The following is a 71,771-nucleotide window of genomic DNA, read 5'->3' as shown; positions in this document are numbered from 1 at the left end:
AGCTAGCAATACATCTTCCCATTCTCCCTTGCATACTTGAAAACATTTTTGATTCCCCACCGTTATGATAATCCACCTATAAATAAATAAATTTAAATTTTCTTATGAAAATTTAAGAAGGCGAAATACAGGATGTTTTGTAGTAATTCAAAAAAAGGTCAGGCTTTGCCTGAAATACAAATGAAACCTAAATTTTGAAAAAGGAAAAAGGGAATAATAAACTGCAAAGCAAAAAAAAAAAAAAAACAACCACCCAATTGTGAACCAACTGTACTCTACTGTTCTCAAAATTTGACAACTGTTATCCAACGCCTCTTCCGTGAACAAAGCGCCTCCTTCTCTAGGCATACTGGAATACAATTGAAAAGAAGCAGAAAATAAGACAAAGAGTTTAATTCATTATTTAATAGACCTGTTTCAAGAGCTTTCTCAGTGTTCTTAACTCCATTTCTAAATTCCTAGACTGTAACTCAAGTTTCTGTTTCTCCTCCATCTCTTTACAACATTGATCTTCTTTCCTTCGGAGGTCTTCTCTCCTTTTCTCACACAGCACTTCTACTCTGAGCCTCTTTTCTTCTTCTTGTTTCAAAGAAGATCTGGGATTTAACGGAGTATTTGAGAAACAAAAGCACTGATATAAAAGTAGATATTCCACATGATGAACTTGCAGAGACAACTCACACCATAAAAAATGTTAAACGTTTTCAGAGTTCATATTTTTACTGTACTTTTCAACTTTTTAAAGAATTCTAACTTCATTCCATTGTGCATGGTATCAGTTGTACAAGATACAGAAAAAAACCTTTGAGTGATTTATCAGTTATTTTTAAATTTGTATAGGGAAACACACACCAGTGTGCACACTTCTATAATAAAATTAAAAAAATCCATCTTCATATTACAGCCATTTTGCTGAAAAAGGAGTTTGTTGTCTCATCAGATCAAAGCATCGTAAACTTTTACTATGGTTAGTATACATTTTCTTAGTATACTGAGCATTGCCTACACATTACGGATTCAGTGACCAGAAGCAATACTGGTGAATCAGCACGCCACTTACCTATGGCAGACCCAACAATTTTTCAGCAAGCCTTCTGTAAGTCTAAAACAACTGCTGACCACAGGCAGAACAAGCAGCTTCTGTTTACTCCAGAAGGATGTCAGTGTTCAAAACCAGATTCAGAAATGCATGGGGTTTAAGCTGAATACGATTAAAAACAGTTTTAAACCCCAGTCGGATCTACCTCTGGGAGAAACTACAGCAATTTCATTTTGAAGCTGACTTACAAGGAAAGCCTTATGGAAGGTCAGCTTCTTTACCAACTGAAACAATCAGCAATAAGCACTGGCATGGTAAAAAACGGTCCATGGTGTGCCCACGGTACCCAAACAAGCAAGCAGCTTTCTGTTTGATCATTATTTTGACTATTTTTTCCCATATACTCGCAACAGTGAACAAAAAAAAAAATTTAAAAAATCAAGTGTCAGCGTAAGGGAAGAACTGCCAATTGAAAGCCTGCTTTAGAAATTCTGCAAAACAAGAATCAACCACCACTAAAATTACTTGAAAGACTGACAGAAACATTTGTATTTGAATGGCGTATATTGCAAGGAAAAAGCTTTACATGTAATTTCTAGGGTAATTTCGCAAAAAGTGTAACTTTTAAAGTATAAATTTAACGCTGCTTGGAGAATTCACTTAGAATGAAAATACTACTTCTTTATACTTGACAGATGCTTGAGGATTTTGAACACCTGCTGAAGTCAAACCCAGGCCAAGCTGGGACCGGCCTCGTCTTCCTCGTACTCCCCTCCCCCGCGCTGGGAGGCCCAACTCCCCCAGGCCCAGCTCCCGCAGCCTCCCCTCACAGGGCTGGTGCTCCTGCCCCCGCGCCAGCCCGGCATCTCCCTGCCGACCTCACACGGGCTGGGCAAGATCTCCTGGGCTGGGCGGCCAAAAACCGGACCCCGGGCTCGAGACACAGCTCAGCAAGCCCTGAGGAGGGGTGGGCACTCACTGCCCCCAGTGCCCTGGCACTGCTGCCCCCCAGACAGCCCAGGCCGCTGCGGGCCGCCCCAGCTGCCAGCTCACGGTGGCTCCTGCTGAGCTCGCTCTCTGCCTGGGCCGCCTGGCCCTGCTGGGCCAGCTCCCCAGCCACGCCATCCCACCGGGGATCACCACGAGGAGATCTCCCCTCCCAGGCCAGGGCTCTGCAGTTGTCCTTGCTCAACTGCCTACGGTGCCTGCTGGCCACCCCTGTCGGACGTGATGTCAACAGCGATGAGAAACCTCACACCTCCGGGTCTAGCTCAGGAGTGTGGGGAAAGGGGCAATCCCAAACTTGACCTTTCCAACAAACAAACAGGTAAGCAAACAAATGCTCTAAGCTCTGGTTTGACTTGCACTGGGTGGAGTTACCAGAAATCCTAGTATTATAGGCCAACTGAAGCTGCGAGGACAAAACGAAAAAAAAACCCACACCCAACCATCTCTCAGATCTCTCTTATAAATCTGATTTCCCCGTACACACTCTCTTGCTCTTTTCTTGCTAGAAAACAAAGTTAGAACAACATCCAGAAGACTGTACATGGAGCTGGTATCCGGACGTTTTTCCCCTCTCACATTATGTACTTCATAGCATAACTGGCCCACGGGATTCAAAAAACCCAAACCCAAAAGACTGGAAACTTCTCATCCTGTTGCCTGCACCATCGGTGTCTTTCGGAACAAAACCACTGACAAGATAATACATTATCAGACCACAATTTACATACTTAAGGCTTTGGATACCCCTTTTCCATTCCGCTTCTTGGTGAGCCAACACGGATTTCAAATCTTGAGTCTTCTCCGCTCTGAACTGTGACTCCTCCCTTTCATCTTCCAATTTCCTCACTTCTCTTGAGAGCGCTTTATACTGATTTTTCTGACGTTCTATTCTCTGTTCATATTCAAGAAGCATGTTTTGCATTTTCAACAAAGTAGCAGAACCTGTTTTGAGACAGAAAAGACACAAAGCTGCACAAATACTGCCCAATGTATAAGCTGTTCAGTGCTTTGCTGTATTAGGTGCAGGTGGCAGGTTAGTGGGAAGGTCCCTGTGAGAAGCAGCCAGGGGTCGCCCCGTGCTGGCCATGGACGGTTTCGATGGACCCACCGCAGGGCACAGCTGAGCCTCTCAGCCGTGCTGGCAGCTCCTCAGGAAAAACAAACGTAGGAAAGGGCGAAACCACCACACGGGCAGAGAAGGGGAAAAGCATGTGAAAACCAGCCCCGCAAACGAACACCCAGGTCAGCGAAGGAGGAGGGAGAGGTGCTGCTCCAGGTGCCAGAGCAGAGATTCCCCTGCAGCCCCGGAGAGAACCATGCTGGAGCAGATACCCACAGCGCAGTGCTGCGGAGGACCCCGTGCCAGAGCAGGCGGATCCTTCCCGAAGGACCTGCGACCCATGGAGGGCCCAGGCTGGAGGAGATTTTCCCCAAAGGGCTGCAGCCTGGGGGAGGACTCACACTGGAGCAGGGAAAAGGGACGAGGAAGGAGCAGCACAGAAACTGCTACGTCCCGACTGCCGACCGCAGCCTCCCCGCGCTGCCTGGGGAGGTGGCAGGGAAGGAGCGCAGCAGAGCTTGAGCAGGGGGGGTGCCGACGTGTCCTTCTCAGGTTTGGGGTCTTTGTTTCTCACTATCCAAATGTATTTTAATCGGTGGAGTCTGTTTTGCCAGTGACAGTCACTGGGAAGTGACAGCCCTGCCTTCACACTGACCCACCAGCTTTTTCGCCCCGTTTTGTCAAGGAGGGGCAGTGGCAGCACTGGGGGGGGAGTTTGGCCTTCGGCCAAGGTTAACACTTGCCTAATGAAATTTTAGCATAGTTTAAGAGCCCTAGTAAGTGATGCTTATGTTTATATAATGCCTTGTGCACATATGCAAGCATCTTATGACAGTTGAAATTTGTTATATATATGTACTTATTATTTTTAAGCAAAGCCATTATTTTGCTGTACTCTTTGTCATTAGCTGTTGAGGGGGGTGCTGGTTGTGGCTGGGATAGTGTTAATTTTCTTCGCAGTCGCTGGTACGGGGCCATGTTTTACAGTTGTGCCGCAAACAGGGTTGGTAGCACGGGGATGTGTTCGTTATGGCCCAGCAGCGCCCACACAGAGCCAAGGCCTTTTCTGCTCCTCACCCCACCCCACCAGCGAGCAGGCTGGGGGTACGCAAGGAGCCGGGCCGGGACACGGCTGGGACAGCTGACCCCAGCTGACCCAAGGGATGTGCCATGCCACGCGGCATCATGCTCAGCATATAAAGCTGGGGGAGGACGAAGGAAGGGAGGGACATCCAGAGTGATGGCACTTTGTCTTCCCCAAGTATTTGTTATGCGTGACGGAGCCCTGCTGTCCTGGAGATGGCTGAACACCCGCCTGCCCATGGGACGTGCTGGATGAATTCCTTGCTTTGCTTTGCTTGCGTGCGTGGCTTTTGCTATTAAACTGTTTTCGTGCCGACCCATGAGTTTTCTCACTTTTCCCTTTCCGATGCTCTCCCCCACCCCACTGGGGTGGAACAAGTGAGTGGCTGTGTGGTGCTTAGGTGTTTAGGTGTGGCTGGGCTTAAACCACATCAAGGGGATATAAAGAAGAAAAAGCTCTTGCTGACTTTTGATGACCGCATTAGAAGGAGCTGAACTGTACTTTGCAAGAAACTGCTTCTCCAGCTCTGACTAGACAGAGAACCAATGATAACGTAAGGCACATCGGCTGGTAATGCAGGCAACATCTCAGGTTAGGTGACAGTTTCACAGCTTTTGAGGGGGATCTCTAGTCACAAAGAGATACTATATCAAAATATGAAATTAAAATACTTAGGAGTGCCTACAAAGAAATCATGTTTTAAGGGGAACTTGTAACAGCTGAAGACAGAGACTTGAAAACATACCCATATGAACCACGCTAAGCTCTTCCAACAGCAGCATAGTCTCCTTGTAGGCTGAAGCTTCTAACCGGACATCCTCTGAAGTTGGGTCAGATGAGTGAGTTAAACCAGGGCCATCAGTTACTTCCATTGGTATGCTGACCTACAAAAAATACAGTACTTTCTGTAATTCCACTGTCTAGTATTACAGACCATTACAAATGCAGGAATGATTCATTCTCTCCTTCACAGCCCACAGATTTGTCTCAAATACAATAAAGCTGCGTACCAGCAGCAATTTGTACATCTGGTTGATCACTACATAAACACTGCTCCCATCGAAGTGATTAAAAGCTGATAGAGACTGTTTACCAAGAAACTAGTTTTACAGTACCTCGTTCCTTTCACTCCTGGTTGTTGCTGCAGGTCTAGAAAACAGAAATATATTTCAGTACTGAAATGCTTACTTTGCATTATGAATAATACCTACCGTAGCTTTGAAAACTTAATTGCAGAACTGAATTAAACTAAAATCTGGCATAGTAACTTTGCTAGATATAGTTCAAGACTGAAACAATTATTGTGTGCTATTAATGTCTACTGGAAGGCTAATTTTTCCGCAAGATATTAAGCAAACAGTTGAAATAACTGTTCCCTAAACTTCACGCAAAGTGACAGAAATCTTACAGCTACAGACACGGAGCTATACGGTTACGTGCATTCCCTGTTTAATACCAGGGGTTCAGCTCCCTTCAGTACTGAGAATCCTTCTCCTACAGGTCAAAGAACTGTAATTTTGGATTCTCTGGTGTCCTGGGTCTGGCTGGGATGCAGTTTATTTTCTTCACAGCAGCCCACACAGGGCTGTGCGTTAGATTTCTGACCAAAACAGTGTTGCTAACACACCAGATTTTTAGCTAGGGCTGAACAGTGTCAACAACTTCTCTTTCGCACTTTGCCACAACCCACACAAGTAAGTTCAGGGTGGGCAAGAAGTCAGGAGGGAACAGCTGCAAGAGAAAAGGTGGAGCGGGGAGCAGGGCAAAAAAATCCTGAGGTACCTGCAGTGAAAAAAACTGAGATACCTCACCCTTTTTAAACACATGAAATACTTCTATGCCTGTGCACACACTCATGTAATTAATCAGAATTTGTGCACGTGACCTCATTGTTGACTTGGCCAGCATGTTCAAAAGCACTCTAAACAAAAGTGAAGTGTTTGTCAACACAAAGCGCATCAGGTAGTCACAGGAAAGAACAAGAAAGAACAAGAAAGAACATCAGGTGGTCACACGAAAGAACAAGAATCTTCATAGGCGTCAGGTTTACAAAAAACCTAAACACACAACAAAAACCCAAACTAGCCTCTAGCTCTCAGGCCAATTTTTATCATTAAGTAAGTTTTATTTTCAACATTCCTTATAGGCATACCTTCCTTCATCCTCAGATGTTTCACTGGAAGTGCTCTCATCCGGTACTTGACCATGATTGCCACTGGAAGAGCTCATCTGCTGATGAGCCTTCTGCTTTGAAGGCTGTCTTTTACTTTTCTTTGCACCTTTGGCATTCAGGGCAATTTTACTGCATTACACAGAAAGAAAGAAAAAAAATCACCAAGTGAATAGGTTTATAAAAAATATTTCTGTGAAACAGACATACTTAAGATGATGTCCAGAAACAACCGAGACAAAAAATATCTACAGACTTGACTGTAAAGATCGTGGAATATGCCCAAGTATTTAAAACCCTTCCCCTAGGAGTGAGGGGGACACGTGGAATCTGAGCTAGATCCAGGTTAAGCTGGACTATATCCAATAGCCACGGTACAGAAAGCACCTAGAGCAGAGATTCCTTTGAAGGACAGACAGAAAAAGCTCCTGCTTAGGTCTGCATAAAAATACGTGTGCCTTCTTTAGACTTTTGAGATTGGTTTGGTAATATCATCTTTTCCCCTCTCCTGACAAAGGGCATATTAACTTAATGAAAAGGAAAACACCAACTGCACGGAGATCACTAAAATCACCTAGAAAAGGGAGGAGTAGCAAACCCCAAGTTCCTACTTTTCTTTTCTAGGTGGCCTTTTCCTACAAAAACAACTGCTTTCTCCAGTCTTCAGTTCTGGTTTTGAAGATGCATTTTACCTCAGTGTTGACATGGAAATCACAGGAATTTAGGTGGGGGTTTTCTTTTGGTTTCCCCTTTTCTTTTTTTAGAGCAGGCAATAAATTTGAACCTCCATCGTGCGCTTCATTTTGTCAAAAAAGAATTTTTCTTCATTTTTTGAGAAGCAGTGGACTACTCACTATGGCTTTCACCACTGAGGAAACTACTTCAACTACCACAGTATCAGAAAACCTAAGACACTTACATAGCACTACAAATAAGAGCTAGAGATTATTTCCTTAGCTTACCCTTTCATTGGCACTTTAATCAAGTTTGAGCTCTCCCCAGATGAAAAACTCCTTTTGTCTTTTTCTTCTATTGTGTTTTCACTCTCCATTTTCAAACAGTCATTCTTCCTTACAGTAATCTTTTGTTTCATTTGCCGATTAGTGATGTTAATTAATTTATCCACACACTCCTGTTTTGCCATGGTCTGCACTTTTGAACATCTTTGTTTGCTTTTTTCCTTCTTAACCTATAAAAACAAAGTTAAGCTTCACGTATTTCTAGAAGACAGAAACACCACATCCAAGATTAATTCAGGGTTTACCCCTGAAATAATATAAAATGATCTTTTTTGTAATTCATACAGAAGCATTTTCACAAAATTACACTACAAAGTGTATTATGCCATTGAAAGTACTTTGAATTCACTCATGATGCAAGACATAACAAAAATACAGCCCTTAGAAAGAAAACAATAGTGTCTCTTAAAACAGGAACAAGAAAAAAGTGAAAACATTACTGATGGACAAAGCGTTAGGAGGACTGCACAATGTTCGTTGTAACACCACCAGAAAAAAATCAAGTGGATCTGCGAACAAGGAGAGGAAAGAAAAAAAGATCCCAAACCCACAAACACAACTGGTTTCACAGGAAAGAGGAATTTTAGTGAAAGGCAATGAAGACACACCACGCAGATAGCACAGCACATGAATTAGTAGTCAGGACCCTGTTTAGAAGCTATTTTCATTCTTTGATTCAGAATCAGAACTGATATAATTGTATGGATTTCTTTTAAAGGCAATGAAGTGATAACTACTTGCACTGGAACCAAGTGCCACCTATTGTTAAACTGGAACAATAATGCATTCCGTTTTCCAAAAATGGGGGAAAAGACAACTCTCCACTGCCCTCTTTCTTCACCAGTCACCTATTTCCATTAGAACAAAACCCAATTTGTAGGAACCATCTCCCCTTCGTGACGAATAGCTAAAGTGAGCAGCACCGTTGATCCGGAGCGAGATTAAAGAGTAGCAGGTGAACCACCTCTTCTGGCAGCTGTACCTTCTCTTTCTCCAAAGCCAGGAATACTATTTGCAGCATTCCTACCTTACCCTTAAATCTTCCCGTATCTTGGTTTAGTTCTTCATCAAGATTCCTTTTCAGCATGACACATGATTGCTGAGCACTTGCAAAAAGACTTTCCATTTCTGTTTCTCCTATTTTGTTGTCGATAAAGCAGTCCCTGGGAACATCATCACTAAATCCAGAGTCTTTTCCAAGTTCCCTCTCTGTTACAAGAAGTGCATTTTCACCACGTGTAGGAACTGTCTTATTTTAGGAATAATATTAGAAATGTCATCCAAAAGACTTGTTTTAAAGCTGTATCTCGGGGAGTATTCAGGACCTCCCACTGCATTTCTACTACTTCCATTTTCATTCTCTTCCGTTTCCATAGGAGGCGCTTTTTTTCTCTCTCTCCTTTTGCTAGAGGCATCTTTGTATCACTGATATTGGTTGTGCAATCTTCTTCATCTGTACTCCAGGTATCTTCCATGTTTGCATTTCAGTTATCTTGATCAGAAAGGACACCAAGACTCGGATTACAGTTTCCATTTTGGGTACTTTTCCACCTAGCATAAGTTTAGTATCTCCAAATTCACCTTTACTTTCTAAGTTGTTACTTGATTCTGTTGCATGAGACAAAACAACATGAGAACTCTTCAGCTCAGCACTGAAGCCATCTTCTGACATTTCTTCCACAAGGGAAGGAGTTTTCCCAGTTTCATGAATTTCACCAGGCAGCTGCTTTAGCTCTGCTGTAACATTTTTACAATTTGTTTTCAATTTCCTTTTCTCATTTTCAACTCACATTCTTGCATATCTTTCTTCCGAAGGTTTTGGACTTAACTGCTTGTCAGCACTGTGCAATTCCTCATTTTCTGCTGTGAAATTTCTGATGTAAAATTTCTGCCTTATCAGTGTGATTTTCATGTGCTGGTTTTTTCTATCAAGTTGGTAGTTTCTAAAATATATTTATCCTTAAGTAAACAGGTACAGACAGAAAGATTATCAAGAAAAAATATTACAGTTAATCTATGCAATTTCTGTTGCAAACTCATCCTATAATAGAAATAAGGCATTTTGAAAGCCATTTTCACTACAAAAATCAAGGGACACTAAATGAAAGGTTCACTGCACACCATCTTCTTAACAAGAGAAGGACTCAGAGTCAGCAGTTTCTTGGGTTAGGTTTGCCTAGGCATTAGGGTTGCTTTTACCTTTTAGCCTGCTTGCTTTCTGTAACCGCCGGCATTTGTCACACAGCATGTTTATTTTTCACGGTTTATTGCTTTAATACCATTTTTCATTAAACTGCCAACATTTTCCTCACCCACCCTCCTCCCTCCATCGCGCTCTACCGTCTGGCATTGCACAGTCCCCAGCCACCTAAGCTAACCCAACGGGAATGAACATGACAAGCTTTTTACCGTTCACCACACAGAGAACTGGCTAAGGGAGGATTATTTCTTCACCCAAGCTTCAGAAATAATAAATTCCACTCCAAGGTGCAAAGGAAAGGATTTATTAGGGAAACCTGCCTGCTCCTGCCCTCATCCCAGGAATCAGGAACCCAAGCTCGCAGGAAAACCGCACCACGCCTTAACCCTACCCAGCCCCCTCAAGCCCCTGTCCCCACGCTCTGTTTCTCAACAGCTCCGACTGCTTCTGCCCCGTGTCACAGTCCTGCCCACACGCCTCCTCGGCTCGTGGTGCCTTCTGAACAGGGCCTGCAGCCTTGGTGTCCCAGCGGGCTGAGACCCTCACGCTCCTCGCGCTCCTCTCGTCAGCCAGGCCCTGTTCCCCCGCGGCAAAGACCCCTCCGCTCACAAGAGGGAAGGAGCACCTCAGCCAGACACCACCTGTCTCACCCTCCCCCTTCCCAAGCTCACTGGCTAACTACTACCGCCTTGCAACAGCCTTAAGTCCTGCGCTTTGCCTGCTAGAATTAGGCACGTCCCTCTCTCGTGATGCCCGGCTGTGGGGTGGAAATCATTTGCTACGCTGTCCCTTCGGGTGTTCCAGAGGACGCCAGACCCCGCTGTGCAGCCCTGCCCCGCACGCCCAACACAAGCAGGACGCCTGCCTTATTCCCCTCTAGGATACCCTCTGAGAAACCCTTTTCAAACACTTCACGTGGCCAAACAAGAGCGTATTTTGCAGAGGCTGGGGAAGCCTCAGAAAGGTCACCACATCTCAAGGTGTTCTCTTTGATCCTTGTCTTACAAAGAGGAAGACCGGCATGTTTCATCAAACAGATCAGCCTATTACAGACAAATCTCCCTCTTCACTTGAACGTGCATTTTGCACAGGCAATAAAACCCGCATTTGCCCGCACTGTTTCTCAGCAGTGCACAAGAGGAAAAACACCCCTCAAAATTTAAGCAAACCAACTGAAAAAAAAAATCAGTGTAACAGCAAGCATCCGACATAGTGACAAGGATTTTACCCCACCATAAGAAGACTGTATCCAGCTTTCCTTCAGACTGTAACGCAGCCTTCACCTACAGGACGTCCCATAAGCATTATTCACTGACTGGTAAGTTTTCTTTACCTTAGTGTATAATACAGCCTACTGAATCAGACTGCAATCCAAAATATTTGGGTTTACATACCTGCACACCATAATATTCAATGCCATCCTTCATGTCTTCTTTTTCACCTGATGATGACATATGAAAGGTAGATCCCGAGTTCTCACCTGCAGTGAAAAACCACACATTTTTATAAACAGCATGACTTCATATTACTTACTTACACCTAAAGTGCATCTTGAATCACCCTACTTGTGACAACAATCTTAACACAAAATAAGAAAAAAAACTACATGCAGGACCAACATGGAAATCATTTACAAACCCACACAATCTACTGGCCCACCTATATTTCTCAAGTCCTCTGCTTTAGTCATCTTACAGTTTGAGTCCTCTCATGAAAGAAGTGCACGAAATGTTACTAAGAAGGGCTCCACAGCAAAATTTTCATGTTTACAAAAGCGGTTAAAAAGCAAACAGCATTTGATTTCAGTAAACTTGGTGGTCTAGCAGTACAGAAAAACCTTAGAAAGATTAGCGTCATCACCTTTTACCTCCTTTTTACGCTGACTTTAAACTTCTCTTAGTAGAATCATACAAAGCATGACAACTACTCAGCAAGGGGATTTACAAGCTCCCAGGAGCTTTTAAAGTTTTGCTTCCAGCTTACTAAACTAAAACTGGATACGCTTCTTCAGCTATTCTATCATACTTACACTACAAGCAGGACTGACCGTTTAGTAAAGGAGAAATCCTTCAGATGAGAGTTCTACGCCAACAGCAAAACTTCCCTGCCATTCTACACTCCAGATGCTCAAGAGACAGCGGCACAAACTACAGGCAGAAGCCCTTCACAACAAACCCTGAACTTTCAGTCACATTTTAGCTCCTAGGCAAAGCATAACAGCAAGGTATCAAAAATTAAGACGGGGGGAAAGTGCTTGGCCAGATCATAGCTTTCTCCTGCTACGTTATCATCCGAGAACGTTCAGGTGTTCAGACAGGTCAGCCCTAAACCACATACACTTTCAGCACTATGCCACAAGAACCCGAACCCAAGGAGATACAAACACATCCAAAGGACACACGCAACGCAAACAAGGTAACTTCCCTTACAACTTGCCAGCAAGCGCCGTGAGAGCTGGTGTTAATTAACAAATACTAAGCACTTCACTGCTATAGCGCGCACCCACACCGTAAGCGCATTCCTAAGGCAGACATCGATAAAAGCTCACTTCAGCCTATACGTGTTTACAGACAAACATTTAGTCCACCACGAAGTTACCAGTGTGGCGCTCCCCTGAAACAATCCGCGAGCGTGCTCCGTGTCTGTCTGCAGCTGGAAGCAACACACCAGGTGATCCTTCTTCCGGACTTTCAGAATCCGTCTGTAGAGCATAACACACGGGCGTGAGCATCGGTACAAATTCTCAACTCATTTCTACGCAAAATGTTCCTGCTAAGCCAACTTGCACAGCATGGAATCACAAAAGCCTTTGATCAGCCCCTTGGAAAGGGCACGTCAAGGCACAGTATATTGGAAAATCACAGCAGACTTGTGTGTTTTCAGATCTTGGGCAAAAACCTCACAACTCATCTAAACTAGTCTGTCACGCTGGCAAACTGCACAGCCGCAAGAGAGAATTAACACGGTAACTCGAGCTGTGGGTTGCGAACCCGTAACCGCAGGTCTGGGGGGGGCCCAACTTTCGACTGAACTCGTACCCGATACTCAAATTTGTGCTGATGTTCCCCAGGCACACGTCCTGCAGTGGGGAGCGAACACATTGCTACTCCCGGTTGCAAGGGCTGAACAAAGACAAGCAAGACAAAGCTTACAGAAACCAAGGCTCTACAAAAAAAAAAAAACCCCAAAACAACCCAGCAGCATTTGAGCCTTGTATTTTTAAGAAGCGGGTGGGGAAGAGTTCCTTCTTCCTCACAAGAAAAGTCAGAGGGCGTAAGCTACAGACTCTGCTCGCTTTCTTCTAACCCATTACCACAGACAGGAAGAACTAAAAGGGCAAACACAGCCAGCACGTGCGGTATCTCTGTTGAACATTACTCTCAAAAAGGGCCAAAACGGTAGAAAGGCTCTTTCCCAAAGCAGCTCATCGTCTAGGCTGCAGACCCTAAGGGCAACCACTGAACACGTCAGCGGAACAGAGTTGTGTGGTGAAAAAGCAACAATCCCGCCAGCCCCGCTGAGAAGCTCAGACTATTTTAAGCAGCAAGAAACTTCACTGCCGCAATACTGTACTAGAAACCCAACTGCAAGGGCCAGCTGCCACGAGACCCAAATCATTAGCTCGACCTACCTTCACCCCAAGCCTCGCTGAGCAGCTAGCACACAGCACAAGTATTTCAAGGGCCCCCAGTTACAAACATACAGCAGAACCAGGAGAAGGGGAAATAAGCCTCAGCCGCGGCAGGGCCCAAGCTCCGAGTGCTTCTGGATCTCGCTCCCCACCCCCGCCCCACTGGGAACCCCGGTGTCCTTCACAGGGAATACCTCAGAATCCCAGGGAGATTCAGCATCTTCCTCTTCCTCTGCTCCCACTGCAGTCAGGGCACCTACAAATGCAGGAAGAGGGGAGACACTGAGCCCTTCTATTTCACTCTGCTTTTCCCCATCACCCCTGCGCCCAAAAGGTGCACAGCGGTTCTGTTGCCGAGGACAAACTAAGGAGCGAGTGTTGAATTCGAGGGTTTCTTCACACCCAGCACACAACATACCACGGTATTTCCTTTGGATCGCCACCTCTTGCCTCCTCTCCAGCAGGAGATGGCTATGCACAAAGCTTTGCTGCTAGAGAGGGACGCAACATTCTTCACACAAGAAAAGCGAGCAAGACAGGAAGAAAATCCAGAAGATCATAAAAATACAAAAGGGTCTACTATTGATGAATCACAGGGCCAACCTCGCTTTTGGCATTTTCTCCTGTAGGTGACTCCTTTCACAAACTTTCATTGTCTATGTGCTACTCCTAGAAGCCTCTCCACCCAAGTACAGCAGCGGGTGGTCAGTCGGTCAGACAGATGGGGCTGCTCCTACTCTGCTTCCATGAAGGTACGCTTACCAGACTTCTTCTGTCACTTCACCAGTGTTCACTCAGGTCACAAACAGAAAAATGCAGGCAGCTTCCTACCATACAACTTGATATGCGCCATCACTCCCATCATGTAACACGGGCACCACAATTTTGCTTAGAAGATAGACTTAGATATTTTGTGGATGCAGGAGAGCTGTGACACCTCCCCTGTGCACAGCACAGGCTGAATGACCAGCTTTTCTGGTCAACCGTATCTGCCTGAAAGCTGGATAAAAGCAGACCTGCGAGCACCCAGGGTTTTCTTTTGTACGGGCCTTCTAAGGATGCAAGTCACATTCTCTGTTCAGAGTACGTAGGTGTCTTCGTCTTTCGGATTCTGTTTCAGAGTGCAGTCACTTCAAAATTAGGCGCCATGCTGCTAGAATGAAAAGCAACCCTTAACTCCTCTGCAGCCTTGCCCATCACGGTCAACGGGAAAGTTTTCAGCAGCAGCTATCTGAGCCTGAAGTCTCCCTTTTTCGGTAAGATTTTAACAACGTTGGAGCCCCTAAGAACCCTTTTCCATAGGGTTTAATCAATCTTGACGTTTCTGTATGATGGGTACAGAACAAGGAAGAAGCAGGAAAGGTGAAAGGCTACAGTGTTCTTCTACCTGCAAAATTCCAGTTCTCATCGTGTCAGTAACTCCAGTCCGTAATTATTTTCTCCAACCACTGGAAAAATAACTCAAAAACATCAACTAAAAAGATAAGGACTTCTCCCATTAGCTGTTGCAAGTAAAATTTCTTCTTTCCTTGGAGCAGTAATTCACGAGTCTATTTTCTGCCAACACTGGCTTCTATTGGCTTCTGTCAACATTGTGAAAGAGGATGACTCCTCGCTGTCAAGAGTTCTTCGCTTTTAGCACAGGGAGAAATTCTTAGTCAAAACACTGGCAGAACCCTACTCCAAGGCTTCTGAAGAGACCACCATTCAAAAAAACGTATATAAAAAATTCACAGGGTAAACCAGATTCCAGTATTGTTGCCTGTCATCTATTGCTACCATGCATTTTTAGTAACGGATGCCTGCAGTGCAGCGCACACAAAAAGATGCGAATCCCCCACCTTTTACTCTGTCTGCTCTTCTAGCTAGCATTGAAAAATGACTTCTGGTCATCTGAGTTCTTTCCAATTAGTCCTCACCTCTCCACTCTATTCTGAGGCTTCCCTCCTCATAAACTCTCTTACATAATGACTTTTTGCAGATTGCAGTGGACAGCAGCTACTCTTCTATACAGAAAACACGAGAACACCACTACTTTGCCTCAAAAAGAGATTTTAAGAATGTATTACTATGCGACAGTAACAAAGTAAATAGAATGGGAAATTCCAGCCCTCACTGAACATTTACTTGTGAAAGATACTGTACCTGTTCTCCAGATTTATGAAATCAAGTTGTCAAGGATGGCATTTCAACCCTTTTAGAGTCAGAAATATTTGTGCTGCAGGAATCATGATGCTTTGCCGAAGCAACCTAAATTCCTTAAACCCAAATCCAAACATAAAATGTTTGAAAGAAAGAAATTTTTACATCTACACCTACTTCTTGGCACCTGACCTTCAAGGTAACATATGGCTAAAAACCAGCATGACGCAGCTGAATAAAGCCACGCAGGAAGAACAGCCGACATGAAATGAGCCACGAAAAGGCAACCTTTCTGTGTCGGGAATATCGTAACATACTGGTCCGTTGTGGGGCTACGCTTCACATTACTGTGGAATACACGCATAACCAAAACTCAAGTTTTAACTGAACAACCTCTAACAAGTATTTGTGTGTCTTACCAGAACACCGTCACTGCAAAATAAAGGGCAAGAGAGGACCTGTTGCTTACCCATTGCAAATACAGGGGAGGGAGAAGAGCGAGAGGAGAAGGAGGAAGATACATCTCCTAGAGAGAAGTTTCATCTCTATTATTGTCAAAAGAACAACAATACTGGTTTTTTTCTTCGCCTAAAGCACAGATGCCAAAGAACTTGTAACTTCTAAGTAGAGAATACAAAGAGTTCCAAGTCCGCTTACTTTTCTGCATATCTGTTCACCTCTCTCTGGTTTATATTGTCAATAGCCAATTGCAGAAACTCTAAAACCTGAATGGCAAATTGTTTCTCATCCGATTAACAAGCGTGATTAATACAAAATACAACACAAATTATCAACTATACAAATCAATAAACCTCAGAACAAAGAAACAAAAAACCCCCATTAAGGTTACATACCCTCTCCCCAATACATAGCCGACCAGCTAGCCGCCTCAACTTTAGCCTTGTTTCCAAAGAAAAAAGAATTCCTGACAACACGCTGACACTCATTTCCTCCCATCTTGCCTCTCTTCCTCACCTCCCTCCCCTGCCTCTGAGCCTGCTGGTCATTTTCCATGAAACAAGAGAGGGAAGCCTCAGAGGAACGTGTTTGTACATGTTTCAAAACGACTGCCAGACAGGTAGAGATAAAGCCAGGCAAGTAATAATTCCTGCAAACTACAGCTACGGCACGAGCCCAAGAATTCCCCTTTGTGGCTCACCTGCAGCTCCTGGACAGCCTAGCCTACAGCCCCCTAGCCTGGAATCAGCCACAGCACATGCTCAAAGGACCAAGACAATCAGGAAGGGGGGGGGGGGTTTGAGCCCCTGAAAGAAAAGCAGACTTTCAGGACTGCCTGAAAAGGGGAGATGACAGCAAGTACGGTGTAGGAAGCGTACCTCATGGAAGGGTATGGACAGTGCTGAACAGCAGGCTAGAGGAGGGAGCAAACGCATACACCGAGGTATATTTCAGCACACCACCTGCTCCCGGGATGCCTTGCTAGAGCCATTAATTTCGTATTAGAAAGAAAATTGCAAGTACAATGGGTCTGTTCATAAAAGAACACTACAAAGAGATTGTTATGAACACCTTCAACATCTTCTGCGTGTCCTAAACCAAATTCCTCCAACAGATCCGCAAAACAAATCAATCAGATGCTTTATTAAATACTCCCGTCTAGAAAGATTACGAAGCTAAACCCAGAACTACATGCCGTGAACATTACCTGATTTCTGCTGCATTTTTTTAGGAGAGGTTTCATTCATTTCCAAAACAGGTGCAGGGGTCTTCAGCTATGAAAGACAACCCAATGACGACAAAAAAAAAAAAAAAAAAAAAAAAAAAAAAAAAAAAAAAGCAAACTTAAAGTAACTACATAATATTTAACGAGCAGGACAAGTAGTCAGTCTGACACAAACAAATACTTACCTGGGAATTGTCGGGGTTCTCCAAAATGCCTGGAGGTAAAAAAACGTTTTGGGAAGTGTTACTTCATTTAATTGAAGGTACCTTTCACTCCATTCAACATCAGCAGTTTCTACAACTAAGTATTACTCGCAAGCTTTATTCCATCGAGACTGCGATACTTAACATTCAATCCACTTCAACATCCAGCATTTGTATCGGTATACAAGAAATGGACAACGCACGCTTCCCATCGTGCGCCTTGGATTTAAGAAATAATACTCACAGAACTAGGACAATCCATAGGAAGCAGGAAGGACATGCTTGTTAACACAACAACAAGATCAAAATACTTATTTTGAGGAGCTGAATCCTGCCTTCTACAAAGATTATTTCAAAAGCCAAAGCTGGTCTGCTGTAACGAATTACCATAAAACAGGCCAGCAGCACTACGACTGCGATTATCCTACAAGTGTTTAATGTCGAGGAGTATTTTCCTTTCCATTGATGGGACAGAGGAAACGTGGGTGCGGACACAGACACCTCATACACATCATTCAATGAGGTAGAAGCAAACTAGTTCTTATCAGGTTGTTCGGGTCTAGCTTGTGTGGAAAGGAAAAAAACCAACACCTTACAATTGGTTGTAATCTGCATTTGTAGCACAGTTCCAAATATGTAATTTTTTAAAAATTTTTTGGCCAACATGGAAATCATTTACAAACCCACACAATCTACTGGCCCACCTATATTTCTCAAGTCCTCTGCTTTAGTCATCTTACAGTTTGAGTCCTCTCATGAAAGAAGTGCACGAAATGTTACTAAGAAGGGCTCCACAGCAAAATTTTCATGTTTACAAAAGCGGTTAAAAAGCAAACAGCATTTGATTTCAGTAAACTTGGTGGTCTAGCAGTACAGAAAAACCTTAGAAAGATTAGCGTCATCACCTTTTACCTCCTTTTTACGCTGACTTTAAACTTCTCTTAGTAGAATCATACAAAGCATGACAACTACTCAGCAAGGGGATTTACAAGCTCCCAGGAGCTTTTAAAGTTTTGCTTCCAGCTTACTAAACTAAAACTGGATACGCTTCTTCAGCTATTCTATCATACTTACACTACAAGCAGGACTGACCGTTTAGTAAAGGAGAAATCCTTCAGATGAGAGTTCTACGCCAACAGCAAAACTTCCCTGCCATTCTACACTCCAGATGCTCAAGAGACAGCGGCACAAACTACAGGCAGAAGCCCTTCACAACAAACCCTGAACTTTCAGTCACATTTTAGCTCCTAGGCAAAGCATAACAGCAAGGTATCAAAAATTAAGACGGGGGGAAAGTGCTTGGCCAGATCATAGCTTTCTCCTGCTACGTTATCATCCGAGAACGTTCAGGTGTTCAGACAGGTCAGCCCTAAACCACATACACTTTCAGCACTATGCCACAAGAACCCGAACCCAAGGAGATACAAACACATCCAAAGGACACACGCAACGCAAACAAGGTAACTTCCCTTACAACTTGCCAGCAAGCGCCGTGAGAGCTGGTGTTAATTAACAAATACTAAGCACTTCACTGCTATAGCGCGCACCCACACCGTAAGCGCATTCCTAAGGCAGACATCGATAAAAGCTCACTTCAGCCTATACGTGTTTACAGACAAACATTTAGTCCACCACGAAGTTACCAGTGTGGCGCTCCCCTGAAACAATCCGCGAGCGTGCTCCGTGTCTGTCTGCAGCTGGAAGCAACACACCAGGTGATCCTTCTTCCGGACTTTCAGAATCCGTCTGTAGAGCATAACACACGGGCGTGAGCATCGGTACAAATTCTCAACTCATTTCTACGCAAAATGTTCCTGCTAAGCCAACTTGCACAGCATGGAATCACAAAAGCCTTTGATCAGCCCCTTGGAAAGGGCACGTCAAGGCACAGTATATTGGAAAATCACAGCAGACTTGTGTGTTTTCAGATCTTGGGCAAAAACCTCACAACTCATCTAAACTAGTCTGTCACGCTGGCAAACTGCACAGCCGCAAGAGAGAATTAACACGGTAACTCGAGCTGTGGGTTGCGAACCCGTAACCGCAGGTCTGGGGGGGGCCCAACTTTCGACTGAACTCGTACCCGATACTCAAATTTGTGCTGATGTTCCCCAGGCACACGTCCTGCAGTGGGGAGCGAACACATTGCTACTCCCGGTTGCAAGGGCTGAACAAAGACAAGCAAGACAAAGCTTACAGAAACCAAGGCTCTACAAAAAAAAAAAAACCCCAAAACAACCCAGCAGCATTTGAGCCTTGTATTTTTAAGAAGCGGGTGGGGAAGAGTTCCTTCTTCCTCACAAGAAAAGTCAGAGGGCGTAAGCTACAGACTCTGCTCGCTTTCTTCTAACCCATTACCACAGACAGGAAGAACTAAAAGGGCAAACACAGCCAGCACGTGCGGTATCTCTGTTGAACATTACTCTCAAAAAGGGCCAAAACGGTAGAAAGGCTCTTTCCCAAAGCAGCTCATCGTCTAGGCTGCAGACCCTAAGGGCAACCACTGAACACGTCAGCGGAACAGAGTTGTGTGGTGAAAAAGCAACAATCCCGCCAGCCCCGCTGAGAAGCTCAGACTATTTTAAGCAGCAAGAAACTTCACTGCCGCAATACTGTACTAGAAACCCAACTGCAAGGGCCAGCTGCCACGAGACCCAAATCATTAGCTCGACCTACCTTCACCCCAAGCCTCGCTGAGCAGCTAGCACACAGCACAAGTATTTCAAGGGCCCCCAGTTACAAACATACAGCAGAACCAGGAGAAGGGGAAATAAGCCTCAGCCGCGGCAGGGCCCAAGCTCCGAGTGCTTCTGGATCTCGCTCCCCACCCCCGCCCCACTGGGAACCCCGGTGTCCTTCACAGGGAATACCTCAGAATCCCAGGGAGATTCAGCATCTTCCTCTTCCTCTGCTCCCACTGCAGTCAGGGCACCTACAAATGCAGGAAGAGGGGAGACACTGAGCCCTTCTATTTCACTCTGCTTTTCCCCATCACCCCTGCGCCCAAAAGGTGCACAGCGGTTCTGTTGCCGAGGACAAACTAAGGAGCGAGTGTTGAATTCGAGGGTTTCTTCACACCCAGCACACAACATACCACGGTATTTCCTTTGGATCGCCACCTCTTGCCTCCTCTCCAGCAGGAGATGGCTATGCACAAAGCTTTGCTGCTAGAGAGGGACGCAACATTCTTCGCACAAGAAAAGCGAGCAAGACAGGAAGAAAATCCAGAAGATCATAAAAATACAAAAGGGTCTACTATTGATGAATCACAGGGCCAACCTCGCTTTTGGCATTTTCTCCTGTAGGTGACTCCTTTCACAAACTTTCATTGTCTATGTGCTACTCCTAGAAGCCTCTCCACCCAAGTACAGCAGCGGGTGGTCAGTCGGTCAGACAGATGGGGCTGCTCCTACTCTGCTTCCATGAAGGTACGCTTACCAGACTTCTTCTGTCACTTCACCAGTGTTCACTCAGGTCACAAACAGAAAAATGCAGGCAGCTTCCTACCATACAACTTGATATGCGCCATCACTCCCATCATGTAACACGGGCACCACAATTTTGCTTAGAAGATAGACTTAGATATTTTGTGGATGCAGGAGAGCTGTGACACCTCCCCTGTGCACAGCACAGGCTGAATGACCAGCTTTTCTGGTCAACCGTATCTGCCTGAAAGCTGGATAAAAGCAGACCTGCGAGCACCCAGGGTTTTCTTTTGTACGGGCCTTCTAAGGATGCAAGTCACATTCTCTGTTCAGAGTACGTAGGTGTCTTCGTCTTTCGGATTCTGTTTCAGAGTGCAGTCACTTCAAAACTAGGCGCCATGCTGCTAGAATGAAAAGCAACCCTTAACTCCTCTGCAGCCTTGCCCATCACGGTCAACGGGAAAGTTTTCAGCAGCAGCTATCTGAGCCTGAAGTCTCCCTTTTTAGGTAAGATTTTAACAACGTTGGAGCCCCTAAGAACCCTTTTCCATAGGGTTTAATCAATCTTGACATTTCTGTATGATGGGTACAGAACAAGGAAGAAGCAGGAAAGGTGAAACGCTACAGTGTTCTTCTACCTGCAAAATTCCAGTTCTCATCGTGTCAGTAACTCCAGTCCGTAATTATTTTCTCCAACCACTGGAAAAATAACTCAAAAACATCAACTAAAAAGATAAGGACTTCTCCCATTAGCTGTTGCAAGTAAAATTTCTTCTTTCCTTGGAGCAGTAATTCACGAGTCTATTTTCTGCCAACACTGGCTTCTATTGGCTTCTGTCAACATTGTGAAAGAGGATGACTCCTCGCTGTCAAGAGTTCTTCGCTTTTAGCACAGGGAGAAATTCTTAGTCAAAACACTGGCAGAACCCTACTCCAAGGCTTCTGAAGAGACCACCATTCAAAAAAACGTATATAAAAAATTCACAGGGTAAACCAGATTCCAGTATTGTTGCCTGTCATCTATTGCTACCATGCATTTTTAGTAACGGATGCCTGCAGTGCAGCGCACACAAAAAGATGCGAATCCCCCACCTTTTACTCTGTCTGCTCTTCTAGCTAGCATTGAAAAATGACTTCTGGTCATCCGAGTTCTTTCCAATTAGTCCTCACCTCTCCACTCTATTCTGAGGCTTCCCTCCTCATAAACTCTCTTACATAATGACTTTTTGCAGATTGCAGTGGACAGCAGCTACTCTTCTATACAGAAAACACGAGAACACCACTACTTTGCCTCAAAAATAGATTTTAAGAATGTATTACTATGCGACAGTAACAAAGTAAATAGAATGGGAAATTCCAGCCCTCACTGAACATTTACTTGTGAAAGATACTGTACCTGTTCTCCAGATTTATGAAATCAAGTTGTCAAGGATGGCATTTCAACCCTTTTAGAGTCAGAAATATTTGTGCTGCAGGAATCATGATGCTTTGCCGAAGCAACCTAAATTCCTTAAACCCAAATCCAAACACAAAATGTTTGAAAGAAAGAAATTTTTACATCTACACCTACTTCTTGGCACCTGACCTTCAAGGTAACATATGGCTAAAAACCAGCATGACGCAGCTGAATAAAGCCACGCAGGAAGAACAGCCGCCATGAAATGAGCCACGAAAAGGCAACCTTTCTGTGTCGGGAATGTCGTAACATACTGGTCCGTTGTGGGGCTACGCTTCACATTACTGTGGAATACACGCATAACCAAAACTCAAGTTTTAACTGAACAACCTCTAACAAGTATTTGTGTGTCTTACCAGAACACCGTCACTGCAAAATAAAGGGCAAGAGAGGACCTGTTGCTTACCCATTGCAAATACAGGGGAGGGAGAAGAGCGAGAGGAGAAGGAGGAAGATACATCTCCTAGAGAGAAGTTTCATCTCTATTATTGTCAAAAGAACAACAATACTGGTTTTTTTCTTCGCCTAAAGCACAGATGCCAAAGAACTTGTAACTTCTAAGTAGAGAATACAAAGAGTTCCAAGTCCGCTTACTTTTCTGCATATCTGTTCACCTCTTTCTGGTTTATATTGTCAATAGCCAATTGCAGAAACTCTAAAACCTGAATGGCAAATTGTTTCTCATCCGATTAACAAGCGTGATTAATACAAAATACAACACAAATTATCAACTATACAAATCAATAAACCTCAGAACAAAGAAACAAAAAACCCCCATTAAGGTTACATACCCTCTCCCCAATACATAGCCGACCAGCTAGCCGCCTCAACTTTAGCCTTGTTTCCAAAGAAAAAAGAATTCCTGACAACACGCTGACACTCATTTCCTCCCATCTTGCCTCTCTTCCTCACCTCCCTCCCCTGCCTCTGAGCCTGCTGGTCATTTTCCATGAAACAAGAGAGGGAAGCCTCAGAGGAACGTGTTTGTACGTGTTTCAAAACGACTGCCAGACAGGTAGAGATAAAGCCAGGCAAGTAATAATTCCTGCAAACTACAGCTACGGCACGAGCCCAAGAATTCCCCTTTGTGGCTCACCTGCAGCTCCTGGACAGCCTAGCCTACAGCCCCCTAGCCTGGAATCAGCCACAGCACATGCTCAAAGGACCAAGACAATCAGGAAGGGGGGGGGGGGTTTGAGCCCCTGAAAGAAAAGCAGACTTTCAGGACTGCCTGAAAAGGGGAGATGACAGCAAGTACGGTGTAGGAAGCGTACATCATGGAAGGGTATGGACAGTGCTGAACAGCAGGCTAGAGGAGGGAGCAAACGCATACACCGAGGTATATTTCAGCACACCACCTGCTCCCGGGATGCCTTGCTAGAGCCATTAATTTCGTATTAGAAAGAAAATTGCAAGTACAATGGCTCTGTTCATAAAAGAACACTACAAAGAGATTGTTATGAACACCTTCAACATCTTCTGCGTGTCCTAAACCAAATTCCTCCAACAGATCCGCAAAACAAATCAATCAGATGCTTTATTAAATACTCCCGTCTAGAAAGATTACGAAGCTAAACCCAGAACTACATGCCGTGAACATTACCTGATTTCTGCTGCATTTTTTTAGGAGAGGTTTCATTCATTTCCAAAACAGATGCAGGGGTCTTCAGCTATGAAAGACAACCCAATGACGACAAAAAAAAAAAAAAAAAAAAAAAAATCAAACTTAAAGTAACTACATAATATTTAACGAGCAGGACAAGTAGTCAGTCTGACACAAACAAATACTTACCTGGGAATTGTCGGGGTTCTCCAAAATGCCTGGAGGTAAAAAAACGTTTTGGGAAGTGTTACTTCATTTAATTGAAGGTACCTTTCACTCCATTCAACATCAGCAGTTTCTACAACTAAGTATTACTCGCAAGCTTTATTCCATCGAGACTGCGATACTTAACATTCAATCCACTTCAACATCCAGCATTTGTATCGGTATACAAGAAATGGACAACGCACGCTTCCCATCGTGCGCCTTGGATTTAAGAAATAATACTCACAGAACTAGGACAATCCATAGGAAGCAGGAAGGACATGCTTGTTAACACAACAACAAGATCAAAATACTTATTTTGAGGAGCTGAATCCTGCCTTCTACAAAGATTATTTCAAAAGCCAAAGCTGGTCTGCTGTAACGAATTACCATAAAACAGGCCAGCAGCACTACGACTGCGATTATCCTACAAGTGTTTAATGTCGAGGAGTATTTTCCTTTCCATTGATGGGACAGAGGAAACGTGGGTGCGGACACAGACACCTCATACACATCATTCAATGAGGTAGAAGCAAACTAGTTCTTATCAGGTTGTTCGGGTCTAGCTTGTGTGGAAAGGAAAAAAACCAACACCTTACAATTGGTTGTAATCTGCATTTATAGCACAGTTCCAAATATGTAATTTTTAAAAAATTTTTTGGCCAACGTGGAAATCATTTACAAACCCACACAATCTACTGGCCCACCTATATTTCTCAAGTCCTCTGCTTTAGTCATCTTACAGTTTGAGTCCTCTCATGAAAGAAGTGCACGAAATGTTACTAAGAAGGGCTCCACAGCAAAATTTTCATGTTTACAAAAGCGGTTAAAAAGCAAACAGCATTTGATTTCAGTAAACTCGGTGGTCTAGCAGTACAGAAAAACCTTAGAAAGATTAGCGTAATCACCTTTTACCTCCTTTTTACGCTGACTTTAAACTTCTCTTAGTAGAATCATACAAAGCATGACAACTACTCAGCAAGGGGATTTACAAGCTCCCAGGAGCTTTTAAAGTTTTGCTTCCAGCTTACTAAACTAAAACTGGATACGCTTCTTCAGCTATTCTATCATACTTACACTACAAGCAGGACTGACCGTTTAGTAAAGGAGAAATCCTTCAGATGAGAGTTCTACGCCAACAGCAAAACTTCCCTGCCATTCTACACTCCAGATGCTCAAGAGACAGCGGCACAAACTACAGGCAGAAGCCCTTCACAACAAACCCTGAACTTTCAGTCACATTTTAGCTCCTAGGCAAAGCATAACAGCAAGGTATCAAAAATTAAGACGGGGGGAAAGTGCTTGGCCAGATCATAGCTTTCTCCTGCTACGTTATCATCCAAGAACGTTCAGGTGTTCAGACAGGTCAGCCCTAAACCACATACACTTTCAGCACTATGCCACAAGAACCCGAACCCAAGGAGATACAAACACATCCAAAGGACACACGCAACGCAAACAAGGTAACTTCCCTTACAACTTGCCAGCAAGCGCCGTGAGAGCTGGTGTTAATTAACAAATACTAAGCACTTCACTGCTATAGCGCGCACCCACACCGTAAGCGCATTCCTAAGGCAGACATCGATAAAAGCTCACTTCAGCCTATACGTGTTTACAGACAAACATTTAGTCCACCACGAAGTTACCAGTGTGGCGCTCCCCTGAAACAATCCGCGAGCGTGCTCCGTGTCTGTCTGCAGCTGGAAGCAACACACCAGGTGATCCTTCTTCCGGACTTTCAGAATCCGTCTGTAGAGCATAACACACGGGCGTGAGCATCGGTACAAATTCTCAACTCATTTCTACGCAAAATGTTCCTGCTAAGCCAACTTGCACAGCATGGAACCACAAAAGCCTTTGATCAGCCCCTTGGAAAGGGCACGTCAAGACACAGTATATTGGAAAATCACAGCAGACTTGTGTGTTTTCAGATCTTGGGCAAAAACCTCACAACTCATCTAAACTAGTCTGTCACGCTGGCAAACTGCACAGCCGCAAGAGAGAATTAACACGGTAACTCGAGCTGTGGGTTGCGAACCCGTAACCGCAGGTCTGGGGGGGGCCCAACTTTCGACTGAACTCGTACCCGATACTCAAATTTGTGCTGATGTTCCCCAGGCACACGTCCTGCAGTGGGGAGCGAACACATTGCTACTCCCGGTTGCAAGGGCTGAACAAAGACAAGCAAGACAAAGCTTACAGAAACCAAGGCTCTACAAAAAAAAACAAAACCCAAAACAACCCAGCAGCATTTGAGCCTTGTATTTTTAAGAAGCAGGTGGGGAAGAGTTCCTTCTTCCTCACAAGAAAAGTCAGAGGGCGTAAGCTACAGACTCTGCTCGCTTTCTTCTAACCCATTACCACAGACAGGAAGAACTAAAAGGGCAAACACAGCCAGCACGTGCGGTATCTCTGTTGAACATTACTCTCAAAAAGGGCCAAAACGGTAGAAAGGCTCTTTCCCAAAGCAGCTCATCATCTAGGCTGCAGACCCTAAGGGCAACCACTGAACACGTCAGCGGAACAGAGTTGTGTGGTGAAAAAGCAACAATCCCGCCAGCCCCGCTGAGAAGCTCAGACTATTTTAAGCAGCAAGAAACTTCACTGCCGCAATACTGTACTAGAAACCCAACTGCAAGGGCCCGTTGCCACGAGACCCAAATCATTAGCTCGACCTACCTTCACCCCAAGCCTCGCTGAGCAGCTAGCACACAGCACAAGTATTTCAAGGGCCCCCAGTTACAAACATACAGCAGAACCAGGAGAAGGGGAAATAAGCCTCAGCCGCGGCAGGGCCCAAGCTCCGAGTGCTTCTGGATCTCGCTCCCCACCCCCGCCCCACTGGGAACCCCGGTGTCCTTCACAGGGAATACCTCAGAATCCCAGGGAGATTCAGCATCTTCCTCTTCCTCTGCTCCCACTGCAGTCAGGGCACCTACAAATGCAGGAAGAGGGGAGACACTGAGCCCTTCTATTTCACTCTGCTTTTCCCCATCACCCCTGCGCCCAAAAGGTGCACAGCGGTTCTGTTGCTGAGGACAAACTAAGGAGCGAGTGTTGAATTCGAGGGTTTCTTCACACCCAGCACACAAAACATACCACGCTATTTCCTTTGGATCGCCACCTCTCTTGCCTCCTCTCCAGCAGGAGATGGCTATGCACAAAGCTTTGCTGCTAGAGAGGGACGCAACATTCTTCGCACAAGAAAAGCGAGCAAGACAGGAAGAAAATCCAGAAGATCATAAAAATACAAAAGGGTCTACTATTGATGAATCACAGGGCCAACCTCGCTTTTGGCATTTTCTCCTGTAGGTGACTCCTTTCACAAACTTTCATTGTCTATGTGCTACTCCTAGAAGCCTCTCCACCCAAGTACAGCAGCGGGTGGTCAGTCGGTCAGACAGATGGGGCTGCTCCTACTCTGCTTCCATGAAGGTACGCTTACCAGACTTCTTCTGTCACTTCACCAGTGTTCACTCAGGTCACAAACAGAAAAATGCAGGCAGCTTCCTACCATACAACTTGATATGCGCCATCACTCCCATCATGTAACATGGGCACCACAATTTTGCTTAGAAGATAGACTTAGATATTTTGTGGATGCAGGAGAGCTGTGACACCTCCCCTGTGCACAGCACAGGCTGAATGACCAGCTTTTCTGGTCAACCGTATCTGCCTGAAAGCTGGATAAAAGCAGACCTGCGAGCACCCAGGGTTTTCTTTTGTACGGGCCTTCTAAGGATGCAAGTCACATTCTCTGTTCAGAGTACGTAGGTGTCTTCGTCTTTCGGATTCTGTTTCAGAGTGCAGTCACTTCAAAATTAGGCGCCATGCTGCTAGAATGAAAAGCAACCCTTAACTCCTCTGCAGCCTTGCCCATCACGGTCAACGGGAAAGTTTTCAGCAGCAGCTATCTGAGCCTGAAGTCTCCCTTTTTAGGTAAGATTTTAACAACGTTGGAGCCCCTAAGAACCCTTTTCCATAGGGTTTAATCAATCTTGACATTTCTGTATGATGGGTACAGAACAAGGAAGAAGCAGGAAAGGTGAAACGCTACAGTGTTCTTCTACCTGCAAAATTCCAGTTCTCATCGTGTCAGTAACTCCAGTCCGTAATTATTTTCTCCAACCACTGGAAAAATAACTCAAAAACATCAACTAAAAAGATAAGGACTTCTCCCATTAGCTGTTGCAAGTAAAATTTCTTCTTTCCTTGGAGCAGTAATTCACGAGTCTATTTTCTGCCAACACTGGCTTCTATTGGCTTCTGTCAACATTGTGAAAGAGGATGACTCCTCGCTGTCAAGAGTTCTTCGCTTTTAGCACAGGGAGAAATTCTTAGTCAAAACACTGGCAGAACCCTACTCCAAGGCTTCTGAAGAGACCACCATTCAAAAAAACGTATATAAAAAATTCACAGGGTAAACCAGATTCCAGTATTGTTGCCTGTCATCTATTGCTACCATGCATTTTTAGTAACGGATGCCTGCAGTGCAGCGCACACAAAAAGATGCGAATCCCCCACCTTTTACTCTGTCTGCTCTTCTAGCTAGCATTGAAAAATGACTTCTGGTCATCTGAGTTCTTTCCAATTAGTCCTCACCTCTCCACTCTATTCTGAGGCTTCCCTCCTCATAAACTCTCTTACATAATGACTTTTTGCAGATTGCAGTGGACAGCAGCTACTCTTCTATACAGAAAACACGAGAACACCACTACTTTGCCTCAAAAAGAGATTTTAAGAATGTATTACTATGCGACAGTAACAAAGTAAATAGAATGGGAAATTCCAGCCCTCACTGAACATTTACTTGTGAAAGATACTGTACCTGTTCTCCAGATTTATGAAATCAAGTTGTCAAGGATGGCATTTCAACCCTTTTAGAGTCAGAAATATTTGTGCTGCAGGAATCATGATGCTTTGCCGAAGCAACCTAAATTCCTTAAACCCAAATCCAAACACAAAATGTTTGAAAGAAAGAAATTTTTACATCTACACCTACTTCTTGGCACCTGACCTTCAAGGTAACATATGGCTAAAAACCAGCATGACGCAGCTGAATAAAGCCACGCAGGAAGAACAGCCGCCATGAAATGAGCCACGAAAAGGCAACCTTTCTGTGTCGGGAATGTCGTAACATACTGGTCCGTTGTGGGGCTACGCTTCACATTACTGTGGAATACACGCATAACCAAAACTCAAGTTTTAACTGAACAACCTCTAACAAGTATTTGTGTGTCTTACCAGAACACCGTCACTGCAAAATAAAGGGCAAGAGAGGACCTGTTGCTTACCCATTGCAAATACAGGGGAGGGAGAAGAGCGAGAGGAGAAGGAGGAAGATACATCTCCTAGAGAGAAGTTTCATCTCTATTATTGTCAAAAGAACAACAATACTGGTTTTTTTCTTCGCCTAAAGCACAGATGCCAAAGAACTTGTAACTTCTAAGTAGAGAATACAAAGAGTTCCAAGTCCGCTTACTTTTCTGCATATCTGTTCACCTCTCTCTGGTTTATATTGTCAATAGCCAATTGCAGAAACTCTAAAACCTGAATGGCAAATTGTTTCTCATCCGATTAACAAGCGTGATTAATACAAAATACAACACAAATTATCAACTATACAAATCAATAAACCTCAGAACAAAGAAACAAAAAACCCCCATTAAGGTTACATACCCTCTCCCCAATACATAGCCGACCAGCTAGCCGCCTCAACTTTAGCCTTGTTTCCAAAGAAAAAAGAATTCCTGACAACACGCTGACACTCATTTCCTCCCATCTTGCCTCTCTTCCTCACCTCCCTCCCCTGCCTCTGAGCCTGCTGGTCATTTTCCATGAAACAAGAGAGGGAAGCCTCAGAGGAACGTGTTTGTACATGTTTCAAAACGACTGCCAGACAGGTAGAGATAAAGCCAGGCAAGTAATAATTCCTGCAAACTACAGCTACGGCACGAGCCCAAGAATTCCCCTTTGTGGCTCACCTGCAGCTCCTGGACAGCCTAGCCTACAGCCCCCTAGCCTGGAATCAGCCACAGCACATGCTCAAAGGACCAAGACAATCAGGAAGGGGGGGGGGGGGGTTTGAGCCCCTGAAAGAAAAGCAGACTTTCAGGACTGCCTGAAAAGGGGAGATGACAGCAAGTACGGTGTAGGAAGCGTACATCATGGAAGGGTATGGACAGTGCTGAACAGCAGGCTAGAGGAGGGAGCAAACGCATACACCGAGGTATATTTCAGCACACCACCTGCTCCCGGGATGCCTTGCTAGAGCCATTAATTTCGTATTAGAAAGAAAATTGCAAGTACAATGGCTCTGTTCATAAAAGAACACTACAAAGAGATTGTTATGAACACCTTCAACATCTTCTGCGTGTCCTAAACCAAATTCCTCCAACAGATCCGCAAAACAAATCAATCAGATGCTTTATTAAATACTCCCGTCTAGAAAGATTACGAAGCTAAACCCAGAACTACATGCCGTGAACATTACCTGATTTCTGCTGCATTTTTTTAGGAGAGGTTTCATTCATTTCCAAAACAGATGCAGGGGTCTTCAGCTATGAAAGACAACCCAATGACGACAAAAAAAAAAAAAAAAAAAAAAAAAAAAATCAAACTTAAAGTAACTACATAATATTTAACGAGCAGGACAAGTAGTCAGTCTGACACAAACAAATACTTACCTGGGAATTGTCGGGGTTCTCCAAAATGCCTGGAGGTAAAAAAATGTTTTGGGAAGTGTTACTTCATTTAGTTGAAGGTACCTTTCACTCCATTCAACATCAGCAGTTTCTACAACTAAGTATTACTCGCAAGCTTTATTCCATCGAGACTGCGATACTTAACATTCAATCCACTTCAACATCCAGCATTTGTATCGGTATACAAGAAATGGACAACGCACGCTTCCCATCGTGCGCCTTGGATTTAAGAAATAATACTCACAGAACTAGGACAATCCATAGGAAGCAGGAAGGACATGCTTGTTAACACAACAACAAGATCAAAATACTTATTTTGAGGAGCTGAATCCTGCCTTCTACAAAGATTATTTCAAAAGCCAAAGCTGGTCTGCTGTAACGAATTACCATAAAACAGGCCAGCAGCACTACGACTGCGATTATCCTACAAGTGTTTAATGTCGAGGAGTATTTTCCTTTCCATTGATGGGACAGAGGAAACGTGGGTGCGGACACAGACACCTCATACACATCATTCAATGAGGTAGAAGCAAACTAGTTCTTATCAGGTTGTTCGGGTCTAGCTTGTGTGGAAAGGAAAAAAACCAACACCTTACAATTGGTTGTAATCTGCATTTATAGCACAGTTCCAAATATGTAATTTTTAAAAAATTTTTTGGCCAACATGGAAATCATTTACAAACCCACACAATCTACTGGCCCACCTATATTTCTCAAGTCCTCTGCTTTAGTCATCTTACAGTTTGAGTCCTCTCATGAAAGAAGTGCACGAAATGTTACTAAGAAGGGCTCCACAGCAAAATTTTCATGTTTACAAAAGCGGTTAAAAAGCAAACAGCATTTGATTTCAGTAAACTCGGTGGTCTAGCAGTACAGAAAAACCTTAGAAAGATTAGCGTAATCACCTTTTACCTCCTTTTTACGCTGACTTTAAACTTCTCTTAGTAGAATCATACAAAGCATGACAACTACTCAGCAAGGGGATTTACAAGCTCCCAGGAGCTTTTAAAGTTTTGCTTCCAGCTTACTAAACTAAAACTGGATACGCTTCTTCAGCTATTCTATCATACTTACACTACAAGCAGGACTGACCGTTTAGTAAAGGAGAAATCCTTCAGATGAGAGTTCTACGCCAACAGCAAAACTTCCCTGCCATTCTACACTCCAGATGCTCAAGAGACAGCGGCACAAACTACAGGCAGAAGCCCTTCACAACAAACCCTGAACTTTCAGTCACATTTTAGCTCCTAGGCAAAGCATAACAGCAAGGTATCAAAAATTAAGACGGGGGGAAAGTGCTTGGCCAGATCATAGCTTTCTCCTGCTACGTTATCATCCGAGAACGTTCAGGTGTTCAGACAGGTCAGCCCTAAACCACATACACTTTCAGCACTATGCCACAAGAACCCGAACCCAAGGAGATACAAACACATCCAAAGGACACACGCAACGCAAACAAGGTAACTTCCCTTACAACTTGCCAGCAAGCGCCGTGAGAGCTGGTGTTAATTAACAAATACTAAGCACTTCACTGCTATAGCGCGCACCCACACCGTAAGCGCATTCCTAAGGCAGACATCGATAAAAGCTCACTTCAGCCTATACGTGTTTACAGACAAACATTTAGTCCACCACGAAGTTACCAGTGTGGCGCTCCCCTGAAACAATCCGCGAGCGTGCTCCGTGTCTGTCTGCAGCTGGAAGCAACACACCAGGTGATCCTTCTTCCGGACTTTCAGAATCCGTCTGTAGAGCATAACACACGGGCGTGAGCATCGGTACAAATTCTCAACTCATTTCTACGCAAAATGTTCCTGCTAAGCCAACTTGCACAGCATGGAACCACAAAAGCCTTTGATCAGCCCCTTGGAAAGGGCACGTCAAGACACAGTATATTGGAAAATCACAGCAGACTTGTGTGTTTTCAGATCTTGGGCAAAAACCTCACAACTCATCTAAACTAGTCTGTCACGCTGGCAAACTGCACAGCCGCAAGAGAGAATTAACACGGTAACTCGAGCTGTGGGTTGCGAACCCGTAACCGCAGGTCTGGGGGGGGCCCAACTTTCGACTGAACTCGTACCCGATACTCAAATTTGTGCTGATGTTCCCCAGGCACACGTCCTGCAGTGGGGAGCGAACACATTGCTACTCCCGGTTGCAAGGGCTGAACAAAGACAAGCAAGACAAAGCTTACAGAAACCAAGGCTCTACAAAAAAAAACAAAACCCAAAACAACCCAGCAGCATTTGAGCCTTGTATTTTTAAGAAGCAGGTGGGGAAGAGTTCCTTCTTCCTCACAAGAAAAGTCAGAGGGCGTAAGCTACAGACTCTGCTCGCTTTCTTCTAACCCATTACCACAGACAGGAAGAACTAAAAGGGCAAACACAGCCAGCACGTGCGGTATCTCTGTTGAACATTACTCTCAAAAAGGGCCAAAACGGTAGAAAGGCTCTTTCCCAAAGCAGCTCATCATCTAGGCTGCAGACCCTAAGGGCAACCACTGAACACGTCAGCGGAACAGAGTTGTGTGGTGAAAAAGCAACAATCCCGCCAGCCCCGCTGAGAAGCTCAGACTATTTTAAGCAGCAAGAAACTTCACTGCCGCAATACTGTACTAGAAACCCAACTGCAAGGGCCAGTTGCCACGAGACCCAAATCATTAGCTCGACCTACCTTCACCCCAAGCCTCGCTGAGCAGCTAGCACACAGCACAAGTATTTCAAGGGCCCCCAGTTACAAACATACAGCAGAACCAGGAGAAGGGGAAATAAGCCTCAGCCGCGGCAGGGCCCAAGCTCCGAGTGCTTCTGGATCTCGCTCCCCACCCCCGCCCCACTGGGAACCCTGGTGTCCTTCACAGGGAATACCTCAGAATCCCAGGGAGATTCAGCATCTTCCTCTTCCTCTGCTCCCACTGCAGTCAGGGCACCTACAAATGCAGGAAGAGGGGAGACACTGAGCCCTTCTATTTCACTCTGCTTTTCCCCATCACCCCTGCGCCCAAAAGGTGCACAGCGGTTCTGTTGCTGAGGACAAACTAAGGAGCGAGTGTTGAATTCGAGGGTTTCTTCACACCCAGCACACAAAACATACCATGCTATTTCCTTTGGATCGCCACCTCTCTTGCCTCCTCTCCAGCAGGAGATGGCTATGCACAAAGCTTTGCTGCTAGAGAGGGACGCAACATTCTTCGCACAAGAAAAGCGAGCAAGACAGGAAGAAAATCCAGAAGATCATAAAAATACAAAAGGGTCTACTATTGATGAATCACAGGGCCAACCTCGCTTTTGGCATTTTCTCCTGTAGGTGACTCCTTTCACAAACTTTCATTGTCTATGTGCTACTCCTAGAAGCCTCTCCACCCAAGTACAGCAGCGGGTGGTCAGTCGGTCAGACAGATGGGGCTGCTCCTACTCTGCTTCCATGAAGGTACGCTTACCAGACTTCTTCTGTCACTTCACCAGTGTTCACTCAGGTCACAAACAGAAAAATGCAGGCAGCTTCCTACCATACAACTTGATATGCGCCATCACTCCCATCATGTAACACGGGCACCACAATTTTGCTTAGAAGATAGACTTAGATATTTTGTGGATGCAGGAGAGCTGTGACACCTCCCCTGTGCACAGCACAGGCTGAATGACCAGCTTTTCTGGTCAACCGTATCTGCCTGAAAGCTGGATAAAAGCAGACCTGCGAGCACCCAGGGTTTTCTTTTGTACGGGCCTTCTAAGGATGCAAGTCACATTCTCTGTTCAGAGTACGTAGGTGTCTTCGTCTTTCGGATTCTGTTTCAGAGTGCAGTCACTTCAAAATTAGGCGCCATGCTGCTAGAATGAAAAGCAACCCTTAACTCCTCTGCAGCCTTGCCCATCACGGTCAACGGGAAAGTTTTCAGCAGCAGCTATCTGAGCCTGAAGTCTCCCTTTTTAGGTAAGATTTTAACAACGTTGGAGCCCCTAAGAACCCTTTTCCATAGGGTTTAATCAATCTTGACATTTCTGTATGATGGGTACAGAACAAGGAAGAAGCAGGAAAGGTGAAACGCTACAGTGTTCTTCTACCTGCAAAATTCCAGTTCTCATCGTGTCAGTAACTCCAGTCCGTAATTATTTTCTCCAACCACTGGAAAAATAACTCAAAAACATCAACTAAAAAGATAAGGACTTCTCCCATTAGCTGTTGCAAGTAAAATTTCTTCTTTCCTTGGAGCAGTAATTCACGAGTCTATTTTCTGCCAACACTGGCTTCTATTGGCTTCTGTCAACATTGTGAAAGAGGATGACTCCTCGCTGTCAAGAGTTCTTCGCTTTTAGCACAGGGAGAAATTCTTAGTCAAAACACTGGCAGAACCCTACTCCAAGGCTTCTGAAGAGACCACCATTCAAAAAAACGTATATAAAAAATTCACAGGGTAAACCAGATTCCAGTATTGTTGCCTGTCATCTATTGCTACCATGCATTTTTAGTAACGGATGCCTGCAGTGCAGCGCACACAAAAAGATGCGAATCCCCCACCTTTTACTCTGTCTGCTCTTCTAGCTAGCATTGAAAAATGACTTCTGGTCATCTGAGTTCTTTCCAATTAGTCCTCACCTCTCCACTCTATTCTGAGGCTTCCCTCCTCATAAACTCTCTTACATAATGACTTTTTGCAGATTGCAGTGGACAGCAGCTACTCTTCTATACAGAAAACACGAGAACACCACTACTTTGCCTCAAAAAGAGATTTTAAGAATGTATTACTATGCGACAGTAACAAAGTAAATAGAATGGGAAATTCCAGCCCTCACTGAACATTTACTTGTGAAAGATACTGTACCTGTTCTCCAGATTTATGAAATCAAGTTGTCAAGGATGGCATTTCAACCCTTTTAGAGTCAGAAATATTTGTGCTGCAGGAATCATGATGCTTTGCCGAAGCAACCTAAATTCCTTAAACCCAAATCCAAACACAAAATGTTTGAAAGAAAGAAATTTTTACATCTACACCTACTTCTTGGCACCTGACCTTCAAGGTAACATATGGCTAAAAACCAGCATGACGCAGCTGAATAAAGCCACGCAGGAAGAACAGCCGCCATGAAATGAGCCACGAAAAGGCAACCTTTCTGTGTCGGGAATGTCGTAACATACTGGTCCGTTGTGGGGCTACGCTTCACATTACTGTGGAATACACGCATAACCAAAACTCAAGTTTTAACTGAACAACCTCTAACAAGTATTTGTGTGTCTTACCAGAACACCGTCACTGCAAAATAAAGGGCAAGAGAGGACCTGTTGCTTACCCATTGCAAATACAGGGGAGGGAGAAGAGCGAGAGGAGAAGGAGGAAGATACATCTCCTAGAGAGAAGTTTCATCTCTATTATTGTCAAAAGAACAACAATACTGGTTTTTTTCTTCGCCTAAAGCACAGATGCCAAAGAACTTGTAACTTCTAAGTAGAGAATACAAAGAGTTCCAAGTCCGCTTACTTTTCTGCATATCTGTTCACCTCTCTCTGGTTTATATTGTCAATAGCCAATTGCAGAAACTCTAAAACCTGAATGGCAAATTGTTTCTCATCCGATTAACAAGCGTGATTAATACAAAATACAACACAAATTATCAACTATACAAATCAATAAACCTCAGAACAAAGAAACAAAAAACCCCCATTAAGGTTACATACCCTCTCCCCAATACATAGCCGACCAGCTAGCCGCCTCAACTTTAGCCTTGTTTCCAAAGAAAAAAGAATTCCTGACAACACGCTGACACTCATTTCCTCCCATCTTGCCTCTCTTCCTCACCTCCCTCCCCTGCCTCTGAGCCTGCTGGTCATTTTCCATGAAACAAGAGAGGGAAGCCTCAGAGGAACGTGTTTGTACATGTTTCAAAACGACTGCCAGACAGGTAGAGATAAAGCCAGGCAAGTAATAATTCCTGCAAACTACAGCTACGGCACGAGCCCAAGAATTCCCCTTTGTGGCTCACCTGCAGCTCCTGGACAGCCTAGCCTACAGCCCCCTAGCCTGGAATCAGCCACAGCACATGCTCAAAGGACCAAGACAATCAGGAAGGGGGGGGGGGGGTTTGAGCCCCTGAAAGAAAAGCAGACTTTCAGGACTGCCTGAAAAGGGGAGATGACAGCAAGTACGGTGTAGGAAGCGTACATCATGGAAGGGTATGGACAGTGCTGAACAGCAGGCTAGAGGAGGGAGCAAACGCATACACCGAGGTATATTTCAGCACACCACCTGCTCCCGGGATGCCTTGCTAGAGCCATTAATTTCGTATTAGAAAGAAAATTGCAAGTACAATGGCTCTGTTCATAAAAGAACACTACAAAGAGATTGTTATGAACACCTTCAACATCTTCTGCGTGTCCTAAACCAAATTCCTCCAACAGATCCGCAAAACAAATCAATCAGATGCTTTATTAAATACTCCCGTCTAGAAAGATTACGAAGCTAAACCCAGAACTACATGCCGTGAACATTACCTGATTTCTGCTGCATTTTTTTAGGAGAGGTTTCATTCATTTCCAAAACAGATGCAGGGGTCTTCAGCTATGAAAGACAACCCAATGACGACAAAAAAAAAAAAAAAAAAAAAAAAAAAAATCAAACTTAAAGTAACTACATAATATTTAACGAGCAGGACAAGTAGTCAGTCTGACACAAACAAATACTTACCTGGGAATTGTCGGGGTTCTCCAAAATGCCTGGAGGTAAAAAAATGTTTTGGGAAGTGTTACTTCATTTAGTTGAAGGTACCTTTCACTCCATTCAACATCAGCAGTTTCTACAACTAAGTATTACTCGCAAGCTTTATTCCATCGAGACTGCGATACTTAACATTCAATCCACTTCAACATCCAGCATTTGTATCGGTATACAAGAAATGGACAACGCACGCTTCCCATCGTGCGCCTTGGATTTAAGAAATAATACTCACAGAACTAGGACAATCCATAGGAAGCAGGAAGGACATGCTTGTTAACACAACAACAAGATCAAAATACTTATTTTGAGGAGCTGAATCCTGCCTTCTACAAAGATTATTTCAAAAGCCAAAGCTGGTCTGCTGTAACGAATTACCATAAAACAGGCCAGCAGCACTACGACTGCGATTATCCTACAAGTGTTTAATGTCGAGGAGTATTTTCCTTTCCATTGATGGGACAGAGGAAACGTGGGTGCGGACACAGACACCTCATACACATCATTCAATGAGGTAGAAGCAAACTAGTTCTTATCAGGTTGTTCGGGTCTAGCTTGTGTGGAAAGGAAAAAAACCAACACCTTACAATTGGTTGTAATCTGCATTTATAGCACAGTTCCAAATATGTAATTTTTAAAAAATTTTTTGGCCAACATGGAAATCATTTACAAACCCACACAATCTACTGGCCCACCTATATTTCTCAAGTCCTCTGCTTTAGTCATCTTACAGTTTGAGTCCTCTCATGAAAGAAGTGCACGAAATGTTACTAAGAAGGGCTCCACAGCAAAATTTTCATGTTTACAAAAGCGGTTAAAAAGCAAACAGCATTTGATTTCAGTAAACTCGGTGGTCTAGCAGTACAGAAAAACCTTAGAAAGATTAGCGTAATCACCTTTTACCTCCTTTTTACGCTGACTTTAAACTTCTCTTAGTAGAATCATACAAAGCATGACAACTACTCAGCAAGGGGATTTACAAGCTCCCAGGAGCTTTTAAAGTTTTGCTTCCAGCTTACTAAACTAAAACTGGATACGCTTCTTCAGCTATTCTATCATACTTACACTACAAGCAGGACTGACCGTTTAGTAAAGGAGAAATCCTTCAGATGAGAGTTCTACGCCAACAGCAAAACTTCCCTGCCATTCTACACTCCAGATGCTCAAGAGACAGCGGCACAAACTACAGGCAGAAGCCCTTCACAACAAACCCTGAACTTTCAGTCACATTTTAGCTCCTAGGCAAAGCATAACAGCAAGGTATCAAAAATTAAGACGGGGGGAAAGTGCTTGGCCAGATCATAGCTTTCTCCTGCTACGTTATCATCCAAGAACGTTCAGGTGTTCAGACAGGTCAGCCCTAAACCACATACACTTTCAGCACTATGCCACAAGAACCCGAACCCAAGGAGATACAAACACATCCAAAGGACACACGCAACGCAAACAAGGTAACTTCCCTTACAACTTGCCAGCAAGCGCCGTGAGAGCTGGTGTTAATTAACAAATACTAAGCACTTCACTGCTATAGCGCGCACCCACACCGTAAGCGCATTCCTAAGGCAGACATCGATAAAAGCTCACTTCAGCCTATACGTGTTTACAGACAAACATTTAGTCCACCACGAAGTTACCAGTGTGGCGCTCCCCTGAAACAATCCGCGAGCGTGCTCCGTGTCTGTCTGCAGCTGGAAGCAACACACCAGGTGATCCTTCTTCCGGACTTTCAGAATCCGTCTGTAGAGCATAACACACGGGCGTGAGCATCGGTACAAATTCTCAACTCATTTCTACGCAAAATGTTCCTGCTAAGCCAACTTGCACAGCATGGAATCACAAAAGCCTTTGATCAGCCCCTTGGAAAGGGCACGTCAAGACACAGTATATTGGAAAATCACAGCAGACTTGTGTGTTTTCAGATCTTGGGCAAAAACCTCACAACTCATCTAAACTAGTCTGTCACGCTGGCAAACTGCACAGCTGCAAGAGAGAATTAACACGGTAACTCGAGCTGTGGGTTGCGAACCCGTAACCGCAGGTCTGGGGGGGGCCCAACTTTCGACTGAACTCGTACCCGATACTCAAATTTGTGCTGATGTTCCCCAGGCACACGTCCTGCAGTGGGGAGCGAACACATTGCTACTCCCGGTTGCAAGGGCTGAACAAAGACAAGCAAGACAAAGCTTACAGAAACCAAGGCTCTACAAAAAAAAAAAAAAAACAAAACAACCCAGCAGCATTTGAGCCTTGTATTTTTAAGAAGCGGGTGGGGAAGAGTTCCTTCTTCCTCACAAGAAAAGTCAGAGGGCGTAAGCTACAGACTCTGCTCGCTTTCTTCTAACCCATTACCACAGACAGGAAGAACTAAAAGGGCAAACACAGCCAGCACGTGCGGTATCTCTGTTGAACATTACTCTCAAAAAGGGCCAAAAAGGTAGAAAGGCTCTTTCCGAAAGCAGCTCATCGTCTAGGCTGCAGACCCTAAGGGCAACCACTGAACACGTCAGCGGAACAGAGTTGTGTGGTGAAAAAGCAACAATCCCGCCAGCCCCGCTGAGAAGCTCAGGCTATTTTAAGCAGCAAGAAACTTCACTGCCGCAATACTGTACTAGAAACCCAACTGCAAGGGCCAGTTGCCACGAGACCCAAATCATTAGCTCGACCTACCTTCACCCCAAGCCTCGCTGAGCAGCTAGCACACAGCACAAGTATTTCAAGGGCCCCCAGTTACAAACATACAGCAGAACCAGGAGAAGGGGAAATAAGCCTCAGCCGCGGCAGGGCCCAAGCTCCGAGTGCTTCTGGATCTCGCTCCCCACCCCCGCCCCACTGGGAACCCCGGTGTCCTTCACAGGGAATACCTCAGAATCCCAGGGAGATTCAGCATCTTCCTCTTCCTCTGCTCCCACTGCAGTCAGGGCACCTACAAATGCAGGAAGAGGGGAGACACTGAGCCCTTCTATTTCACTCTGCTTTTCCCCATCACCCCTGCGCCCAAAAGGTGCACAGCGGTTCTGTTGCTGAGGACAAACTAAGGAGCGAGTGTTGAATTCGAGGGTTTCTTCACACCCAGCACACAACATACCACGGTATTTCCTTTGGATCGCCACCTCTCTTGCCTCCTCTCCAGCAGGAGATGGCTATGCACAACAGCTGACACAGCTACAAGCAGCAGTGAACACGGGTTTGTGTCACGCTCAGGAAGAGGCTCCCCCACGCTGCAGCCCTGTGGCATAGTGTTCTAGGTCACCTGCTCTCCAGTCTACAGCTCCAGAATTTTCCACTGACTACCACTATCCACTGTACAAGAAGTACCATAGAAACACCACCCGACACATCTTCACGCTAAGATCAGCAAGAAACAATGCTCCTTTTGTAGCGCTACCAGAAAAGATCTTCCTTGACTAGCAGTTTTTACCCTGCACCTTCCCAGTAGGTAGACACCTAAGCATTGCCATTTAAAAAGAGGAGAGGCTCACAGCCCAAAATCTCACCCCAAACACACAACTTGTCTCTATCTCAGGGGCCAACATCCCAATCTCTTCTCTACTAGGCACACGCAAGGCTCAGTCTCAGTAGGTTCCTGGCCAGATTAAACTATCTTCATTTCTCTGTTTTAAGCTAGTCCGTTAGGTAAAACTGATTCAGGATTCGCTCTCGTGGAGACACGCACACAAAAACGGGAAAGGAGCTAGAGACCAGTGAGGGCACCCGTCCTAGCAGAGGGGAACTGCTGGTTCCAGCCTCAGCTAGGACTACTTACACTGTGCCAAATGCAGGCTTATGGTAAAATGCACCGACAGAAGAGCACGTATAGGCACAACACCTGGAATACAGCAGGTTCTGCCAGGCCCGCTCTGTAGCATTTGATCAGCAGCTACACACGCTCTGGTAACATCTACCACACCACTCTACTCTCTGGAGACAGACAATGCAAAGTGTGCCTTCTCCTCCTGCTCCAAGACCCGAGGTGAGTACCGGAGTGCTCAGCCCTGACTGACGGGGCAATGCTTTCGAGCACACACAAGCGTGGCACTGGAGAGACTTTCTACGTTTTAAAACTGGACAAGGTGAGGCACTGGAACAGAACAGCTTTCTCTCAGATTGACTCAAATCTTTCCCAGGCTTCAGCCAAGAGCAATCACAACTTTTCAGTCTGACAGCACGGGCCAGAAAGGGGAATACTACTGTCACACCAAGACTCTCTAATCCTCCTCTTTTTCAACCGTGCGTTTTGTTCTGATCGCTTCAGGGAGAACACAGCAACAAAACCAAGAATGACACCTGCTCCATTTAGCATCGTTTGGAATCCAAGGCCACAATTTGTTCTTCAGGAACGAACGAAAAGGAACAAAAGCTACTTTCCTCCTTGCCAATGCCCACTAGGGTTCACAGGCAAGGGAAAAACTTACTGTTTCAGAAGTCAAGCACCATTTCAGTTCATTTACTGTGCATTAATATTTATAGAGGAAGAACTGGGATCAGTATTTACTAACTCACTTCTCTCACCAGTGTCGTCTTTGGAAGCACTGTGGACTTGATGGCTATCATTACAAATAGAATTTTTCACACCCTCAACAACTGCAGTTCGTAGCTCTTCACCAGTGTTTTCCTTTTCCTGCTCCTTCTCCTCTTCTTCCCGTTCAGGTGATTTTTCCTAGAAGAGATTGACCAAACAGCTGGAAATAGCAGAAACAAGCACCTTCTTAGCCACCCATCGACAACTTTAAAAATGCTTTTCCTGTGTAAGACAACAGGGAAACTTTGTCGAGCTTTGTTTTACAACACCTTCAGTTTTTCCATGGGAATCTCTGAGGAGACAGCAATGACATTAGCCCTAAGTCATTAGCCCTGGCTCTGCAAAGCTCCTGAGAAGCAATTCTTCCTGTCAGCCTAACTCTAGCTTTCATTTCAGTTACATTGTTTTGGAACACGCTCCTTTTCCTCTACTTTGCTCCAGGAAAATCACTAACTTCCTGCTCTCAATCTGACTCAAACTTGTTGGTTCCTCACTTTCAGCCATCACACCAGGTATTTTACTAAATGGCAATAAATCTTGACAGATAAAAAACTGTACATACAGCTGAGAAAAACTGAATTTATTTCAGAAAAATTATACTGCCTATTTGTTTTCCTGCAAAACCACTGCAACCAATTAAAAAAATATTGAAAATACTGCCCAACGCTGTTCTTATACCTAAGAAACTGCTTTGGCTAGGAGTAAAGGCATTTTCTAATATAAAAAAAGGAAGATCAAAAGATGGATATACGTGAAGTATTAACAGAAATCCAGTTTACCTTTTGGTTCTTACCTTTATTACCCTTAGAAAATACCTTTGTGATTGAATCATCCTTATATAACTTACTTTGGTGCTCGAGTGAAATGCTGCTCTTACGTTTTCTTCATGCCTATTCAAGCACAAGTGTTCACTTCCTTGTTTCAGCGCTTCACACACTTTATTATCTACTTCACATTGCTCTTCTTCTGTATCTTCATCATCCACATGTTCAAGAAAGACAGAGTTTGGTCTTTGACTTTCAAGCATTGGTTTTTTTCCTGCTGACAAAGAACTATTATCACTTTCAAAGCCATTACTGAAGCTTGACTTTTTCTCCTTAAGACCACAACTATCTGAGAGAAGCTGAGGTGTCTCTTTTTTCCAGTTTGTCATCTCAGAGTCATCATTTCTGTGAAACTTCACCCGAATCATGCTTTTCTTGTTCCAACTTTCTTGTTTATCTTGCAAATTATTTAGATTTTGAAAGACAGTTTGCTTTGGTACCGACTTGCAAGATACTTCATTATTCACCGTCTTTGGAGACATGGCAGTTATGTCAAAACAACAAAAGGAGTTATGGAAATGGCAACAGGCATGTTACCAGATTAATGGAGTAATCTGGGAGTGTCTGGAAAAGGAACCAAGTCAAGGATGGGCAGGATGGAGGAAGGACTTGGCCAGGGACAAAGGCTTAGGAGGGGATTAATAGCTTCGTTTTAACAACATGACTTATGTTTTCTGAAGTGACTAAGTGCTGTGTTTTCAAAATGCTACTTTTCTCATTTACCATAGGAAAAGAAATGTTTAAAAAACTACTTAGCAAATCTACTTTTATATATTAGCATACTATGCAATCTTTTCCAAATAGCTTACTGTTTTTCCTGAACTGCTGGGAAACATTCATTAAGAATGTCAAGTTTGGCTTCTGCAGCTTCTGTAAATAAAGAAGCCAAAAAACAATTATTTTTTTAAAAAAAACCACTAACGACAACAACAAATCTTTTGTTCACATCAAATCTTGAACACTAAATGTCATCAGGCTGTCCTTTTGATAATGGTCAGGTGCTGGCTCCATCCTGTACTTCTAAGTACAAAAACACTCCTCACGTATGCAATTCAGTGAGTATTTCACCCCCCAAAATACCGTGCAGGCACCCTTCTGAAAATTGTGCCCAAAACTATGGTTACATGCATAGCAGTTCTAAAAAATCTGGGTTTAATATTTGTAGTACTTCAGTAAAATTCAGTTATATTTAAGATCGCAGCTTCTGGATGCTTACTTGCAAGTGTGCACAAGGGAAGTAACTGTTAAGAACCCTAGACTTACTGCGTTAATTAGTCCCTGCAAGTACACTCACCAGAATATCCTGAAATTTCAAAAACATGCCCAAAAAATGCATGATTTATATTTAAATCAGTGCAAGAAAATGAAATCATGTTAAAACCAAACATGCTTGCATCTCCAGTATTGCAGAGTAGGTTGAATTAGAACACCGGTTCCCCATCGCTGCAGAATCCCAGAGCAACAGAACTGATGCTCCAGACATCACTGCAGAAGTTAATAATTCTTCAGAACACTAGCAAAAAAAAAAATAGGCCTGAGAGCTTGTAGCTGACAAAAAGAATACTGCCTAAGCATATTCAAAAAAAAAAAAAAAAAAAAAAGAGGGAAAACATGCAGTGTGAGATTACATGCAAGCACAGAATGCCATCTCAATAGAAGAAAAAAAGATGACCCGTTTGAGTAACTCATCCGCTGAGCACTCTTGAGTAACCTGAGGAGGAGGAGAGGAGAACTAGGTGATGAAGAATTTCAGTACATCTTCATTAAAAAGTGCCCTTTATCAGTTAGGATTCTATCACGAAATCTACAGGAAACATTAACAGTGTTTGAGGAAGAACAGAGCAGGTTATATTAGTAACTTATAAACTTAAAATCTGACTCAAATGACCAAGAACAAACAAAACTGTGGGGGTTTATCTCGTCGCCTATGGCTCTTTTGCCTCAAACCACAAATCTGCTGCATGCTCTGCCACAGCTACAGGTCTTTTAGGAAAAACTCACAGCAGAAAAAAGGCTGGCAGGTCAGAGACTGCTTCTAAGGAGAAAACAATATTGGCTAGAACTGTAGTTTCTTTCAATCCCCCAGAAAACTTGCCTTCAGATCACTTATTTTTACAGGACATTTACTGTAAATACACCATACCTTGGGAGAAAAATCAAGCTCTTCCTCAGAAGCACGCCAACTGACATCGCTCCCCTCTTTCTCCAAGCTTCTTAAAAAGTAAAGCAAATTGAGTACTGCGTCTCTCCAATCATTCCTCAGGTATGTGCTGGGTATGTTTAAAGTCTTACCCGATTGAGTCTCCTTGCGACAAGTCGTCTGTTGCTGTTCAAACATTAATTGACATGTTGAAATTAGATTTGGCATGCTAAAAACCAACCAGCACATACAAACATTTAACCTGGACAACTCTACATGTCATAGCAGAATGAAACTTTGGGGAGTCAACTTTACGTAAGACAGCATGAATGAATGAATGCTTTTCCAAACAACTGCTTTTTCAAGTCACACTGAATTGACAAAACAAAAAAGACTAGAGTTATATCTCCTTTGAACTTTTATACCTAAAAGTTTAAGAACTACCTCTAAACTAAAAAAAGCCCAGCATAGCATGAATAGGCTACGTTAATAAACAGTTAACAAAATACTGGTGCTTTAGCAAGACAGTAAATAAATGAACTGCTGAAGTACTCATACTGCACACACAAGCACACACTGTTGACAGAGATTTTACTGGTTTATATACTCTACTAGCTGGTGCTCTACCCACTTACAGGTTATCCTGAAAAGGTAAAAAACATCAAAAAGCATAACCAAGATCTAATGCCTATCCTCAGGTAGAAAAATCCCCAGCAGGTCTCTATGCTGCACCAAAAAGGATAGTCAACAGGCAAGACAGGCGTAACCAGGGCAATCTATACTACGCTCCAAGCTTTCATCAATTAAGAAAGCAACTGGCACACAGGATCACAGGATAAATCAGGTCACAAGGGACCTCGGCAAGTCTCTCAGCCAACCGCCTCCTCAAAGCGGACTCAGCTCTGAGGTCAGACTAGGCTCACAGGAATTTTCCAGTCTGATCTTGAACCATTCAAGGAGGGAGACTGCACAACCTCTCTGTTTTACTGTTCTCACCATGGTGAAGCTGCCCACATTCCATTAGAAATTCTCTTGTTTCCATTTATGCCTCTTGTACCTTTGCTTCCTGTCACGCACCACTGGGAGGCACCTGTCTCCGGCTTCTCCTCACACGTGCTGCAAGCTGCTGCTGGGTCCCCTTCAAAGTCATCTCCTCTCTACACTGAACAAGCCCAGTTCCCCCAGTCTCTCCCCAAAAGGCAAGTAGTCCTGCTCCTGGCAAAGTTTGATGGCCCTCCACCGAACTCGCTCACGGATGAAAGACCACTCTCTCTTGCACTGGGGGCTCAAAATTATACCCAGGGAGCTGGACACAAGCCAGGGACTGCCAGGTAGCAGCGTACAATCCCCTCCCTCAGTCTCCTGGCTACGCTGCTCTTCATACCGCCCAGGACACCGTTAACCCTCTCAGCCGGCAGGGCACCCTGCTGGCTCATTCTCAGCTCACTTTCTGCCAAGACCCTCTGGCTATTCCCAGCAAAGCAGCTCTCCAGCCAGGCAGCTCCAGCACGTGCTGTAGCAAATGGTTGTTCCTTTCCATGTGCAGGACTTGGCATCTGCCCTTGCTGAATTCTGTTAAGACAGGCCTGACAGCCCATTTACCCAGCTTGTCAAGATCCCTCTGAACGGCAGCGTGGCCCAGATGCACATGTTGCAAACTCAACCATAGCGCACTCTAGCACACCACTGATGCACTAAAGAAACCTGAACTCTAGGAATCCAGCCTGAAGAGTGCGAAAACCTCTCAATTATCAACAACTAAGATGAAATAAAAGGCCTCTTCAATTCCCAGGACAGAAAGGAAAAAAACAAATAGAGCCTCCACATCGTATCTATTTCAGCACTCCTCAAGTCCTCGATAATTCTCGTTAACTATCATCACAAAATGAAGTTGCTTATAAATAGGAGATTGGTAGCCTTCTATAAAGTTGTATGATGAGAGCCAAACCGAGGTCTTAGACAAAATCATTAAAAGGAAAAGAAAACAAAGGGCATATCATGTTGAGTAAGTTATCTGAACTTTTGCTTTCCATGTATAGTAACTTCAAGCAATGATCAAAACCAGTTCCCATTCTCCTTTAAAAAGCAAGAGAGAAAGTTTATGAGATAGTTTTCAGACAGATCTTGATGCCCTACCGTAGAAGTGGGATCTAGAAAAGTAGTATCTAGGGATCACTTGTTTCTACTTTAATTGAAGTCCATTTTCATTTTGGAGTAACAGAAGAGCTTTTTTTTTTAAATAATATTATTTACTATCACTAATGACACAAAGCAATCACTCAATTCAGTAATAAAGGACCTGTGCAAAACATGCCAACAAAAAGCACCCCAAGCCTGCTCTCAAACCTAATTTATAAAACCAAAACCATCAGAATAGAGACCTCCAAGATAATAAACATCACAGGTGTGTTAGTATTTGTACATCACGCAACATGTTTCACAGTTGAAATGCTACTGTATAGAATACCTTTCTTTGGTTTTCCTGTTCTTGATGTCTGGCTAGGAGATTGTGGCATTCCTATATCCATTTAGGGAAAGCCATGTCAAGGACAGACCAAACAAGGACACCAGAATAAATGTGAATTCCCAGAAATTCAGAAAACCTAACCAGTACATTAACAAAGCTGTAGCAATGGGAGAATGTACTGTGACCATCAGCCTACTCTACAGTTACAAGAAGTAGAAGCCAAACCTATCACAACCTACAGAACTCTACTCTTAAGGGACAGTGTCAAACAGTGTAACTTCATTTACTTGCTCCATTGTAGAAAACATATATTCCAATATTTTGAAACACCGAAACAGATTCTTGGCAGTTTACTGTCCTGCCAACTTTGCATTTCTCTCAGCTTGACTAGTCCTTGCCCAGCACTGACTACCAATGCAATTCCTTCGTATTTGTAGAGTGTTTTATACATACAGCACACTTAAAATCCCTCCGTCTAAGCATCCCAAAAATCTGTAGGTGCCAACAAACTTTGGAGATATGCTAGCCGGTTGTGTCAGATGGCGCCTGATGCAGACACAGCCCCCTCCTACCTCAGTTTGAGGTAAAAGCCCTGCATATATTGATTTGACCATGCTGAACTGTTCACAGAGAGAAGCTACGCCACCAGCCAGAACGCAGGCATGACAAGCAGTCAGAGTGAATACCCTGTTCCCCCAGGGCTATAGGGCAGGCCACAACTGGACCAGAACGGGTGCACTGACTGCTGTGAGTGTCATGCATGTGTGCTTGTGTGTGTACGCGTGTCTATGTTGTGGAACAGAAGCTTTAGAATACAAATCACCATCTGCCTGCTCTACCCATCCTACTTAGTAAGAATGGTGTGGTTCTGTTATTGCAGCTACCCAACACCAAACGTCTGTGTGACAAGGCCGTAACATTTGCCTCAGAGCAACAGGGAGTCCTGCTTATATTGATGTTACCACAAATACATGGAATGGACGTGGCAAGAGGACTCCTATCAAAAACACACACGTAAGAGTGAAAAAAAGGACCTCAAGATTGTTTCTCATTCCTTCTCTATTTCTCAATTTTCTTAAAAGGTGATACAGCAGATATAAAGCACACTGAAGCACTCGTTTCTTTTCCAAGAGCTCTATGACGAAAAACCAATGGTTTCTGTAGGAACAATACACCAATACGCAGTGCAGCAGCTAAAAAAAGCTGCCACTGAAGACATACTAGAAATCTGAACCCTCGCTTTTAGAAAAAATGCATAATTACTTTTTGCCAAAGAAATTTCAACTTCAAATCTGAAAAGTCTGTCATTCGATATGCTAGAGGTGGAAGCCATTCATTTGGAGGTTTTTGCAAGTCTGTCTGTAATCAACAAAAAGGTTCGTGTTCTGACAAAAAGTATACACTCAAATAAGCATGAGCCAACTTCTTAAATATACCGACTTGCTCACTAGAGGCGAGTATTTTGAACAATGTTCAACAAGTGCAAAAGTAGCAAAAGGAGGAAGGACTACATTGAAGATCCCAGAAAAATAGGAATGAAGAGCAAGATTAAAACAAAGAATTCAAAGTGGGTATTCCTCCGTTGTCTCAAGATCAGTCTAGCTTCTCCTCTAACAGGGGCTTCAAAGCTTTTACTGCAGCCTGTCAAAGGGACTCAGGATGCAGGACCTGTGCTTTGTGGGTGCAAGCAAGAGACCGCAGAATCAATGCCACCAAGTGTTCTCTGCATGCTACTAAACCCTCTCACTCAACAGGCCGGGGTCATTTTCCAGGAGACTGAGCACAAGGAGAAAAAGATTCGTACTACTCAAGAAAAACAAGCCCTACTATGAACAGTTTGAGAACACAGCACACTTTCTCTTCCCAAGTCCTTAACCCACATAAATATGCTCTTCACACTTACTATGCCTCTTCAAGTGAGGATTTCCCATAACATTGTGGACTTATGCTAGTAGTATTACTGTCTTCAAGGAACCGAGCAAATCACTTGGTTCAAGAACCCCTATTTCCCTGAGGGCATATCAATTTTGGAATCACACAACAGTATTATTCTTCAAGCCACATATTTTAAAATAACCCGGGCCTGTCAGTCATCACAATGTGGTAACACAGCAATTATCTATGTGCACAGGAGGCAGCCACAGAGTGCTGTTTGGGTAAAAGCAACATTTTGTTGATTAAACTACCTGTACCAAGCCCTTTCCAAAAATAAAATAAAATATAAAAACCTCCGCATCTTCCTTCAGTCTATCAAGAAACTTTACACATCGCTGACTAGATCAAAATAACTAGTCCTAAGTCAAAGGAACAAAGTTTGGCTCTAAATTAAATTCCCCTATCTGGGAAAAGTGAACTCGGAAAAATAGCCCATGTTTTGCTCATATTTCACGACATATTTAAAAAAGGAGTAATAAACTGTGTTTGAACACTGTCTGCTGCCCATTTGCCACAAAGTTCTCATGTAACACCCTTAAAAAAACCAGAAAGGATAGAACTTCCCACTGTAGGGCCTGAGATGTAAAGTACAAGAAGTTCGATCTATATTAAAAGATTAGTTTTCTAAGATTCCTCTAGGGCTATATGAGCTCATAAGCATAGACTGGATCTTAAAAATTAAGGAGTTGTTTGGTTGGTTTTTTTAATTTAAAATGAACTCACTGAAGGAGCTAATTTTTTGATAACAAGGCAATTCAATTTTTTTTCTGGATCACAAGTTAATATGGACTTTTTAACGTTTATTTCATAAAATTACTGGAAGTAGAAGTGTTATTTATTTTTACTGGAATCAAACTATGTCCATGAAGATACAGTACACACAGAAGTTGCATTATTGTTTCTAACCAAGTGACTTTTCCAAGACGATTTTTCCTAAGTATGTCTCTACAGCACCTACACAGAAACAACCGTAACTGATGCTGAGAAATAAGACAACTCACTAAAAGCAGCTTAGTGCAGGTGAAACTATTAATATTAAAACACCACTGCACAAACTCAGTGGAAATCAACAAGACATGTACAGTCCTGCTAACTCATCTGTTGCTTCCCAACCACAGGAAGATGAACAACTACTCAGGATGAACCTTTTGCAATTTGTTTTCACAATCTGAATGGCCATCTACAGGTACAAGTACACACCCCAAACCCAAAACCACTCACCTAGTTCCTTCCCTGTCCCCCTTCTCTCTCGGTATGAAAACCTAGACAGATGGGCAATCTGGCAGGCAGAACGCAACAACCCCGTACGTGGGCCCGTAGCACACAAACCGCAGCTGTCCTCACCCCTGACAAGAAGCACCTCCAACCAGCAACAAGTCAGCATATTCACAAAGCTTCTTGTGCTACTCCACCTGATGCCTCCCCTAAAGTCAACGGCGAACACAGCGAGCGCTGACAACACAAACCCCCTAAAGAAAAGGCCACAGTGATTTTCCTCGTGAGCTCCTGCGTGATTAAAGATCCTACCTCCTCTGTCCACAGCAGGTGCACCCAACGTCAAGCCAGCAGCTCTGGCCCGGTGAGGAATGCCAGGTACTGTGTCGCCTTGTGCACCACCTTCGTCTCTGTCTCCCCAGAATGCGTATGCCACCAGTTGTGTACAAAGACTATATAGGGAAAGAGAAGAAACGTATTTGGTAAAAACAACCACATACTTGCTTATACAGTTTAATAGAACAGTTAACAGCCACTTATCCACCCTACACGTATTCATAGCCGTAGGAATTCATATACTTGTATGCATTCACTGAGAGTAATACACACAGAACTTACTGCACGGCTACTACCTACTTCAATATTCACTACAGTCACGTTCACTCTAGAGGTGCATATCCACACCTATGAAGCTATTAGCTCCAGCTCGGCACAGTATTTTCAGCCTAGCTGTTAAGCACACATAACCACCTTAGAGAAGGGATACGCACAGGTACAAAGCTATCCATAAGAGGGGTGAAACTGCTTAAGATTTTAACAAAAGGGATATGTTAGATCTCTGAAAGAAAAGGCTGGTAGTTCCTGCTCATTGTAGTGGAAGTCAGTAAGGACAATGGTGCTGGTCTGAGGAGAGGACTGACATGCATTTCAGTTTGCCACATTCTACCTCTGGGTAACTGTAGGATGCAGACATGTTTTAGAGTTTGTATTGGGCAGGTGCAAGTTTAGCATCAAAACTTGACATCTAACAGACAATTCGGGGCGGAAATTTTCTTCAACATCCAGATTAATAGTAGACACAGGGAACAATACGTATCAGAAGACGTCACCGAGCACTGTCTGTCCTGAAGCTTTCAACACACCATTAAACCTTGCTGCTATTACCAAAAACATTCAAAAGCCACACTGACAACTGACAACCTATTCTAACAATAAAGTCAAAAATTTACCTAGAATATCCATGAGTAACAGCATAATCCTCAGCTGTCCATCCGTTACTGTCTTTATGGAAAAGATCAGCACCATATCGAAGAAGAGCTTTTATTAAATTAAGCTGTCCACCAGATGCTGCAGTCATAAGTGGGGTTCTGAAACACCAAAAATATGTTATGAAGTAGATCATTTGACACAGACACTGTAATTATTTTTATTCCTGTTTGCTCTCAAAAACTACTTTCCTCATTACTGAATGAGCAAAAGAAAAAGCAGTTTTCATTAAATATTAAGAGCAACCATAAAATGCAAGAGGGAGTCAAAACAAGCAAACGTTCAATCTTCAGACAAAGCTTCCACATAGACAACACTCACGTACAAACTACGCCACTATGCAGGAGATGTTTTTTCAAATTGAGGCAGTGCTGCTGAGCTAACAGCATGTTTCCTGCCAGAAGGGCCACCACAGACAATGCCTTCTTGTAACCCTCAACGAGGAAAGCACCCACTGAGGTATGACAACAGCCAAGCGCAGATGTGCTTTCACAAGTCACACAGAAATAGCTGCTATGTGGCTCCCCGGTTTTTTTCAGAGCTCACTCTCATGCCTCTGATTAATCCAACCTAAAGAATACTAAAGAGACCCATGCAGAGTTTTGACAAACCACTCACCTTTCACAGTGATCTCGAGCATGCACATCAGCTCCTCTCTGCAGAAGAAACTCTGCTATATCTTCATGACGTTCAGAGATAGCAAGAATAAGCGGAGTGTTTCCCTCCTGAAAGGACAGATAAATACATTTAAAAATAAAAGAAAAAAAACCCTACAAGAGAAATACTAGTACAACTTTTTGAAAGAACTTCTTCAACAAATACAAAAATTTACCTTATTCCGAGCATCAATATTGGCATTATGCTCAAGTAACAGCCCCGCTACGGTTGTATTAGGAGATCGGACAGCAAGGTGAAGGGCAGTGTTGCCGTCAGCATCCGCCAGATGGGGGTTGGCACCGTGCTCTAGCAGAATAGCTACACATTCTTCTTGCTGGCACTGTACAGCCTGGGAACAACACGCAAAAAAGGAAGAACTGCCAGCACTCTGTTACAATTGCCCCAGCTTCCCAATGCTGGAAAATAAGAGCACCTTCAAAGCTGAGCTAACATATGCCTATTCCACGCTGATTACAACATGCATGCTTCTACACAGAGCTGTGTAAAGAATCCTTCCAGCCACCTCTCATTTAATGCACAGTTGACAAGCCCCACTTGAAAGAGCATAACATATTCCACATACCTTCATCAGTGGTGATCTGTTGTCACTGTCAGTAAGGTTTAGTTTACACTTGTTTTCTACGAGATATGTAACAACATTCACATGGCCATTCGCAGAAGCGAGATGCAGAGGTGTCCTAAAAGTTAAACATATTAAATTAGCACAAACAGACAACTAGAGAAATAATTTCAGGCTGTGGTAAATTGTTATGACCACAAGTTTCACTTTGCACAAAGCAAGCTTAAGAAAAGATTTCTCATTCCGTTACCAGTAACAGCAGTTGCGCACCAAACACCCGAGACTGGCCAGCAAAACCCCTCCGCAGCATCTGCTTAGTAAGCTGCCATTTCCTTCACTCTAGAACTTAATCTGCACAGATTCCTGTGCCCAGGTGGTGGTCACTGCCTCCAGCAGGACTACACCTGTGGCACAGCAAAAAAGACCAAAGCTTGGGAATCTGAGAACTATGGCAAGCAACCCTCTAAGTTCTAGGATTATTCACGTGCCAGAAGTGTCTCAGAGATGTAGATGGGCTTTATATAAAGAGTATTAGCGTTTCCCTGCACTTCGAGGATTTCTGCTTTTTCTCTAGCTTGCTTACTACTGCAACAAAACCAAGTACTCACTTGCACCAAAGTGCCCCCCATTACATGCAGCAAACCAGACAGCAGAACACTGTAAGCCTGAGTACAGGAAAGTAATACCCGACCCTTCAGATACGTGTAACTACGATAGTCATAATAAGCCCACTACAGAGGAAGTCCTCTCCAGGGAGGGAATACTGTGTTTCCATAATACATGACCAGCATAAGAAAATGAAACTCTTTTCTTCAAGTTAAAGCCTTGCCAGAGGAAAAAAAAACCAAACAAAAAACCCCTCCTTCAAACCACAGAACATCTTAGGTCCGATGTCAATTAACCAGCCTACTTATACTGAAAGAAATTGCCCAGAAAGTCCTTGCATGTGTTTCCCCCTAAATCAGAGGCACAAATCAGCACAAGCTTCACTCTGTGCAAAAGCAAAGCACCTGCTGCTCTGCAGGACACCTGTCCCAACAGAGCAGAAGACAAGCTAGAAAACAGCTGGGACCTTCCTCCCTTGAAGGCGATGCAGTAACAATCCCACAGTTCCTCAAGAACTGAGGGGAACACCAGCACTGGTTCTGAACCACATCGCTGCAGGTAGGTCCTTCTCTGTATTTAGGAAAGCTCAACTAGCCTTGCAATTGTTTGGGTACCTTGCTGAGACAGGAGCACAACAGCTCCCTGGCTAAGGGGGAATGGAAAGGGAGAGGTACACAAATGCAGTGGCAGGTGATGCAGAAACACAGTAATCTGTAACACAGATACTTGCTACAGGGCAGCTGACATCCTCCTCCACTGCAACAAAGATGAGGATGAGAGAAATACAGAAAACTTCAAAGAATTTGGAATGTCTTGCTACAGACAGGGAACAGACTGGAGCACTGACAGAGGAGTAGCTCAAGAGCAACTACCACCACTTTTTGAGAAATTCCCATGGAAACATGCGGGATTCTTCATCTCTGAAGAAACGACTGACTGAGATTATCTGAAAGCTAACCAGAACTGGTTATGAAGGAGTCCACAATCATCTGAAAGCTGCTACTACCAACCACTAGGAAGCATGACAGACGTCAAGTAGTCACTATCAGTTCTGCAAACAGAAAAGCCTTCAGAAAACTTGGACTTGTTGCTGTCCTCCTCAACCAAGCCTCTCAGTCCGTCAACAGGAGACGGCTCTGCTTGGAGCGAGGCCTGCTGTGCTCCACAGAAGATCCACTTCAGGGAACAGGCTGGCAGAGAACACCAGTGCTCAGGGTTGCCTGTCCCTGCAAGAGGCCTCCAGTAACACCGAAGTTCTTCTGCCACCCAGCCCTGGGGACACTGCCCAGATTCTGTTCCTGCTCCTGCTGCTGCTACGCTGATCACCTACAGAGTAGAAGAGAACTGCTGATGCCTGAGCAGCCACGAAACAACCCCACTGGGAAACAGCAGGCTGGCAGTACACACTTTGAATGGCCCTTGAGCCGACAACCCAGCAGCTACAAGCCAAGCAATGAAAGCGCTGGAGTTCAGTCTGACAGGCAGCTGACAGGGTCAATCTCCCTTAGCGATGAGCTCTGACCCAGGATCCATGACTAGCTGGCATTGTGCCCACAGTGCTTCCAACTACAGAGTTGTGCCCGTCTCTGTCAGTGAGGCTGAAGGTTTTGCTAGACCACCTCTGAAAGCTGCCTGCTCCTAACTGATGCTGTATCAAGCGTACTTTCGGGAGGTCTTATGGGCTACAGGACCCACTTTATGGAAGGAACCTGTTGGTGTGATCCTTGCCATGCTCCTGGTGCAGGATTTTGCTTTTGGAAATCCTGAGCAGCAAACCTGAGATATTCATACAACCAATGCACACATTGTTGCCGTTACTTTGCATTATTTCCTATTCTTCACCTCTATTTCCAATGATACCAAGTCTTCCAACATGAAGCCCTGAAATGCAACTGCATCTGGTGGTCACTCACAACACACATCACACCCACAAGCACCAAGAGGGCACAGGTGGCCTTGCAACCCTCATGGCTGGTACAGAGGGCAGTGGCTGCAGCAAGTAGGCAGGCTCTGGCCACCAAATTGCTCTCAGCCTCGCTTTTCAGCACTGGGCATTATCACGGCAAAACCACCACCGTGCTCATCATAGTATGCTGCCTTTTCTTTCTTCCCTCCCTCTCCCCCCCCCGCCCCCGGCTTGGTTTTTTACAGTTTGTGACTTTATTTGTCCTGTTATAACACTGATAATTGCCTGGCACACAGAAGGAAACCCTTCAGAGGAAAAGAAGCTTTCTAGACAAGATGAACTTGAAACGCAAAAACTAGCGAAATTTCGTACCAGGGTCTGCTAAGAGCTGGTGACTGACTGCTGACTGAATCAGGAAGCAGTAAGAAGAAAAAGAGAGAAACTTTCCGAACTATTTCCATAAATGCCATCGGGCACCTTGACTCTGGCAGCTGAATTATGCACAGAAGTGCACTCAAGCCACCTTAAATGGCATCCCCCACCTGCAGCTGCATAAACAAATACTGGCTGGCAACACTCAGGCACACAGCCCACGTGCTGACTGGCTGCACTCTTCATCGCCTTCCTACAAATCTAGACAGTTTCAGGTGTTTTCAGGGCAATAAGCTAGCTGGCTGGCAAAAGTCCAGTCTTCAGAAAAAGACAGCCCAGGATGCTGAAGTACTCCGATTAAACCAGCATCTCCTCTGAATGTCATGGATGTTTTGACTCAGAGTCTTTTCAGAAAAGGCATTAACAGCTCGACACATCCAAGACCCAAAAACTTCAGCTGATTCCCTTATGCTTACGGTGGACCATGAGGAGCTATGCTGCAGCCCAGGGCTTCTCCCTAAAATATAACTGCCAAGTACTTGCTGTGCTTGACTCAAAAGCACACATCACACCACCTGCCAGAAGCAGCAGCTCCCTCTGCATGGCACTGCCCAGATTTTCCAATCCAAGGCACTAGCTGTACCAAGGCCACAGAGCAAACAGCAAAGTAACTGCCACCTAAAATCAGACTGATGTTGCTTTGGCTGCAACATCACAGTCACAAAAGGCACATCAGGCAACCGTCCACACAGCACCAATACACAGCACATTTACCCTTTCCTAAACGCAGTGCTTACCCTCTTTTACTCCAGCTGAGGCAGTGCAGCTTGCTCAGCTCAACTACTAACCCCGCACGCCGAGGCCTCGGAGGTGCATGCACTCTGCCTTCCAAGCGAGCCTGGAGAATGGCCCTGAGGCTCCTTCTGCAACCCCCCCGGCCAGGCTGCTGCCGGCCCCCTGCCGCTCCTGCGCCCCCAGGCAAGGCAGCACCCCCGGGAACGAGGGCACGGAGGGGGCCGGGGCAAGACGGGGGATGCTCGGCCGACTCCAAGGGCTCCTGGCAGCACAGGCCTGGCTCCCCGCCCAGGCTGAGGCTCCCCGCAGCGATGCTGCCGTTCGCTCCCAGCGCCCTTGAGCTGCCGGCGGCTGCAGCTGCACCTGCGGGTCCCGGCGCTGCCCGCAACCCCCCCGCACCCCGCCCCAGCACCGCCCGGCGCTGCTGCCCCCCGCCGCTTACCGCTCCGCCGTGTCCCGCTCGTCGATGCCGCATTTCTTCAGTCTCTGCCGCACCTGACCCAGGTCGCCACGGGCGGCCGCACGGTGCAGCTTGCCCAGCTCCTGCAGCCGGAGCTCGTAGGCACCGGTGGGGAAGGGCTTGGCGGCGCTGCCGGACGCTGCCGGCTGCCCCTTCTTCTTCCTCCAGAACCCGAAAAACCTCTTCATCCCGCGGCAGGGGCGCGGGCACGGTCCCGCCTCAGGGACGGGACGGCGGGAGGCAGCCGGTGGGCCGGGGCAGGGACGGGGGATCGGGGGGGGCCCCCGGGGCAGGGACGGGGGATCGGGGGGGCCCCCGGGGCAGGGACGGGGGATCGGGGGGGCCCCCGGGGCAGGGACGGGGGATCGGGGGGGGGCCCCCGGGGCAGGGGGGACGGGGGATCGGGGGGGGGGCCCCGGGGCAGGGGGGACGGGGGATCGGGGGGGGGCCCCGGGGCAGGGGGGACGGGGGATCGGGGGGGGGGCCCCGGGGCAGGGGGATCGGGGGGGGCCCCGGGGCAGGGACGGGGGATCGGGGGGGACCCCGGGGCAGGGGGATCGGGGGATCGGGGGGGACCCCGGGGCAGGGGGATCGGGGGGGGACCCCGGGGCAGGGGGATCGGGGGGGGACCCCGGGGCAGGGACGGGGGATCGGGGGGGACCCCGGGGCAGGGGGATCGGGGGGTCGGGGCCCCGGGCAGCGGCCCGGTACGGCTGTCTACGGAGCGAACCACCAGAGGGCGGGAAGCCGAGCGCACAGGCTGCTCCTCAGCGCGGCAGCGGCGGACAGCGCCTCCCTCAGCGGCGAGCGCGGCGGTTAAACGGCCGGCGGGCTCTGCTGGCGGGGGCGGGGTCTGCTCCGGCGCGTGTCCAGCGCGAGTGACGTCACTTCCTGCCCCGCGGTGCCCGGCGGCTCCTGCGCGGTGCCCGGCCGCGGCGCTGCCGAGCGGGGCCGGGGGCAGCGAGAGGCGCGGCGGGTGGCGGCGGCGCTGCGCCCCCCGCAGAGCACTCGGGCCGCTGCCGGGAAGCCCGGGGGGTGCCGGCGTACCGGGCAGCAGCAGCTCCCCGCTGGCCCCGGCGGGGCCCGCGCTGCGAGCACGCTGGGGGGCTCGGTCTAGTTGGTTTTAAAAGAAAATGGCTCCAACTGGGAAAGCGCTTGTCGTTCAGGGCAAGGGCATCTCGTCAGGGAGTTACGGCCAAAACAGCTCTGCGAGCAGTTTGCCTCCTAGCTTGTTGAGCAGTCCTGCTTGTGTGCCATCGTTAGCCCTGGGCAAATGGATGCCAAAGGATCAAACAGCAAGGGTTAATACAGCGGGAGGGGGGCTGGGGGGGGCTGTAGGCACCATCTAGTTACCTGCCTTGCCATGACAGGGTCAGAAAGTTACTTTCCAGTAAATGTGGCCGAGCTGGCACTGCCACAAAAGAACACAAACGCGCACTGAGGGTATGGAAACGTGGTCCAGAAATCAAAAGACAGGTCACGCCTTTGGTGTAGATAAGTTGGGAACCATCCTCCTATTCTACTGCTGCGGTGATGCCGCTAGGTAGTTCAGCGTGGTGAAACCTTATTATAAGTACCATAAGGTTTTGGGGTGATGTCACAGTCCAGTATACCCTAGATGGTTTGACTCATGGAACACCTTGGCAGCACACTTCTTCCTATTAGAAACTGTCTCTTGCCAATGAGTTTGTGAAAAACAGAGAGATGGGAAAGAAATCCTCAATCAGAGAGAGGGACACACTTCACTGTGATTAGCAGTGAAAATATTGATTACAACAGGACAGGAATCTGGTACCACTTTTTAGGGAGAAGATTCAGCCCTTTGAAATACCTTCTTTTTCTTCATCGCTAATAATGGTACAGCTCCTAAAACCTTCATTTTGCTTTCTGGAATGAGCCTTCACAGCTTTATCAAGCCTGTTCGCTCTGGCAGTGTTCTCGCCGACCAAAGTGGCTGATGTACAGTCACTTTCCTTAGCTGATCCTCAGTGTATTAGCAGCGTTCTGTTATTGTAGACGTGATCCCTAGAAGGAAAAGCTATAATAAATAATAATTTTAAAAAGACAGAAAAAAGACTTTTGTTGAAAACACAGCCAAGTAAATTCAGGTTGCAAAACCTGAATTCTATGAGTTTTGGGAAATGGCTATGAGCAGCAGCCATTTCAAGAGCACCTCTGTAATCAGTCTGACCATTTAATGGGGGAATGGAGAGCAAAATGCATTTTTTAATTGGGTGCATTTGTTTTCTTCCAAACATTAGAAGAAAGGCAGGAATTTATTTACAAGGTGGCAATACAGAGTAAACACAATCCATCTCTGTGCTCTTTCCAGGAGGAAGTATTTCTTCTCTAGTCCTTTTTCAAGTGCACGCATGCTCAGCCACAAAAACTTGGGTTTTTTACAGGTCATTCCCCAGCCAAGACCAGGAGACCCTACAGTTCCTGTGCAATGTCAAATGTTTCAGAATGGTATTAAACCCCCCCGTGATTACCCAGTTTTAGTTGGTAGGGACTTTGGTAGCTGCCTGGGCTGAAATTCAGTTTCAGGCTTGGAAGATAAGGGAGTGCTGATGGGTCCTGTGGATATAGTGTTAAGGGCACAACAGGAACTGTTTGTTTATTATTAGACAGAAAGGATGCAAAATTAAAAACTAGAATCTATCACCCAGAGCAACCTCAGAAGCACTTCTGGGAACTCTACTTCTGGGCCTCCATGACAAGGGAAAGACGGACTGAGTCAGCTACTAGTAAGCAACAAGTTACAGGGTTTTTTCCGCACCACCTCACACTGCATTGTGCCCTGGGAAGCAAAGACACCATTCCGAAAAGCAAACCCCCACCTGCCTCCTGCTCAACTCGTGCCCGAGACAGGCTTCAGGGGGTGACCTTGGGCAAGGCCAACTGCACAGAGCTGTTCCGAGTGATGGTGGCGTTACTCCCCTCTCTTCCGAGAGGGAATGCATCCGTCGGAGCCCGACGATGCTGCCACGGCCTCAAGCTGCAGCCAGGCCTGTGCTGGGCCTTCACTGCTCTCAGCCCTGACCCTCACCCATGGACGTGACGGCCCAGTAGGACTGCAGACCTGCCCATCCCTATGGACCGGCCTGGTGATCTGCACTCTTGGCGCACTCTGCTTACTGTCCCCAGAACTCTTCTGCTCTTCTTGGTGAGGGCCTGTGGGGCTGATCCCTGGCCTGTGTGGTCACAGACCCTGCCAGCCTTGCTGTGGCTCTTGCTTTGCCCTTCCTCTGCAGGACAGCCTACCCCTGATGTGCCCTCGCAGATACTGCTGTGTACGTAACACTTCCGTCTTTACCCCTAAGAGCTACATCAGTATTACAGTCGCCTACTACTGTGACCATAGAAGGAACATCAAAAAACAGCCAAATAATTTCAGAAATACAGCCAAGAAAAAAAGTCAACAATATGAAAAGAAGTATAAAGAAAGAACAAAGGTTTCACAAGAAAAAACACCACAATAACCCAAACAAAGCAAAGCTCACCTTTGTTCTTAATCTGCCAATTTCATTGACCACTTCAGAATACCTGTTCTTCACTTCTCCCTGCAAATTAAGCTGGGACAGTCCCCCTCTCTCCTCATACACCCTTAGTTCCTTCGTAGCTCTGCTCAGCAGCCTCTTCAACCTGCACAGCAAACTAGTCATGAAAACAATGAAGCAAAGGAACAAAACTGGACTTTTTCACATACTCTCATGTAAACAGCACAGACACAGCTTGCTTCATCTTTAACGTGCTTGACACACCAGGAATTACCAGGAAAAACCAGTATTCCTGTGCCACATACACTTGGAGAGTCCAGATTTCACCTGAAAAGAGGAATGAAAGACTCCCTTTTTCCCAGGAGAACTGCAGGGCAACCTGCACCTGCAGTTGTTTTGGCAGCTAGTGAAAACTAGGGGCTGGTGTACAGAAGTACCTTGCAAGAACTAACACGAGGCCGGCATCTGCTCACAGTTAGGTACACCTATTTTTACACTAAAGTTTAATAAAACATGACTTCTACGCAGGGATACCTCTTCACCACGCTAAAAAGCCGTCCCTCTTACAGTCTTTCTGCAGATCGAGGTTTCTTTTCATTTCTTGGGCCAGACGTAGTTCAGCTGGGCGTTTCAACTCTACCAGCTTCTTCACTTCCTTTCTTTCACTCTCGCACTTTCAAAAGAGAAAAGAAAGATTTATCACACACACAGAGCACAGGAAAAATACCTACGTACAGTCTGTGCATCTAGCGCTCTCCACAGAGAAGCTGCCGGACGTCTCTATCCGTTAGCCACGTTCCACAGAATGCCACGGGACGGAATTCCTGAGGATATTCCATCCCTTCAGGTTTCACATCAAACAGACCAATACGTAACTACAGAAACAGATGCCCTCGCTGAAGCAAAGGCCATCCTCTTCTAGACATAACAGGTGGAAAAGATGCTGGAGAACACTTTTGGCAGTGCCTCTGCTCATAGTAGGGATTACGTAGGTATGCACTTCATGGGAGAACATGGATCCATCCAAAGCTTTCATGGGATCTTCCAGCAACCAGCAGGCAGGGGCTTGTGGAGGAATCTGATCTTTTGGAGTTCTTCAACATTTTATTCCCCTCGGCCATTACCTCCACCTCTTCTGTGTGGCCATTTACTTAGCCACATGCTGGTTTTCCTCCTCTTGGTGTTTTCTCAGCCACACCAGAGGAGAGCTGGCAGCTGTTTTGACTTTGTACTTCCATTTTCCCTCTACAGAAAAGGAGAAAAGGGGAAGGCTGTCCCTTGGCAACTGGCAGGCGCTGCTTGTTTCCCAAGCACTCGTTCATTTACCCAGCATTCCTTCAGTATGTTTTTCGGCAAGGCTTTTAAGCTCCCGCTACGCTGAAAACATACAGCAGCTCCTCCACACACGCACTGGAAACATCAAGCATTTTAAACCTGCCCAGAAACCAAGGGGTCAGAAGATGACCACACAAAATCCAAGGAAGAACTGGGAACTGTGGCCTTGCTCGATGTGCTCAACTGATAGCAAACCACACTGGGAACTCTTCCCAACAGAGCCACTCCAGAACTTACACAAGGATACCCATCTAGCTTTTATTTGCTTCCTCCATGACCCCCAAACGATAAGGTACTCGCAGCCTGAATGGCAGGGATAACAGAAAACAATGATATGTAAGAACCTGACCAGAAGGTGCACGTGGTTCTCCTGGGTATTGGCTCGGTGCCTGGAGAATTTTCTGGGCTCACCTGTTGCAAGAGTTCAGCCTTCTCCTCGTCCAGCTGAGCAACGCGCTCTTCAAGGTGGGATCTTGACTTCAAGTGCTCCTCCCACGTGCTGTGCAAGTCCTTGGATGTCAGAGCCAGCATGTTCTGCTTCTGCGTCTGTGAAAGCAACAGTGGCAGAAGAAAAAGTAAGGTGGCCGGAAAAGACAAGAGCGCAGGAGAATGCAGTAACTTACACAGAAACAGGCCTAAGCTCTCCTCCACCCATCCAAGACCTATGGCCAAGGTTGGCGTGGAGTGTAAAACACACCTTAGGAATCATAACCAAGAACAGCAGCTGGAGCTGGTGGGAAGAAGGAATACTCTAGAAGCGACAGGATGAGGTTACAACTTTGGGGGATAAGATGACATGCACACACACACAGAATCACCCTACAGCTTTCCTGCAAAGCTCCTCTGGTTCCCTCTATACTTCAGTTTTCGTAAGAACACTGCAAAAGGTGGTGCAAAAGGACAACATTCGCTCCTGCTTTCAACAGCTACGCTCAGATTTATTCATATAGTTACAGACATTAACTACCTTAGTTTTCACCTTTTTTTCCAACTCCTTTTGCAAGCGCAGCTTGTCTCTCTCCAGGTCACTGTGGTAGCGCGTAGTAACTTCAAGTGAAGCTTCTGGCATAGATTGCTTTTTAAGTGCAGCAGCAAGCTCCTGCTGCAGTTGTCCAAACATGCCCTAACGAAACAGTTAAATTAGCATGAAGAAAGTTCTAAGAACATGAAATACGCCTTTAACTTATTTTGTTATACGGTTAGACCTGTCTAGATTGAACCCAAAAGTATGAAATTTTGCCTGCCACCAGCAGGCATCTGCACAGATGATGACCTCTCGTCATCTTTCTCAGCTGAGCACCTTTGACTATCAGCAGCTGTTCATGAGGATTCCTGTTTCCTAACACATAAAAAAGGCTCAGGTATTGTTCTTCCTTGAACAATACACAGGAACACACTGCAATCGGGTATTTTTTTCTAACAAAACCCAAAGAAATCTGTTGTGATCTAAGAGCCACAGTTTGACTGCAAATATTACTCCGGTGACTGAAGGCAGGACTTTGTGTTAGATTGTTCTTTCTTCTGTTTCTTCACTATACAAATACAATTAAATGAATACAAATATCTGAAAGCTCCTTTGAGATACACTTTAAGGGTATGTTGAATCACATCCTCTTGTAGTCTTCTTACTCAGCTCGTTTTAGAAATACTGATAGATTAGGTTTACAAAAATCTGGATAGCTCATATATATATATAGCTATATACATATACACACACACACTCTCTCACATGATCTTCAAAAGGAACCCATTATTTTGGTAGTAAGAATACAAAGCAAGTCACAGTTTACAATGATTGACAGTACTGCTGGAGTGTGGCTACACATCATAGAAGAGAAAGCTTAAGGTCACCGTCTGACATGAACTTTGAGGAACAGGCAGGCCCCTCAGAACCCTCAAAACACATACAGAAATCAACAGCTGGACATTACTAATACTCTTCAATCTTGATAGCAGCTTACAGAGAACCTCTTTTTTCCCCTCTATAGAAGCTTCATATAAATCTGTCCCCAACCACTTCACTTCTCTGCATCTTCATTTCTCAGCCCTCGTGTATTGGATGGTTCCTCCTTTTATACCACTCTCATTCATGTCATCTGTGCAATACTTACATCAAAACCATCAAATACTTTAGACTATTCTATAGGGCATAACATGGACTAAGGAAAATAGATGGAAAAAAGTTCTAGAGAAGAATCACCTTTCTTGATCAAAGCTTAGACTTGGATACCTTTTTTCTGTTCTCTGCTTAGATCTGAGGACTAATATCCCCGTTGCCAAAACTTTCCGCAATTCCGAGGGAAACATAACAAACCAGAACAAATGAGTATTCTTTGGTCCCATGCATGTAACTTGCACCGGATACATTGGAGGAACAAACTAATTTCAAGAACGGACAAACTTTAAATTGTTCTTTCTACGCATATACTTTACCTGTCTTTCTACTACGTCAGTCTCGTATTTAAAGACTTGTTCCCTTAAATCAGTACGCTTGGCATTTAAATCCTTGTTTCGCTCTTCTATTAGATAAACTTGCTTTTCTGTATCAGCTCTAAGTTTGTTGAAAATGTCTTTAAAACGCTCCTGCCCATAATCCGCTATTTTTTCTTTCATGATCCTCTTGTTCTGCATCTCTTCCCATTGCTGATGGAGTAAGAAGGTTTTCACTCTGGAGCTGGGCCAATCGCTCCTGCAGGGACTCCTGTTTTATTACAAGTTTGCTTACTGGATCTTTCTCAAGTTGTCGAGCATGATCACATTCCTTTGCCCGACACTGGCCTTGACTTAATTCTTTTTTGTCATTTCTAAAAGCAAAGCTTTTTCTCCGAGCAGTTGCTTCAACTGGTGGAGCTCATTTTCTAGCCTATTAGCTTTGCTTTTAGCTTTACACAGCTGCAGAGACAAGCTCTTGTTGGTTTCTTGCACGCCAGAGAGGTCACGATGGAGCTCGACTTGCAAGCAAAGGCATTCATCACGTTCTCTGGGAAATCTTCGTTCAGCATTGCTTTCTGATGACAAATGAAGTTCAAGTTCTTGAACTGCAGCGTTCAGGGAGGAACGCAATGATTCAATTTCTGTCTCTAGTCTGTCTTTGCTTTTGTTTGTCTGCTCAAGTTTGGAAGTCAGCACTGCAGATTCTCTCTTTACTAAGTCCAGCTCCGCGTTGAACTGAAAAAACATTTGTCTTAATGCTTCCTTGTGCAGTTTAAGTTCCTTTTTGAGAGCTTCATTTTTTTCTTTCAAGGTCTCATTTTCCTTTAAATATTTTCCTTGTTCCTCCTGGTGCCTAAGTCTTACTTGAGTGAGTTCTAGCCTTAGCATAGCAATCTCATCTTGTAGTAACTGATTCTTGTACAACAGATCCTGTTCTCTATCAGTGCGGGATTCCTGAATGACAGGGAAAATGAATAAAGAGCCAATTGGGAAATGAATCTACAAAAAACCTGCAGCAATAAACTGCATTTTAACATTTCTAGTACCGAAGCATGACTTCAAAGATGAAGTTTCAGGCAATAAGCTACTCTGTGAACCCATGCACATGTACAACGTATGTACCCAACGGAAGTGCAACATAGCCTTAAAACCTAAATGAACATCCCAAATATACAGTTACGGTTTTTTCCCCCCTTAAACCAGCAACCAAAGCTTTTAAAATGACAGCGCTTTCTTGTATGTGCATGCCTTTATAATACTGCCTTTAAGGTTGAATTAGTTGTGCTACAGATCTGGTAAAAACAAGGCCAGAAAGGGTATTTTCCTTCTCAAATGTCTTCTGAACACTTATCCTTTTGTATTACTGAAAGTTAGCTATAAGACCCAATCACCCCCGGAATGCAATAGTCCTGTATATTTCCTCTTTATTGTATGTATAACTTTTTCCCACTTAAACACATTCACCCTACATTTATTGGGCAGCACAGCCAGGAACAAAAAGGCTTCAAGGCACTGCACATTCTTTAGGAAATTCAGTAAACTCTTTTCAAGATCTTTTTTAATACAGTGTTTATGATTGCTTTTTCTCCTCCAGTTACTCTAACTCTTACAGAGAGCTGAATTCATTGCTGAGAGTCGATCATAAAATTTTAGTGATGTGGAGGTGGCAAAGAAAGGCATACTTGAAGTAAGTTCAATAAGGGAATAACTAATTAAAAAATAAAAGCAATGGAAACACAAACACTGTCAAACAACTTTCTTCCTGGTCAACCTTGCCATAGGTAGCTAGGTGTTTCACTGCTAGAAAGCCTAAAAAGCGATGACAAAATGTCTATGAAATGGAAAATAACAGATAGGTTAAGAAACGGTGTAAATAGTGTCTTCTATTAGCTTCCGACTTGCACAAGTAATTCAGGTACATACAGGAGTGATGCTGCTTTCCAGAACTTTTAGACATAAGAGAAAACAAGAAAGGTATTTACCCAGATAAGTTACACTGGTAAACAGTAAATAAACATCAAGAAACAGAAAAAGTTATGTAAGATTTATTATGACTTTAAAACAAACATGGTGAAATTTAATTTATTAGAAAAAAAATCTGCTTACCTCTGAATTTTTTCCGATAGATCTTCTTGTCTCTTCTTCTAGTTCCTTTTGTCTCCCAAGGTGGTTGTTCAAAATTCCTTCTTGAAGGGCTCTGGCCCTCTTTTCCTGAGAGAGCTGTCTCTGTGTTTCATCACGTTCCTCTTCAACCTACAGTAATACAATAAAACTGCTTGCATCTTAAGAAAAAACAGAGCTAGCAATACATCTTCCCATTCTCCCTTGCATACTTGAAAACATTTTTGATTCCCCACCGTTATGATAATCCACCTATAAATAAATAAATTTAAATTTTCTTATGAAAATTTAAGAAGGCGAAATACAGGATGTTTTGTAGTAATTCAAAAAAAGGTCAGGCTTTGCCTGAAATACAAATGAAACCTAAATTTTGAAAAAGGAAAAAAGGAATAATAAACTGCAAAGCAAAAAAAAAAAAAAAAGAACAGCCCAATTGTGAACCAACTGTACTCTACTGTCCTCAAAATTTGACAACTGTTATCCAACGCCTCTTCCGTGAACAAAGCGCCTCCTTCTCTAGGCATACTGGAATACAATTGAAAAGAAGCAGAAAATAAGACAAAGAGTTTAATTCATTATTTAATAGACCTGTTTCAAGAGCTTTCTCAGTGTTCTTAACTCCATTTCTAAATTCCTAGACTGTAACTCAAGTTTCTGTTTCTCCTCCATCTCTTTACAACATTGATCTTCTTTCCTTCGGAGGTCTTCTCTCCTTTTCTCACACAGCACTTCTACTCTGAGCCTCTTTTCTTCTTCTTGTTTCAAAGAAGATCTGGGATTTAACGGAGTATTTGAGAAATAAAAGCACTGATATAAAAGTAGATATTCCACATGATGAACTTGCAGAGACAACTCAAACCATAAAAAATGTTAAACGTTTTCAGAGTTCATATTTTTACTGTACTTTTCAACTTTTTAAAGAATTCTAACTTCATTCCATTGTGCATGGTATCAGTTGTACAAGATACAGAAAAAAACCTTTGAGTGATTTATCAGTTATTTTTAAATTTGTATAGGGAAACACACACCAGTGTGCACACTTCTATAATAAAATTAAAAAAATCCATCTTCATATTACAGCCATTTTGCTGAAAAAGGAGTTTGTTGTCTCATCAGATCAAAGCATCGTAAACTTTTACTATGGTTAGTATACATTTTCTTAGTATACTGAGCATTGCCTACACATTACGGATTCAGTGACCAGAAGCAATACTGGTGAATCAGCACGCCACTTACCTATGGCAGACCCAACAATTTTTCAGCAAGCCTTCTGTAAGTCTAAAACAACTGCTGACCACAGGCAGAACAAGCAGCTTCTGTTTACTCCAGAAGGATGTCAGTGTTCAAAACCAGATTCAGAAATGCATGGGGTTTAAGCTGAATACGATTAAAAACAGTTTTAAACCCCAGTCGGATCTACCTCTGGGAGAAACTACAGCAATTTCATTTTGAAGCTGACTTACAAGGAAAGCCTTATGGAAGGTCAGCTTCTTTACCAACTGAAACAATCAGCAATAAGCACTGACATGGTAAAAAACGGTCCATGGTGTGCCCACGGTACCCAAACAAGCAAGCAGCTTTGTGTTTGATCATTATTTTGACTATTTTTTCCCATATACTCGCAACAGTCAACAAGAAAAAAAAAAAAAAAAATCAAGTGTCAGCGTAAGGGAAGAACTGCCGATTGAAAGCCTGCTTTAGAAATTCTGCAAAACAAGAATCAACCACCACTAAAATTACTTGAAAGACTGACAGAAACATTTGTATTTGAATGGCGTATATTGCAAGGAAAAAGCTTTACATGTAATTTCTAGGGTAATTTCGCAAAAAGTGTAACTTTTAAAGTATAAATTTAACGCTGCTTGGAGAATTCACTTAGAATGAAAATACTACTTCTTTATACTTGACAGATGCTTGAGGATTTTGAACACCTGCTGAAGTCAAACCCAGGCCAAGCTGGGACCGGCCTCGTCTTCCTCGTACTCCCCTCCCCCGCGCTGGGAGGCCCAACTCCCCCAGGCCCAGCTCCCGCAGCCTCCCCTCACAGGGCTGGTGCTCCTGCCCCCGCGCCAGCCCGGCATCTCCCTGCCGACCTCACACGGGCTGGGCAAGATCTCCTGGGCTGGGCGGCCAAAAACCGGACCCCGGGCTCGAGACACAGCTCAGCGAGCCCTGAGGAGGGGTGGGCACTCACTGCCCCCAGTGCCCTGGCACTGCTGCCCCCCATACAGCCCAGGCCGCTGCGGGCCGCCCCAGCTGCCAGCTCACGGTGGCTCCTGCTGAGCTCGCTCTCTGCCTGGGCCGCCTGGCCCTGCTGGGCCAGCTCCCCAGCCACGCCATCCCACCGGGGATCACCACGAGGAGATCTCCCCTCCCAGGCCAGGGCTCTGCAGTTGTCCTTGCTCAACTGCCTACGGTGCCTGCTGGCCACCCCTGTCGGACGTGATGTCAACAGCGATGAGAAACCTCACACCTCCGGGTCTAGCTCAGGAGTGTGGGGAAAGGGGCAATCCCAAACTTGACCTTTCCAACAAACAAACAGGTAAGCAAACAAATGCTCTAAGCTCTGGTTTGACTTGCACTGGGTGGAGTTACCAGAAATCCTAGTATTATAGGCCAACTGAAGCTGCGAGGACAAAACGAAAAAAAAACCCACACCCAACCATCTCTCAGATCTCTCTTATAAATCTGATTTCCCCGTACACACTCTCTTGCTCTTTTCTTGCTAGAAAACAAAGTTAGAACAACATCCAGAAGACTGTACGTGGAGCTGGTATCCGGACGTTTTTCCCCTCTCACATTATGTACTTCATAGCATAACTGGCCCACGGGATTCAAAAAACCCAAACCCAAAAGACTGGAAACTTCTCATCCTGTTGCCTGCACCATCAGTGTCTTTCGGAACAAAACCACTGACAAGATAATACATTATCAGACCACAATTTACATACTTAAGGCTTTGGATACCCCTTTTCCATTCCGCTTCTTGGTGAGCCAACACGGATTTCAAATCTTGAGTCTTCTCCGCTCTGAACTGTGACTCCTCCCTTTCATCTTCCAATTTCCTCACTTCTCTTGAGAGCGCTTTATACTGATTTTTCTGACGTTCTATTCTCTGTTCCTATTCAAGAAGTATGTTTTGCATTTTCAACAAAGTAGCAGAACCTGTTTTGAGACAGAAAAGACACAAAGCTGCACAAATACTGCCCAATGTATAAGCTGTTCAGTGCTTTGCTGTATTAGGTGCAGGTGGCAGGTTAGTGGGAAGGTCCCTGTGAGAAGAAGCCAGGGGTCGCCCCGTGCTGGCCATGGACGGTTTCAATGGACCCACCGCAGGGCACAGCTGAGCCTCTCAGCCGTGCTGGCAGCTCCTCAGGAAAAACAAACGTAGGAAAGGGCGAAACCACCACACGGGCAGAGAAGGGGAAAAGCATGTGAAAACCAGCCCCGCAAACGAACACCCAGGTCAGCGAAGGAGGAGGGAGAGGTGCTGCTCCAGGTGCCAGAGCAGAGATTCCCCTGCAGCCCCGGAGAGAACCATGCTGGAGCAGATACCCACAGCGCAGTGCTGCGGAGGACCCCGTGCCAGAGCAGGCGGATCCTTCCCGAAGGACCTGCGACCCATGGAGGGCCCAGGCTGGAGGAGATTTTCCCCAAAGGACTGCAGCCTGGGGGAGGACTCACACTGGAGCAGGGAAAAGGGACGAGGAAGGAGCAGCAGAGAAACTGCTACGTCCCGACTGCCGACCGCAGCCTCCCCGCGCTGCCTGGGGAGGTGGCAGGGAAGGAGCGCAGCAGAGCTTGAGCAGGGGGGGTGCCGACGTGTCCTTCTCAGGTTTGGGGTCTTTGTTTCTCACTATCCAAATGTATTTTAATCGGTGGAGTCTGTTTTGCCAGTGACAGTCACTGGGAAGTGACAGCCCTGCCTTCACACTGACCCACCAGCTTTTTCGCCCCGTTTTGTCAAGGAGGGGCAGTGGCAGCACTGGGGGGGGAGTTTGGCCTTCGGCCAAGGTTAACACTTGCCTAATGAAATTTTAGCATAGTTTAAGAGCCCTAGTAAGTGATGCTTATGTTTATATAATGCCTTGTGCACATATGCAAGCATCTTATGACAGTTGAAATTTGTTATATACATGTACTTATTATTTTTAAGCAAAGCCATTATTTTGCTGTACTCTTTGTCATTAGCTGTTGAGGGGTGTGCTGGTTGTGGCTGGGATAGTGTTAATTTTCTTCGCAGTCGCTGGTACGGGGCCATGTTTTACAGTTGTGCCGCAAAGAGGGTTGGTAGCACGGGGGTGTGTTCGTTATGGCCCAGCAGCGCCCACACAGAGCCAAGGCCTTTTCTGCTCCTCACCCCCACCCCACCAGCGAGCAGGCTGGGGGTACGCAAGGAGCCGGGCCGGGACACGGCTGGGACAGCTGACCCCAGCTGACCCAAGGGATGTGCCATGCCACGCGGCATCATGCTCAGCATATAAAGCTGGGGGAGGACGAAGGAAGGGAGGGACATCCAGAGTGATGGCACTTTGTCTTCCCAAGTATTTGTTATGCGTGACGGAGCCCTGCTGTCCTGGAGATGGCTGAACACCCGCCTGCCCATGGGACGTGCTGGATGAATTCCTTGCTTTGCTTTGCTTGCGTGCGTGGCTTTTGCTATTAAACTGTTTTCGTGCCGACCCATGAGTTTTCTCACTTTTCCCTTTCCGATGCTCTCCCCCACCCCACTGGGGTGGAACAAGTGAGTGGCTGTGTGGTGCTTAGGTGTTTAGGTGTGGCTGGGCTTAAACCACATCAAGGGGATATAAAGAAGAAAAAGCTCTTGCTGACTTTTGATGACCGCATTAGAAGGAGCTGAACTGTACTTTGCAAGAAACTGCTTCTCCAGCTCTGACTAGACAGAGAACCAATGATAACGTAAGGCACATCGGCTGGTAATGCAGGCAACATCTCAGGTTAGGTGACAGTTTCACAGCTTTTGAGGGGGATCTCTAGTCACAAAGAGATACTATATCAAAATATGAAATTAAAATACTTAGGAGTGCCTACAAAGAAATCATGTTTTAAGGGGAACTTGTAACAGCTGAAGACAGAGACTTGAAAACATACCCGTATGAACCACGCTAAGCTCTTCCAACAGCAGCATAGTCTCCTTGTAGGCTGAAGCTTCTAACCGGACATCCTCTGAAGTTGGGTCAGATGAGTGAGTTAAACCAGGGCCATCAGTTACTTCCATTGGTATGCTGACCTACAAAAAATACAGTACTTTCTGTAATTCCACTGTCTAGTATTACAG

General features: G+C 45.0%; 2 protein-coding genes across 9 annotated transcripts; both read right to left on the bottom strand.

The window, feature by feature from the left end:
* Positions 1 to 38,771: 38,771 nt before the first annotated feature.
* Positions 38,772 to 57,293, bottom strand: LOC130143519 (ankyrin repeat domain-containing protein 7-like). 8 transcript variants are annotated; one of them, XM_056326208.1, is made up of 13 exons: positions 57,066 to 57,293; positions 52,948 to 53,062; positions 52,540 to 52,713; positions 52,326 to 52,432; positions 51,671 to 51,808; positions 50,754 to 50,893; positions 47,292 to 47,342; positions 44,977 to 45,010; positions 44,828 to 44,897; positions 42,708 to 42,898; positions 41,842 to 41,998; positions 40,203 to 40,264; positions 38,772 to 39,078 (listed from the first exon to the last, which is right to left on the bottom strand). In XM_056326208.1, the coding sequence occupies exons 1-10, from the start codon at positions 57,269 to 57,271 to the stop codon at positions 42,806 to 42,808; spliced, it is 1,128 nt and encodes a 375-aa protein (XP_056182183.1). In that variant the 5' UTR covers positions 57,272 to 57,293; the 3' UTR covers positions 38,772 to 39,078; positions 40,203 to 40,264; positions 41,842 to 41,998; positions 42,708 to 42,805. The 8 variants fall into 8 exon arrangements, with proteins under 8 accessions (XP_056182183.1, XP_056182184.1, XP_056182181.1 ...); XM_056326209.1 differs by having other exon boundaries at positions 42,738 to 42,898; XM_056326206.1 differs by having other exon boundaries at positions 38,777 to 39,078; positions 41,944 to 42,898.
* A 7,409-nt stretch (positions 57,294 to 64,702) lies between these two features.
* On the bottom strand, positions 64,703 to 67,240 carry LOC130143511 (ankyrin repeat domain-containing protein 26-like). Its single transcript, XM_056326189.1, has 3 exons — positions 67,061 to 67,240; positions 66,458 to 66,604; positions 64,703 to 65,305 (listed from the first exon to the last, which is right to left on the bottom strand). The coding sequence occupies exons 1-3, from the start codon at positions 67,139 to 67,141 to the stop codon at positions 64,703 to 64,705; spliced, it is 831 nt and encodes a 276-aa protein (XP_056182164.1). The 5' UTR covers positions 67,142 to 67,240.
* Between the last annotated feature and the right edge of the window lie 4,531 nt (positions 67,241 to 71,771).

This window comes from Falco biarmicus, unplaced genomic scaffold (genome assembly GCF_023638135.1).
Source record: "Falco biarmicus isolate bFalBia1 unplaced genomic scaffold, bFalBia1.pri scaffold_36, whole genome shotgun sequence".
Classification (NCBI taxonomy): domain Eukaryota; kingdom Metazoa; phylum Chordata; class Aves; order Falconiformes; family Falconidae; genus Falco; species Falco biarmicus.
The sequence above is the reverse complement of the archived record's forward strand: the minus strand, read 5'-3'. Positions and strand labels throughout refer to the sequence as shown.

Excerpts from the sequence above, each read along its gene's own strand:
- LOC130143519 (XM_056326208.1), bottom strand. The coding sequence starts at position 57,271 with ATGAAGAGGTTTTTCGGGTTCTGGAGGAAGAAGAAGGGGCAGCCGGCA. Across the intron at positions 52,714-52,947 it reads ACAGATCACCACTGATGAAG|GCTGTACAGTGCCAGCAAGA; the intron begins GTATGTGGAATA and ends TGTTGTTCCCAG. Across the intron at positions 50,894-51,670 it reads GTTACTCATGGATATTCTAG|TCTTTGTACACAACTGGTGG; the intron begins GTAAATTTTTGA and ends TTCCCTATATAG.
- LOC130143511 (XM_056326189.1), bottom strand. The coding sequence starts at position 67,141 with ATGGAGGAGAAACAGAAACTTGAGTTACAGTCTAGGAATTTAGAAATG. Across the intron at positions 66,605-67,060 it reads TGAGAAAGCTCTTGAAACAG|GTTGAAGAGGAACGTGATGA; the intron begins GTCTATTAAATA and ends GTATTACTGTAG. Across the intron at positions 65,306-66,457 it reads CTATCGGAAAAAATTCAGAG|GAATCCCGCACTGATAGAGA; the intron begins GTAAGCAGATTT and ends CCTGTCATTCAG.